At 34.1% G+C, this 72089-nt stretch overlaps 2 pseudogenes; one reads left to right on the top strand and one right to left on the bottom strand.

Annotated features, from left to right (window-relative positions):
* Positions 1-29752: 29752 nt before the first annotated feature.
* On the bottom strand, positions 29753-30807 carry LOC149219635 (putative U3 small nucleolar RNA-associated protein 11; annotated as a pseudogene).
* Positions 30808-35153: 4346 nt separating this feature from the next.
* On the top strand, positions 35154-58499 carry LOC149219634 (uncharacterized; annotated as a pseudogene).
* Positions 58500-72089: the final 13590 nt, after the last annotated feature.

Raw genomic sequence — 72089 nt, 5'->3', positions numbered from 1 at the left:
TGTTTGTGTTTCCAAGACGAAGCCAAACCATCATGTTAGGGAGGGATTCTAATTAAATGCTTATTCTTTCTGTTTCCAAGAGATAACCCAACTGTCATCTTAGGAAGGGATTCATTTTATTTATTATTTCCTTATTTTTCCTACGTCTACAACCTTCATTAGCGTTATTATTTTTTAATGTGATTTTTGGGTTTCACTGCTACAAGACAAAAAGCCACATGCATGGCCTTTTTTCTGAAACCTCTACATATGTGGCATTCATGGAGTCAATCGGTACACCTTATCCTAGTCCTTATATTTTCAGGTAACACACTATTTGTTATTGTTTTTCTTTCTTCCTTGTAGTTGTTTCTTGGTTGTTTTTAGTAGTATTCATTCCCTTACATGCTTTATATATCCTTGGCTATAATTTGTATCTCCTTCTCCGGCTACTAGGGTTTTCTCTGGTTTTTTTTATTTCATTTTAGAGTTCAATGGATCCACCAAGCTTCTATCCCTTTGGGAAATTTTTGCATTCTTGATATCCTTTGGTTCACACAGAGAATGTGAGTATCATGGAATCCTCTAAGCAATCACCTCCATTTCTAGACGGTAAAATATGAAGCACTTCAAGTAATTTTGAAGTATTCTCTATTTTTTTAGACAACTATGTAGAAATAAGTCCATATATTTCTCTGTCTCTTAACATTCAAATTTCTCAACTTCCATTAGGTTTGAATTAGAACCCAACACCTAATCCTATAATTATGTCACGATTATTATACTAAGCCTTTAAAGTTAATTTATGACAATAAAATTCTAGGTGGTGATGAGAATGCCTTAATCATCATTCTAGTAACAATTTAGCTTCCAAATGAAGCCTGTCAACTTTACTTTGTCCAACAAAGTGAACACTTAAATTTATATTATTAGGATATGAAGAGATGAGAGCCCTCCAAATGCTAGAGCATAGGAAATTGGAGGAGTGGACATGGTGAACATTTGTGGTGAACACTGGTAAGGAAGAAAGTTTTCTAGGGTGTTTTCATCCATGTCCAAGTGCTCTTCAACAACATTGCAGGTAAGTCATTTCTCCCATGTTACATTGTGTTGTTCCACATCCTATGTTACAAACGAAAAATGTTCCAAATTATATTTACTATCAGTTATCACTTCTTAAAGTCTATATAACAAGAAACATTATAGCTCATTATCAAAATTTTAGTGGGTTTAAGTAGTTGCAAGGTGTTGGCATTGCATCCTATAGATTTTTCTTAACTTAAACAATTGTGTACACTCACCAATGGTAATCGTTCCACACATAGGGTTTTATCATTATAGAGATTGGGAGCATCATCAGCGTCAGCTATGATGTTCGGCCGATTTAATCCTATTCAGGTCAGTTTTGTCTTTGATTACTCTGTTTCTTTGTTTATTATTTTTTTGCAACATATTCTCTCATGTATGATAGATTTAATTTGAGAGTAGTGAACGAGCTATTTTTTCTTTGCGAAAGCATCAAAATCATTTGGATAACAAATCCATGTATTAAAAGAGTCTTATTAAAAGAGAAAGAAGCCCCAAGGAGGTACTTTATTGTATTTTAATTTTATTTATCTTCTTTCTTTTGGACTTTTCCTTTTCATTCAACAAGGAGTGGTTAGTCTCTAGAGTATTGTAAAAATTTCCTTTGTTGTTGGCTCTAATCCATCTGTTGCCAAATCACACATCATTTTTTGGTAGTGCATGGGTCCATTTCATAGACAACTATGTAGAAACAAGTCCATATATTTCTCTGTCCCTTAACATTCAAATTTCTCAACTTCCATTAGGCTTCAACTAGAACCCAATACCGAATCCTATAATTATGTCACAATTATTATATTAAGCCTTTAAAATTAACTATTGACAATAACATTCTAAGTGGTCATGGAAATTCCTTAATCATCATTCTAGTAAAAATTTAGCTTCAAAATGATGCCTATCAACTTTTCCTTTTTCTAAATCAATGAACACTTAAATTTGTATGATCGGGATATGAGGAGACAGGAGCCCTCCAAACGTGAGAGCATAGGAAATTGGAGCAGTGGACATGGTGAACATTGGTAAGGAAGAAAGTTTCCTAGGGTGTTTTCTTCCATGTCCAAGTGCTCTTCAACAACATTGCAGGTAAGTCATTTCTCCCATGTTACATTGTGTTGTTCCACGTCCTACGTTACATAAGAAAAATGTTCTGGATTATATTTACTGTGAGTTATCATTTCTTAAAAACTATGTGAGAAGAAACATTATAGCTCATTATCAAAATTTTAGTGGATTTAAGTAGTTTTAAGGTGTTTGAATTGCATCTTATATATTTTCTTAACTTAAAAAAAAATATGTACACTAACCAATGGTAATCGTTCCACACATAGGGTTTTATCATTATACAAAATGGGAGCATCATCAGCATTAGCTGTCACGTTCAGTTGATTTAATCCTAGTTAGGTCAGCTCTGTCTTTGATTACTCTGCTTCTTTTTATTTTATTTTGTTTGTTGCAACATATTCTCTCATGTGCGATAGATTTAATTTGAGAGTAGCAAACAATCTCTCTCTTCTTTGCAAAAGTGTCAAAATTGTTTATATAACAAATCCATGTATTAAAAGAGTCTTATTAAAAGAGAAACAAGCCCCAAGGAGATATTTTATTGTATTTTAATATTATTTATCTTCTTTCTTTTGGAATTTTCATTTTCATTCAACAAGGCATGCTTATCCTCTAGAGTATTGTAAAAATTTCCCTTGTTGTTGGCTCTAATTCGTCTATTTCCAAACCACACATAATTTTTTGTTAGTGCATAGATCCATCTCATAGAAAACTATGTAGAAACAAGTGAATATATTTCTTTTTCCTTTAACATTCAAATTTCTCAACTTCCATTAGGCTTCAATTAGAACCCAACACCCAATCCTACAATTATATCACAATTATTATACTACAGCTTTAAAATTAATTTATAACAATAACATTCTAGGTGGTCATGACAATGCCTTAATCATCATTCTAGTAACAATTTAGCTTCAAAATGATGCTTGTCAACTTTTCTTTTGTCCAAATCAATGAACACTTAAATTTAATTAATAATCATAACATCCTAAGTAGTAATGGAAATGTCTCCATCATCATTCTAGTAAGAATCTAGCTTCAAAATTATGGATGACAACTTTCTTTGGTCCATTTTTTTGGAAAACCTTCATGTGAGCCACTAGTTTTGTGGCATTAGTGTGCATTTCAACTCTACCATGTATTGTTTTGTTGTCATTCTCAGCTTGTCATGTAAAATGATCATCCTCACCATGCACCTACTCTAATGCTCTGAATTCTATCTGAAAACCTTGGCACCCCTCAAAACTGTATTTTTAGTATGCTATTCCTATGCATGCGCCGCTGTGTCCTATCAGATAACAATTCACGCCTTTGAAAGAGTCTATCAGCAAAAAGGTTGTTTAGAGGAGTTCATTGGTTTTGAGATGGATATAATGTCACCCACATGCATTTCAGTCTGGTTTGTGGTAGCCAATATTCATATTTGATATTCCTTCCCTCCGCTCTGCCATTCTCATAGTAGGTCAGTCTCGCGCACCTTGGTTTGACATTCATGTATGGTCATTTTTTGTCTGTGTAAGAGTAGTTTCTCTTTAGTCTACCATCCATCTTGGCTCACGTTGAAAGGATAAAAGACAAGGTCAAATGTTGCTTGCATTGTGGTGGATACTTGAATTTGTTCAAAGCGAAATGCAATGTTGAGGAGTCCTGCAACAACACCTTACATGTGTTGGTTCATATGTGTTGGTTGAATGCTACGTATATGCTGGTCAAAACATTGAGGTGGACTAGTTCAACGTTTCTTCCTGCATCCAGTCGGCTCCCTTTACGAGACTGGTTAAGAGGTTGTTATATGACGGTTACATTGTGAGCTGCAATAAAATGGTGATTTGAATGATCATGAAGTTCATCATGATAATGATTATTGCAAACCCTGGTGCATCGAGCATTACTTTTTATGGAATCGTTGGAATGTTTGCTAGAACTTGCGACACCTGCCACATTGTAAACCTTGACTTTCAAACCATAGGTTTTTCCTATCAAATTCTTCTCAAATATCTAAACAAGAGCACATAATAGTTGCACCCTGGACCCACTGTTGTTAGAATGCTACCTTTTTGACTTCTTTTAGTTGATTCCTATTTCTACAATGGAAAAGTCCGAACCTATAGCTAAAGCTTCGCTTACTGCATCCTTACGCAAATATCTGCATACCACCAGGCATACCACCATGGAGGGGAAATACCTGGCTCACCCACTCGCTTGATTAGAAATTTGGAGGAATCCCATCCTTGTTAAAACAAAAAAAAATAGATATATAACATGCCTTCTCCAGACATTTTTCACTGAGAGGCTTCGGAACCTCGTTATATATCCCAATGAACGCATGAATAAATTCTTAACTCGTCCAGCCTTGGTACTCTATATGCAGCCTCGAAACTTGTAACACCCCTTACCTGCTCATCCCAACACGGCTTGTTTAGCATTCTTGTCAAGTAGAAACTCATAGCCTCTGTCTTGGGCTTCCTCGGTGCAATTCGAATTGATGCTCTCCAACAGGTTTTCTGAGGTGCATAATTCGGCACACAAGACAACCCCTCAGAGCCGTGAATGCCGAAGCTGGAGAAAGGTCTTGCCTCAGTGCGCCACTCCTCCCATGTTGCCAACATTTCTTCACCACCATTACTTCGACCATCTGTGCCATTCTGTCCTTATACACTCCTAATTTCGTCGTCAAATTCCCACTCTGGTAGTACTGGCCTGTTGAAATCTACATCAGCCTTACCATCAAATTCACACTCCGACGTTATTTGCCTGAGCATAAAATAATTCCTTGGAAACATTCACAATACTTCTTCAAGAATAGGAGTCTGAATTTTTGCAATCTTAGGCTGAACTACATCAGGATTACACTCAAGTATTGCATTAACAACTTCTCTTAGGCCAAAGTGCAGAAAGAGAGTTTTTAGTGTTTTCCAGCTAAGATTGAACCCAGAAGTCTGTGGAGTTCTGTGGGACAGCTGAGTGTGATACTCAGTGAAGTTTCTGAGGGGCTTACGAGCTGTTTGAACCTATATACTTCTGCCACAGTTCAGTAAAATAGGGCCTAAGAACCTAGGTGACAGTGGGCACAGATTTTTGCTATAACAACACATTTCATAACACATTTTGGTTAGAAATTGAAGCGTGAATTTCAAGGAGAATTTTTGTTGTAGTCTGGCACATAAATTGAGGCATTTTGAGAGGGATTGTGCACAACTTTCATAAGCATTAAGGGTTATCTATATTATTTAAGTTGCATCTATTTGGCATTGTGTGATATATATAAGTTTACTTGTATTTTTACATTCTAAGAATGTGTATTTGTAATTGAAGCATTGTTTTGAAATGGATCGAATGGATGATGCATTAGAGTTATTGAATACCCTAATACATTCCAGTATTGATGGGATGGTAAAAGTTAGCATGGATTCTCTCTCTAAAATTCAAACCTGTTTGCAAAATGCACAATAAAAGATTGATTTTTTGCAGCTTGAATCTCAACTACACCGAGTAGAATTACAAAAATGGAGTCATCATTCTGAACCTGTTTCTGTTCAGAAGATTGAAATAGACTTCCATAAACAGCAAGACAATAATGTTACAGTTCATTCCGATTTAGTACCCAATAAAGCAGCAAGGTTACATGCAGATGTAGAAGTTGAGCTTGCACTTCCCAAGCCCATCATTAGACCTTAGGAAGAGCTTGTCCACAACAAGCACAGAAATGATCCTGGATATGACAAGGATGTGTCCTTTCATATTCCAGACTACTCCAAATTATTCCAATTTCAAAGTGCTAGATTCATTCATGACAGTTCACCTACTCCTCATGAGAGTTCACCTCCAGTTGTTCCAGATTCTGCCCCTCTTCCATAGCAACAGATTATGAAATGCCAACACTATGACTGGATTGGCCATCTGAAGGATCATTGTTTTGATCTTCGTCCATGTAAACACATTCATAAAACCAGTCATTCTTCAAATAGATTCTTCAGAAACAAACCTCCTGCAAGAACAAAGATTCATCTTGGATGGATTGCTTCTTGGTAATGAGCATCAACAACTAAGAAGATATTCTAGTCACATGTTAGAACTTGTTCTAGAGTATTGAATAGTCTTGCAGTTAATTTTTCTCCATAATCTCATGTTGTATCTGACAGGGGGGGAATGATGGTCATCTACAAGCTTCAAAGCCACATCAGGTGAGCTTGAGCGACAACATGCCACACCAGATTCAGAGTTGTAGCCAGAGACAAAGATGCCCCTGAGCATGCCTTTAGTTTGTGACACCTCGAAGACTTTATCTTCTTGCTAGTTTTGGAAGAGTTCCAGGAATTGCATTAAGCATTCCAGAGTTTTTGGTCATCCTTAAACCATCACATGTTGAAGTTCTCCCTTTTATGACGGGTGAGACCTCCCTTTCGTGGTTGAAGGTTTCCCTCTTCAAAACATCAAAAGCACTTCCTCTAGTAGAAGACTTGAGCTTCATGCCAGACTTGGAAGAGTTCTAGGAACTGCACTAAGTGTTCCAGTGTTAGTGATCATCCTTAAACCACTACCCTTTATACCAACATTTCAGAGAGAACATTCATCCTAGTGCTACCATGCATTTTTGCACATTTTGTATTACAACTCTCTTCTTGGACTCATACATAACCCTTCGGATTAAGAGGGGGGAAATGTTGGACACCTAATCCTCTATGGGTTAGTGTGGAAGCTGAATAGACTAAAGGAGTCCAAGAGACTACTTGGAATATGAATCCAAGGCTCACACCATGTACTATAAATGTATATCATTTGTTAATAATAAAAGCACTCTCCTGATCATCTTTTCTATTTGTCTTTGCCATGTGTTTGTTTAACAACTGTTAAGTCGCATGGTTTATGCCCTGCATGCTATGTTATGGAGAAGGATGTGAGGCATGTGGGGATCATGGGAGGGCCCACATGGTCCATGGAGTTCTTTTTATTTCTATTTCCATAAATAACATTAATGACTTTATGGACCTTAACTTTCATCTAATTCTTATTGCTGCAGAGTTGGCTAGGTATCACTCATGATCCAGAATATATTTATATCAATAGCCAAGGGCTTTGTGGAAGGAAGGAATTAAATCCTAGTGCAGTAAAGCTTGGTACAACTACAAAGCCAATAGGTGCTCATGAGAGGAGAAAGGAAATATTTTTGTGTTATTGGTTATGATTTTTTATCCCGATTTTGTGACTATTACTTATATATATATAGAGACGTGCTTGCTGTAACTTCTTATAACTAGCGATTACATGGAGCAAATGCCATAAGTATCACCGATATGTTATGTTATAACTAGTAGATAAGGATTACATCAGTTGTGAACAAGTAAGCAACATTGATCATACTAGATGTGTGCAGTGTGTTTTTATTAATCGGCCCTCATGGAACCCTTTGGTTTGAATCTCATTGAGGTAGCTTGACCAACTTTTCTTTTTTATTATGATATTCATGATAAAAAAATTTCAATACTTCAAGGCTATTTAGAAGCAAATATACTAGTCATAGAAGCAGTGTTTCATATATAACGCACTTAATTTAAAAAGAAATGATATTATTTTAAATCCAGACAATACATATATATAAAGTTTTAATATTATGATCATTTTGTTTAGTTCTGGAGTATTTTGAGTAGAATAATTCAATATATATATTAGCTCTCAAGGTACATTACATATTTTACATGCATAGGTGCCACCATTAACCAACCCTTGCTATTATAATGTAACTTTCAATTGTAAATAAGATCAACGGGAGAGTAAATAAACCACTGATCTAAAACTAAATTTTATTTTGTAGCAGGATACAAGTCTATGGTGTATAGGCTGGCAGAAAAGTGGATAGAAAGCAACAGATAGCTCAAAAATGAAAATATTGGGAGGTTAATTGGCATGCCCCTTTCTTTGCTTCCTCTAATTTGTTTCCTCATCCCGCTAGAAGGATTCCATGTTGAATTTCTATTTTATGTCAATGCTCTTTATTTCGTAGATTTGGTTGTGTCATTGCTGGTGGATGCAATGTTATAACTTATAAGCTAAACCAATCTTTATTTTTTGTTTGTTTTTTGAACAAGTGTTGTAATGGACAACCTTCTTTGATTTTGTAAATTGACACATTGGTTGTTTTTAGAGAATCCTTATTATGCTCTAGTCATCTACTTTGATATATATGTGATAATTTAGCACTGTTGAATTTATTTACTATTGAAGAAGTTTTAGCAGAGTGATAACTTCTTTTCATGTTTTCTTGAAACGGATATATAATGACCTTTCCCCAATTTTTTATTTTCATTGCAAGTTCACATAATGTGAACTTGATATACTCTCTTGTAGAATTGTATTTAGGATGTCACACCAAACAATTGAATTTTTTAATTTGATAAACTGCAATTAAATAGTCAACATATGTTTGTCTAGTAAAATGTATAAAACTATGTTTCTTTTTTGGTTATTATTTTATTGTTAATCTTTTTGTTTTTGGTATAAAATAATTATATTAATGTAACCTATACAGCTAAAAATATCTACATTACACACAGTTTCTAAAGCTCTGGAGGGTTGAATCATCCTTAAATTTCAACATCCTTCTTTCTGAAGGTTTGAATTTGAATCCCTTAATATTTGGAGTACTTTTGATATGCCAAAGATTTGAATGTTCAAAACAAAATGCAGCTACTATAGGGCTACAAGTTTGAACAGGTGTTGTAATGGAAAACCTTCTTTAATTCTATAAATTGACTCATTAGTTGTTTTTAGAGAATCCTTATTATGCTCCAATCATCTAATTTGAGATATATGTGATAATGTAGCACGATTAGATTTGTTTATTATGCAAGAAGTTTTGGGAGAGTGATAATTGTTTTTCTTGCTTTCTTGAAACGGATATATAATGACCTTTTCCCAATTTTTCTATTCATTGCAAGTTCACTTAATGTGAACTTCATAGTCTCTCTTATAGAATCGTAGTTATGATGTCACATCAAACAACTGATTGTTTTAATTTGATAAACTACAACTATGTAGTCAACATATATTTGTCTAGTAAAAATTCTAAAGCTATGCTTCTTTTATGGTTATTATTTTCTTTCTAATATTTCTTTTTGGTATAAAATAATTATAATATTGTAACATGTATAGCTAAAAATATTTACATTACACACCGGTTCTGATGCTCTACAGTGTCACCTCGTTCTTAAATTTCGACATCCTTCTTTTTGAGGGTTTGACATTGAAGCCCATAATATCTGGAGTACTTCTGATATGCCAAAGATTTGAATTTTCAAAATAAAATGCTGTTGTTGTAGGGATACAACTTTGAACAGGTGTTGTAATGGACAACCTTCTTTGATTTTGTAAATGGACTAATTGGTTGTTTTCAGAGAGTCCTTATTATGCTCCAGTCATCTACTTTGAGATATATGTGATAATTTAGCGTGGTTAAATTTATTTATTGTGCAAGAAGTTTTAGAAGAGTGATAACTACTTTTCATGCTTTCTTTAAATGGATATATAATGACCTTTTCCCAATATTTTCTATTCATCGCAAGTTCACTTAATGTGAACTTCATAGTCTCTCTTGTAGAATCGTAGTTAGGATTTCACATCAAACAATTGAATGTTTTAATTTGATAATTTGCAATAAAATCATCAACATATGTTTATCTAGTAAAAATTCTAAAACTATGTTTCTTTTTTATTATTATTTTATTTTTAATCATTTTGTTTTTTGTAAAAAATAATTATATTATTGTATTTGTATAGCTAAAAATATTTACATTACAAACAAGTTTTGAGGCTGTTGAGGGTCACCCCATTCTTAAATTTTGACATCCTTCTTTCTAAATGTTTGACTTTCAAGCCCATAATATCTGCAGTACTTATGATATGCCAAATATTTGAATGTTTAAAACAAAATTTTGCTATTGTAGGGCTACAATTCTGAAGAGGTGTTGTAATTGACAACCTTCTTTGATTATGTAAATTGACTCATTGGTTGTTTCTAGAGAATTCTTATTATGGTTTAGTCATTTACTTTGAGATATATGTGATAATTTAGCATGGTTAAATTTATTTTCTGTCCAAGAAGTTTTACCAGAGTGATAATTGTTATTCATGCTTTCTTGAAACATATATATAATGACCTTTTCCCAATTTTTTCTATTCATTGCAAGTTCACTTAATGTGAACTTCATAGTCTCTCTTGTAGAATCATAGTTAGGATGTCACATCAAACAATTGAATGTTTTAATTTAATAAACTGCAATTAAAGAGTCAACATATGTTTGTCTAGTAAAAAGTCTAAAAGTATGTTTCTTTGTTGGTTATTATTTTATTTTTAATCTTTTTGTTTTTGGTATAAAATAATTACATTACATAGGTTCTGAGGCCCTGGAGGGTCGCCTCATTCTTAAATTTTGAAATCCTTCTTTCTGAAGATTTGACTTTGAAGCCCATAATATCTGGAATATATATGATATGCCAAAGTATAGAATGTTCAAAACAAAATGTTGTTGTTTTAGGGCTACATCTTTTGAAAATCATGTATGAGCTCTGAACTGATTAACATTACTGACTTTAGTTGCTTTTTTCCTTTACTTGTTAGTATTATTGTTTCTACAGTATAGGGATGCTTTGCAAAAGGTCTTAGGTTATAGAAGATACACTTGGACTTTCAAAGACAACATAGTGTTGAGCTTTAAAAATTGTCTGAGGCTTGGTTTCCTCTATGAAAAGCCCCTGACAGCCATGAATGTAACCACTTTTATAAGATATTGATACAGGAGTATACTAGATTACAAAAGAAACCCCATAAAAATGGAACCCTAATCTCGACTCTCTCAAATACATTTGTGAGATTTGGGTTTAGAAAGAATCTCTAGTAGACACTTGATCCATTAAGAGTGCAACCAAAAGTGGGACATTTGTTGTGTAGTAATAATAAGGAATCATTGCCACACAAGGCTTCATCAAAACACTTCAGAACTTGAACATTTAGTCTTGAAGCATGCAACAACCAGAGATTATATAGTTTTGTTAGTGATATGGGGATTATAGAGTCTATTTTAATTTGATAGATTTATTCTTCCTCCATAGGTTAGGTTCTTTAGGGAAACTACTTCTCAGGAGAATAAAGCATTTTTTGTGATTACAGTGGATGCCCTTGTTAGTAGATAAGACATTATCATGCAAGATATTGTGAATGTAGTTTGTTCTAATAGCAACTTTTCATCTCCTGGATTCATTTTATCTACTGCATTAACACTTCCAGAAACAATTCCTATGCTTCGGTCTAGTGGATTCAAAGTGTCTTAGGGCTTACTATGTATAGACTAGGTCTTGTCTCTTAAGGCTAGTTTTCGAAGATCTCTTCCTCTGCGCAGTGGAAGTAGGGAAAATTGATTATTGTTGGGGTGTAGAAGGTCTCAGAACAAACATGAAAAAGTTGAGAGGTCCAGAGAAATCTCGATTCCTAGTGGAAGATGCTAAAGCATCTAACTTCCACTAGTTGTCTTATCAAGTCAAGAGAATATCCATTATAAGTATCAACTCTAGATATCACTTTTAGCAAGTAGTATATGTTCTAAGAGTGGGATTCAATGTCATGAAAATCCAGAAAAACATGGGTTTTTCATTTTGGCACTTATTTTGTTGGTTCCAATTGCATGACATTAAGATCTCATTGCAAATAATTAGAATGGAGTACAAGAACCATCTTTATTTATGCGAGTTATTAGGGAGCCATGATAACTCTTAGTAGGATAAAAACAAGTTTTAGGACTATCATTTAATGTTAGCTAGTCTCGTTACATTTTTAACATTTTACATGGGTATTGTTTTGTGAGGTTCCCAAAGTAGACAATTTTATGAAATGTATCCGTAAAATCTACAACATATAATTTCAAAAATATAATCTTGTTAGATTTTTAACATTTTACTTGGGTATTTCTTTTCCAAGCTCCCAAAGCAGCCAATTTTATTAAATGTATCTGTAAAAACTGTAGCATATAATGTTAAAAAATATGATATAGATCTGAACTTTTTTTCACATTTTTAAATTGGGGAGATGTGCATCTCATTATTTTACATGTTTTGTATTTTTTTTGATTTTAATGAGGTCATGGAGGCATTATAAAAATTGAATGCAATATCAAACAAATCATTGAAAACATGGTTGTTCACATATTGATGTCCATTTTGTCCTGGGTGTGGAATGTTTTGTTCATTTTGGACTTTGCCATTTTTTTGGTAGTTATGTGTTCCAAAGATTTAGTTGGATATAAAGAGGGTTATAGAAATTCCTTTTATGACATCTACCATATCGGTCCCCATTACTCCCCATTTTCCAAATATCTCCATTACATGCCCTTATATACCCAATCCATTCCTCTGCCCTATTTCAATAGAGTGGCTGCACTATCAAGCTCTACGTACCATGAAAAAAGGCAACATCAGCGAAGTTCTTAGACTAAGCCTAGGTAATACATGAATTTCTTTAATCTAACACCAATGAAATCCTTATGAGGACATTATTAGCCTCTCCCTTCACGTATTGTGTCCAAGTTTGTTGATCACTTCAAAACAAATTTTGGTTTGCATAATAATGGCCTCAATATATTGATATACATAGAATTATGAAATCTGAACTAGAATGGCAGAACTATTGTTTTTAATGCTATCCAACTACAAAATAAGCCTCATCTCCTTACAGAAAAAATAAGTATTAATTTACGCCATTGGATGTAACCTTTCTGATTGACAGAAAGAGAAAATAACTCCATTGAAACTCTAAGAAACTAACTATAACTCTCTCTTTATGAACAAAAAAGTATGAATTTCTAGAACTTTTTCCATTGGATGTAGCCTCTCTGATTGACAGAAACATAAATTAACTACATTAAAACTATATGAAACTAACTGCATCGACATTGCAAAAAGCTAACTATAATTGTAACTAACCAACCCACTAAATCATCCACTCCCTGCCTCGCTCCCTGCCTAAGGCAGGGACTAGCTGCTATGCATCCCATCTTGTTATATTAGTTTTTAGCATAAAATGATTACGTATTTAAAAATAGTAGAAAAGTTCTCTTCCTATGGTTGTCTTCTTAAGATTCATATAAATACACAGCTGATTGTTTATTTATCAGATTCATATCAACCTAGAATTTTCTATGTTGATATGCTAATTTAAATTTTTGAACATGGACTATATATAAGATTAAATAGGATTTATTGTGAATAGATATGACACTTACCCAACATATATCTCAAAAATAATATTGCCATGGTAGCCTGGAAATGACTCTACTCTTGCATTTGTAGGTGCTCCAGGGAATAAGGCAAGGCAAGGCAAGTGATAATGAAGAAATACTAACAGTGAACACATTTCTATTTCATGTACGCACTACATTTATTTTATTTTATTTCAGTAAGTAGTTCTCTTCAAAATGGTTGAGCAATGGTATAAAACTTTCTTGAACAAATTTATTATTTTATTCTTAACAGGAAGAAGGATGGGTGGTTTGGTGTGCCTTGAAGAAACGATGAACTGCCGATAAAAAAGCTAGTGATAGAGACTTCTCTACAACTTAGCTTTCTATGAAGTCGATAAAAATAGTTCATTACTTGAATTAGATTCATTGGATATGAAGCTTCCTCAGGAAATAGATCACCACAAATTTGGATACCAATTGCAGCAATTCTCGAGTTGCAAACAGGAGATGTAGGCAAGTTGAATTGTGCAATCCAATAGTGGAAGAGGTAACTTTTCTGATCACCAATATCTTAAGAATTGGCCTATATCATGTTGCCAGGACCTGTGTCAGTTTTCCATCTTTTGTAAAACCTTCATGAAGACAAAATTGCCAATCAATTGTAGATTCAAATGCGTATACATTATTACAATACTTTGTTATCAAGAAAACCCATTCCAATTATACAAGGGTCTTGAAATTGTGATTTAACATCTAGATATAAAATTAATTTCCACCATTTAATGTGATTCAAGCTTTGAATTTATATGTTAGAGAGTAAACCCTTTTGTAAGATGGAGAAATATAGAAAAATTTTCTTTTGCGTCATAATATGTCTTAAAATGAAGTTCCAACTGACATTCCTGCGTGTTCAAATGACATGAATGTATTTTCAGCAATAAGTGTTTTGCCTATTATTTTCAATGTCACCTTCCAGAATTGTTTTTTCATTTAGATTTAGAATGACTTTGTTGTTAGCTTTAAAAATAATGGATATGTTAATTTATTTAGTTTTTATTCTGTTGGTATCCATAAACAATAGTTATTTAAGGTAATTAAAATCACTCTTTGGGAACTTTGAATGTTGAAACCACCTTAAAAGAACATTCAAAATGATTTTGTTTTTTTTTTTAAATATTTTTTTTATATTGTCCCTAGAGAAACAATAGTTTGAGTTATGGAGATATAGTCTCTATAGAGACTATATGTTTTTAATCTCAGCTATTGTCTCTTAAAAGACAAATGTAATTATCTCTAAAGAGACAAAAATGAAAGTGTCTCTAAAAAGACAAATGAAATTGTCTCTAGAGAGATAAATGAAATTGCCTCTTAAGAGGCAACATTTCCTGTCTTGATAGAGACAGTAATAGTATGTGTTCTATATTGTCTTTATAGAAACAACTTTTTAAGACAATAATTTTGAGACACTAATTTTCATACACCTGCTTAAAGACAATATTTAAGACAATACACAAGTTTCTTTTTGTCTTAAGTGAAGACAATTGACTCAAATATTTCCTTAAATATTTTCTTAAAACACCCCTACATTTAGTAGTGTTGGAAAAGGGATAGGAAATTGAGAAACGAAATAACTCACCACCTCCATGGCATGGCCATTTACTTCATTAACAAAATTCAATATGATATGGATACATTTCATCATGATCTTATTTGGAAAATGGATAAGAAATTGGACTTATTTGGTATTGATGCTTCTATATGGGAAGAGTACATTTTAAAATTATATATGGTGAGTATAAACTTTTCGAATAAAGATGATACACTTAAATGTGATGCACAATCTGTCTAGAGATTCTTAATTATGAAGGGGATCTATAGTCACATTTACAGTCACAGTTCTTATTCTCTACAGGGCTTTGTAACATTGTGCTAGTTTAGGAAGGTATCATCATGCCATATGCTATTATAAAGCTTTTCAGTTGGCTAGTGTGGAAGAGCAATGTTCTAAGTTTGGAGAATATTTGTGAGAGGGGTTATTGCGGACCTAGTACATGAGTTATTCCTACATTGCCCATTTTCCATTGTCTTCTGAATAAATGCATTACAACATTTAAATATGAATGCATGGTAGAGTTGCTTGTATATTGAAGCATGTAAAAAGGTGTGGATGACAAATTTCAAGTAAGTGAGGAGACTTCCCATTTTTATGTTTCGAGGTATATGTTTATGCAAAAATGACATTATTTTTTTAAAATACCCCTTTTAAAATTGATAGAAATAGGAACAAGATATGTGCTCATTTCAATGAATTTGTCATGTGTATTACAAAGGAAAAAATAGAATTTTGAAAACTATTACATGTTTGGAAAAATATCTAGCAAGTTTCTTTGGTGGGCCCACCCAACAAACATCTGTGGATGTGGAGTTTCTATCAAGTTTCTTTGATGGGTCCATCCAACAAAAGATATGTGTATGTGGGGTTTCTATGTTGTTATCCTCACACTACTACATTTAGGGGGGTTTTAAGAAAATATTTAAGACAATATTTGAGTCAATTCTCTTAACTTATGACAAAAAGAAACTTGTGTATTTTCTTAAATATTGTCTTTAAGCGGGTGTCTCAAAATTTAGTGTCTCAAAACTATTTTCTTAAAATTTGTCTCTATAAAGACAATATAGAAAACATATCATTATTGTCTCCATAAAGACAATAATTATTGTTTCTTAAGAGACAATTTCATTTGTCTCTCTAGAGACAATTTCATTTGTCTTTTTAGAGGCACTTTCATTTTTGTCTCTTTAGAGACAATTACATTTTTGTCTTTTTGGAGACAGTAGCTAAGATTGAAAATTTTTTGACTCTATAAAGAATATATGTCCATAATTCAAACTATTGTCTCTGTAGAGACAATATGAAGAAATATTTAAAAATAAATAGATAAAATCATTTTAAATGTTCATTTAAGGTGGTTTCAACATTCAAAGTTCCTAAATAGTGATTTTAATTACCTTAAATCTCTATTGTTGATGGATACGAACAAAATAAAAAATAAATAAAAAATAATTCCATTATTTTTAAAGCTAATAGCAAATTCATTTTAAATGTAAATGAAAATCCATTTTAAACCTAAAGGAAAAAATAATTCTCGAAAGCAACATGGAAAATAATAAGGCAAAACACTTGTATTTTCTGAAAATATATTCATGTCATTCGGACATGCAATTTCCTCAGTTAGAACTTCATTTTAAGACATATTATGAGGCAAAAGAAAAATGTTCTATATTTCTCCATCCTATAAGAGGGTTTACTCTCTAAGATATAAATTCAAAGCTTGAATCATATTAAATGGTGGAAATTAAATTCATATCCAGTTGTTAAACCACAATTTCAAGACCCTTGTATAATTGGAATTGGCTTCCTTGATAACAAAGAATTGTAATAATGTATATGCATTTGAATCTACAATTGATTGGAAATTTTGTCTTCATGAAGGTTTTACAAAAGATGGAAAATTGACACAGGTCCTCGCAACATGATATAGGCCAATTCTCAATCTATTGGTGACCTACAAAGTTATCTTCTCCACTGTTAGATTTCACAATTCGAGTTGGTTGCATCTCCTATTTGCAGCCCATAATTGCTACAATTGGTATCCAAACCGGTGGTGATCTAGCTCCTGAGGAAGCTTCATATCCAATGAATCTAATTCAGGTAATGAACTATTTTGATCAAGTTCATAGAAATTTGAAGTTGCAGAGAAGTCTCTATCACTAGCCTTTTTTTGTACACTTAATCCTTTCTTGGAGGCACACCATGTTGGCATTATGATACATGTGTTGTACTTGATGGCAACCCTCTCATAGAAGAATATCTCACTTATGTATAACTGGGTGAATCTTCAGAGGAGATATCACATGTGACTGATGGAGGACAGCTCAAAGGAATCAGATGATGAATCTTCAGAAGAGATATCAGATGTGACTGATGGAGGACAGCTCAAAGGAATCAGATGATAGTTCTAAGTGTGACAAGTTAGCTTTGCCATCAAGTCCAAAGGGGGAGATTGTTGGCATTATGAGACAAGTGTTGTCCTTGATGGCAAACCTCATTGATGACAAATCATAGTACAGAAGGTCAGCAGCAAGGAATTGATGATCAGACTATAAGAAGAAGAGAAAGTTCATACACGCAGGTTCGTTAAGCCCAAGTCGCGTGTACACGCAGGTTGGCTTCAGCAAAAGCGCGTGTATGTGGAAAAGTACCTTTGGTCCATGGCGGTTAGTCCTTGGAAGTTGTGCCTATGGTTTCGGACCATTGTGTCTCGACGGGCGTGTCGATCCCTAGTTTTGAAGTTGATGGTATTGGATTTCTATGGTTTTGGCTCTTGGTATTGAACAAGGCCTAAGGCTATATAAAGGGAAGGAAATCATTAGGCAAGTGCATCTGAAATGTCTTGAATATCTGATGAAGCATTAGATCCAGTATGCAGGGTTATGGGTTGATGATGCATTGCTTGATCTGAGCTAAGGAGAGATCTCACCGGTTGATGGAGAACTAGATCTAAGGAGAGATCGGGATCAAATGGTTTGAAATGAACTATCTTTATGATGCTTATTCTAGATCTACATACTGACGCATGTATAGTTCTATAAGTGTTATGAGTATGACTGATGTCTGGTACAGCTGCAAGTTATGAGAAATTATTTTTAGATCTGTACGCGGGTTGTCTTTGGTAAAAGCGCGTATACACGCGGGTTTGATTCATCGAAGTAGCGTATACATTGTAAAGCTTGATATTTGAAGTTGCAGATGGATCTGATGGTTATTACAGAGTTCTGTGTTTGCTCTGTGTTCTGGTGACTGTTGTTGACAGGGTTTCAGTGATTCAGGGTTTGATGATTGTTTTGAGCTTCAATGATAGTTATGGGTCCAGTATGAAAATTGGATGAAATGTGGCCTTACAGATTATGTGTTGTGCTTCAGTGTATCCAGTCTGAAAATTGATGAAACGTGGTACCTGGAGGTGAGAAGATTGTAGGCAAGCACCTACGTACTAGTATCTAAGCTAGTACAAAAGCTAAAGGAGATCTTTGGAGCATTGTAGCAGGTAGCAGCCTGCGTACTAGTAAATGGATCGGCTAGTACAAGAGCAAAGGGGGTTGTAGCTCCCGTACTGGTATAAGACTGCACCAGTACCAATATTGTAAAAGGATTTTCTTATTAAGAAGAAGATTGAGATGACTTGCAGCAGGTGGTTTTCACCCACATTGGGTTTCCACCTTATATCTTTGTGTTCATGTGTGTGGCTCTTGTGTGATGTTCTGTTCTGTTATTCTGCACCTGTTTACTGTTAATATGCTTAATAATGATCTGATGCATTTACTGAAGATTAAGCTAACTGAATTATAAGATCTCTGGATATACGCGAGTTTCATTAGACACAGTGGCGTGTACACGCGGGTTCACTTAATTGAAGTAGCGTATATGTTTCTGAGTATGAAATTGAAAAGTTTGATTGATCTGATAATACTGATTCACCCCCCCTCTCAGTATTATTTCCAACAATTGGTATCAGAGCAGGTCCTTTGATAGAAGCTTGATCGCTTGAAGGAGATCCGTGGAACAATGGGAAAGAAGCTTAAGAAGAAAGCTCATAAGAAGAAGAAGACATCTCAGAAGGACTATGACAGTGGGAGAATCGATTGGGGATTAGGTATAAGAGGCTCTTCAGATTCAGAATTAGATTCAGAATCATTATCAGGTATGAATGTGTTATCCTCTGATGTTCCAGCCATATTTCCTTGTGAGACAGATGGAAGTGATAGTGAAACTACTGAACTTGCTCTTATGGGTGAACAAGAAGGAAATGAGATAGAAGCAGAATTTAGAAGACTAAGAAGCAAAATTAGAACTCAAGAAGATCTTCTGAACATAAAGGATAATACAGCTAAGGATCAACGAGAGTTATTCAAGGAGAAATATCAAAAGTTGCAGGTTGAAGCAACTTCTCTAAGAAATGAAGTCAATGACAAAAACACAACCATTAAGAAACTCAAAGATAGATCCAGCTACTATGAAAATCTTGAAGCTACAATCCTCTCACTAAAAGGAGATCTTGAAGAATCAAAGAAGCAGAATACAGATCTACTCCAAGCTACTGCAAAACAAGAAAACGAAGTCACCAGCTTAAAATCTCAACTAGAATGTGCCTTCCGAGTTCGTCAAATGCAGCAGGATCTGAATGAAGAACAAGAAAAGGAGATTCTCAAACTAAGGCATCAGTTGGAAGAAGGAAGGAAAGATGGAGGAGACATGAAGAAACAATGTCTAGAAAAGGAGGAACAACTTCAAGTTGAGGTAAATATCTTGAAAGGTAAATTAGAAGAAAAGGATAAACTTTTGAGATTTCAAGATAGTACTAAAGCCTTGGATGATATTCTTAATAGTCAAAGGTCTCCTGCTATCAAGACTAGTCTTGGTTTTCATGAATCTGTTGAAGGTGAATCTAGTTCACAAGGTGAGGCAAGGAACTCTAAAGAGAAATCTAAAATGATCAACAAGGAGATGAAAGGTCAACCCCATCAACAATCAAGGAAAGAGACTCCTCAAAGAAAATCTTTTACTCCTCCTATGAATAATGTTGAATGTTATGTATGTCATAATCTTGGACATGTTGCAGCTAGATGTAGAAGAAGAAGGGTTCAAGACCATCATGCAGAAAGATCATCACACTCAAGGTACTTTAATGGATATTGCTTTGCTTGCAATATGTTTGGTCACAAAGCTGCTGATTGCTACAGGAGGAACATGAAACATGTTAGATGTTATGCATGTAACAAGCTTGGACATATAGCAAAGGAATGCAGGAACAAAGGATGGACATCACACAAAAAGAAGAAAACCTCATCACACTTGAGGATATGGAGGAAGAAGGAAGTACAGTCAGCACAATGTACTGAGACACAGCACAACACAGACATATCAGACTCAGAGGGAGCTGAAAGTGTAAAACTTCAGTGTCCTGAATCTCATACGCAAGTCCCTTAAAGGGAAGTCGCGTATATACGCGAGTTAGACACTGCAAAGTCGCGTATATGTCAGTCTGAGAAAAGGCAGTGGGGACAGGATCAGAAAAAGGATATGATATGATTCAGTCTGTTATTTGCTCTATTGGTTACAGTCTGCTGAGGATGTGTGGAAATGTTTTATTACTTGTATGATGTCTAGAAGTGTTTTGATCCTAACTTGAGGATGATGATGTTTTGATGCTTATTGCTGATATATGCATGATCAGATCTAACAGATGGCACAGGTTGAGGGGGAGCATATGCCTTTAGCAATTCAATGTTGGCATTATGGTTAATAATCCTTGGTGATGATTCTTATATGGCTAAATGATATATCTTGCTATTGTGAGTTGTCTATGATAAACTCTCATATGATTCTTGGAGTTACATAGAAGATGTTCAGATCAGATTTATGGTTGATTCTTTGATGATGCATATATGGTGCTTACATGGTGATCTTCATAAGAACAAGGAGAAGTACAAAGCTTGAATACACATCTTCCTCACTTGATGATGAGTCACTTATATACTGCTGTTATCATATGCATAAATGATGCAGGCACCCATGCAGATAAGGATTGTTGCTGATGATGATATCAAGAATCTTTGTCAAAAGAATTTGAGCTCAAGATACATAGTGCTGATACATGGATGACTACTCAAAGTTGCTTTATTGAAGACATGGTGATGAGTTCTTATCTATATGATGATAGGTTGATCCTTACATATGTTAATTGATGCAGATGTTCCCAAGTAATGATACTTGGATCATGTAGAGCTTGATGAAATGACTATGGTGGTTTCACACATGATACAATGTGAATGACTCTGGATTCTATTCAAAGGGATGAATTGATGCAGACATACCTTGTTATAGGTTGATGACCTATTCTCTACAGGACATTTACAGGTTGCTGATATGGAAATTTGTGTACGCGTGTTGTTTAAAGGATATTCGCGTGCATACGCCGTTTTACAAGGGGATAGTCGCGTATATGGTGTACGCGTGTTGCGTAAGGGATATTTGCGTATATACGCTTGTTTATGTGTATACAGACGCGTATATGGAGATTTGAAGGAAATCAGCAGGAACAGATGTTGGTTGCAGAAAGTCTGATATAGGTCTGACAGAGATCATCTGGCACAGGTTCAGGGGGAGCAAATAATCTTCCAATGATGCATTGTTGGCATTATCTTAGAAGCCTTTGGATCTAGTTCACAAGTTGTTGTTGATTTCAGGTGAATCAAAGTCAGAGGAAGAACAAAAGGATCTCTTATGCTGATTGACAAGATGCTGGCGATATCAGTTATTTGTGACTTTCATAAGTCTTGGTCTAGATCTATTGTCGCTATGTCATGTATCTCATTTGTGATATCTCTTTTATGGTGTCAAGGTCATGTAACGGCCTATTTTGGTTTCCCCACTATGCCTGGGATGATTGATGCAATATGATTGGTTGTCATATGTAAACTTTTGATGTATCCCCACTTGGTTGGGTGGATGAGTCAATTTTTGTATATCCTCACTTAGTTGAGAGATGGATGTATGTATGAGTCTTTGGTGATAGGAAGGTCTTTTATGATGTATAGAGTCATGTTCTTCTTGAAGAACATCTTTTGCAGATCTTGCCTACAGTCAGGAAGAGCATGTACAACACACTTCAGCGGTACAGAGATTCAGCATGTACTCAGGGGGAGCATGGACAGATTGTTACACCTTGGCATATACAAAGGGGGAGACTATTCAGAGATTTCAGAAGGTACTCAGGGGGAGTATGGACAGTGGAATGATTCAGCAAAGGAAGAGAATATCTTGGTCCACCCTTTGCCCTTGATGTCAAAGGGGGAGAGTGATTCGGTGTTGTTGCCATCAAGTCCAAAGGGGGAGATTGTTGGCATTATGATACATGTGTTGTACTTGATGGCAACCCTCTCATAGAAGAATATCTCACTTACGTATAACTGGGTGAATCTTCAGAGGAGATATCACATGTGACTGATGGAGGACAGCTCAAAGGAATCAGATGATGAATCTTCAGAAGAGATATCAGATGTGACTGATGGAGGACAGCTCAAAGGAATCAGATGATAGTTCTAAGTGTGACAAGTTAGCTTTGCCATCAAGTCCAAAGGGGGAGATTGTTGGCATTATGAGACAAGTGTTGTCCTTGATGGCAAACCTCACTGATGACAAATCATAGTACAGAAGGTCAGCAGCAAGGAATTGATGATCAGACTATAAGAAGAAGAGAAAGTTCATACACGCAGGTTCGTTAAGCCCAAGTCGCGTGTACACGCAGGTTGGCTTCAGCAAAAGCACGTGTATGTGGAAAAGTACCTTTGGTCCATGGCGGTTAGTCCTTGGAAGTTGTGCCTATGGTTTCGGACCATTGTGTCTCGACGGGCGTGTCGATCCCTAGTTTTGAAGTTGATGGTATTGGATTTCTATGGTTTTGGCTCTTGGTATTGAACAAGGCCTAAGGCTATATAAAGGGAAGGAAATCATTAGGCAAGTGCATCTGAAATGTCTTGAATATCTGATGAAGCATTAGATCCAGTATGCAGGGTTATGGGTTGATGATGCATTGCTTGATCTGAGCTAAGGAGAGATCTCACCGGTTGATGGAGAACTAGATCTAAGGAGAGATCGGGATCAAATGGTTTGAAATGAACTATCTTTATGATGCTTATTCTAGATCTACATACTGACGCATGTATAGTTCTATAAGTGTTATGAGTATGACTGATGTCTGGTACAGCTGCAAGTTATGAGAATTTATTTTTAGATCTGTACGCGGGTTGTCTTTGGTAAAAGCACGTATACACGCGGGTTTGATTCATCGAAGTAGCGTATACATTGTAAAGCTTGATATTTGAAGTTGCAGATGGATCTGATGGTTATTACAGAGTTCTGTGTCTGCTCTGTGTTCTGGTGACTGTTGTTGACAGGGTTTCAGTGATTCAGGGTTTGATGATTGTTTTGAGCTTCAATGATAGTTATGGGTCCAGTATGAAAATTGGATGAAATGTGGCCTTACAGATTATGTGTTGTGCTTCAGTGTATCCAGTCTGAAAATTGATGAAACGTGGTACCTGGAGGTGAGAAGATTGTAGGCAAGCACCTACGTACTAGTATCTAAGCTAGTACAAAAGCTAAAGGAGATCTTTGGAGCATTGTAGCAGGTAGCAGCCTGCGTACTAGTAAATGGATCGGCTAGTACAAGAGCAAAGGGGGTTGTAGCTCCCGTACTGGTATAAGACTGCACCAGTACCAATATTGTAAAAGGATTTTCTTATTAAGAAGAAGATTGAGATGACTTGCAGCAGGTGGTTTTCACCCACATTGGGTTTCCACCTTATATCTTTGTGTTCATGTGTGTGGCTCTTGTGTGATGTTCTGTTCTGTTATTCTGCACCTGTTTACTGTTAATATGCTTAATAATGATCTGATGCATTTACTGAAGATTAAGCTAACTGAATTATAAGATCTCTGGATATACGCGAGTTTCATTAGACACAATGGCGTGTACACGCGGGTTCACTTAATTGAAGTAGCGTATATGTTTCTGAGTATGAAATTGAAAAGTTTGATTGATCTGATAATACTGATTCACCCCCCCTCTCAGTATTATTTCCAACACACCAAACTGCCCATCCTTCGTCATGTTAAGAATAAATAATAAATTCCTATAAGGAAAGTTTTATACCATTTCTCAACCATTTGCAAGAGAGTTAATTATTGAAATAAGATAAAATAAATGTAGTCCATACCTGAAATAGAAATGTGTGCACTCTTAGTATTTCTTCATTATCACTTACCTTGCCTTGTATGATTCCCCGGATCGCCTGCAAATGTAAGAGTAGATTCATTTCCAGGCTACCATGGAAATATTATTTTTCAGATATATGTTGGGTAACTGTCATATTTGTTCACAATAAAACCTATTTAATCTTACATACAGTTGATGTTCAAAAATTGAAATTAGCATACAAAGATAGCAGATTCTAGGTTGATCTGAATCTGATAAATAAAAAATCAGTTGTGCATTTAGGTGAAGATTAAGAAGAGAACCAAAGGAAGATAACTGTTCTACTATTTTTTAATATATAATCATTTTATGCTATCATAATAGACTCTATCATCTCCATATCATTACCAAAAATATATAATCTATGATCTATGCATGCTTCAAGACTAAATGTTCAAGTTCTGGTGTGGCAATAATTCCTTATCATCACGGCACAACAAATGTCCCGCTTTTCGCTGCACTATTAATGGATCAAGTGTCTGCCAGAGATTCTTCCTAAACCAAAATCTCACAAATGTATCTAATAGAGCTGAGATTAGGGTTCGAGTTTTATGGGGTACCTTTTGTAATCTAGTATACTCTTGTATTAATATCTTAGAAAAATGGTTACATTCATGGCTGTCAAGGGCCTGTCAAAGCGGAAACCAGGCCTCGGACAGTTTCTAAATCTCGACATTATGTTGTCTGGGAAAGTCCATCTGTATCTACTATAACGTAAGGCCTTTTTGCAAAGCATCCCTATACTGTAGAAACAACAATACTAACAAGTAAAAATAGAAAGAAATTGAACCCAACAAAGTTAACTAGGAGGTGGTTTGGCTAGCCCATCTTGGCTGGAGATCTCATACAAATATCTAGCTGGAAGCTTGATCCTGGGGATTCAATAATGCCTGCAACGAAAGCCAAATTATCCTTAATGGCAGGCTCTCAATCCATGACCTAAAACAAAACCGAAATTCTTCTCCTTCTAAGCCAATGAGTGCTTGATTCTAGATTATTCTTGGGTGTTTGGTTAGCCATGGAAAAAGTGGTGCCGATAATGTACAGGTAAGACTACAAACATATTGTTTGAGTGTGTGTATTTTCAATTCGACATAGCCCAGGAAGTTGAGAGGAGCGTTAATTTTGGAGATAAACCGTGTCAAAGAGAGAGTAACTCATTGCAGCCTAAAACTCAACATTACAAGTCAAATGATTAGTTTTCATTTGGGATTAATGTTGAATCAGTCCAAAGCTTAGGCATGGTTTTCAAAGTTGTATCCCTACAACAACAACATTATGGTTTTGAACATTCATATCTGGCATATCAGAAGTATTCCAGATATTATGGGCTTCAAAGTCAAACCTTCAGAAAGAAGGATGTCGAAATTTAAGAATGAGGCAACCCTCTAAAGCCTCAGAACCTATTTTTAATGTAAATATTCTTAGCTATACAGGTTATAGTAATATAATTATTTTATACCAAAAACTACCATTAATGACTAGTTTTATCATTAATGACTAGTGTTAATATTCTAAAAATAAAATTCATCAGGGTTTCTAAATGATTCTTTCTCTTGAAGCCTCTACATTATCAATAACAATCTCAACCATCAAAAGGAAAGAGAGTGAAGAAAGGCATACAAACAAAGTAACATATGAACATGCATAAGCAAATGCACGATGATATATATATACATATATACATATATATATGTATGTATATATATATATATATATATATATATATATATATATATATATATATATATATAAATTACATAGACAATTGTATCATAAATGAGAGATGCCACTCTGGATCCATGCCATTTCACAAAAAGAAGATTATGGGTGATTAGATGCAGCTTTTCCTGTTTGCAAATGTTATGAGAAACAATTTCAACCTAGAAATAATTTATTGAAAAAAAATATATAAAGAAATTTTGCACGGCATACCTGGATGTTTTCTTACTTCTTGTGATAATCACGAGCCCTAAGTACATAGTCCTTGTGTTTCTCTAGTAACACAAATTTATTCCTTTAGGCCCAAACGTCTCTACTAGTCTAATGTTTTCTTCATAAATTGTATTTCTAGGTTTCCAAAGTTTACAAAGAGATATACAAAAAAATCATATTATTGTGTTACCTTTTACAAAATAAATCACTGACTAAAAATTCTAAGGAAGAAGAAATACATACAGTTGGGCATGTTCCTTGTGAGCTTCCACTTTGCAACATTTCTTAATGATGACATAATTGAAAAATAGATAACATAAATATGCAAAGACAAAACAATTTAAAAATAGAAATAAAAACTTCTTTAGTGTACTCCTCATCATTACTCAGTGGCAGACACACAAGCTAGATACCATGATTACTACCTAATGGGCCAATAAAGAAATAATACTATATGTTTCTAATTAGTAACAAGTTAAACACCAAGTTCATATAGTTCAAACCTCAAGCTGTCAAGTCCAGAGTTCAAACTTCCAGCTGTTGAGTTTCTATTTTTAAAACTTCAGTTCAGAATCTAAATCCCTCTGCAGTGGACCAGTGGGTGAGGTTAAGAGAGCAACCACTTCACCTTCCACCATCAGTCAATCAACATACAAATTTCCTGAACTTCAACCTAATAGGTGTAGAACAAAGATGGATATTTTTTTCTATCAGGTTGTATCTCGAGTTGGGCTTGAAAGCAGGTAACTAATGTGGATTTTCACCCAAAAATGTCATGAATACTAGTGAAAATCCTGTTGTTTCGATTATAATCAACACAAAAATATGGTTCAAGGAATAACAAGGAGAATTTGTAGCTAGTCCCAACCTTTAGACAATAATCCACAACTTTTTAAGAACTTATAAAAGAAACAAAACAAAAACTATGTCACAATTTGTTCAATCTATTCAAAGCTAAAGGTGTATATGTTCAAAAAATATAGCATAAACAAAACTAGAAGATTTATTGAGCTAGAATGCAATAAATTTTCCAAAAACATAAACCTCAAGTTTCCAAAAGCATATTACAAGAGAACTGTAATGTGGCTACAAATGACCCATTTTAATATTTGGGATCAATTTGGAAAATTGTAAACTTATTCTAAATGGAAAACGTATAGGACATAAAACCTTTTCTATTAAAAAAACTATAAACAAGTCAAATTGCAAGGAGTGAAGTTTAAGTGTTAGGAGTCACTATTGAATGGAACATAAAACATACATTTCCTCTTAACTTTAAAAGTACCATACAAAAAGTTGAAGTGCAGCTAACTGAGCAACTGAAATTCTCCAGGGAACATATAGGGAACATTGGGAATGTCGGGGAAACAATTGGCGACTTATAGGAACTGCCAATGAACATCTAGGGAACATTCCTCAACAAGAGGGTACACTCACATCTAGGGAACATTCCTCAACAAGAGGGAACATTTGAAAAATGTTCCCTAAACTACCCCAGATATGGGGGGAGCATTTGGAATGTGCCCATGTGCCCACCATTCTTGACAACATTCTCCTCATATTGGGGACATTCTTCTCCAATCCCCAGGTTCCCCTGTAACAAGTAACACCATGAACATGTTGCTAATACTCTAGGAGTGCTTTGGATGCTACAAAGAAAATTGTCAATATATGCAGAAAGGATATAGTTTATGGTTATTTATGCATAAAGAGTCAAAAAATAACTAATTTAGATACAAGTATTTGTTTATGATGGATGTACATTTTTCATTCAAAGAGCCTATTTAAAATCATATTTATTTTTCAAAATTTTAAAAAATTATTGACAAGCACTATCAACATTTCCGGGGGGCGGGGGGGCGTTAAGAAAAGTGGCAAGGCTAATATTAATGACCAAAATAGGTAATTTATGTACTATTATAAATTTACATATAATTTTAAGAGAACCACTAAAACTGATCATATTAACAAGAATGTCATTATTTTTTTGTTTTTTTTTAATTTTGTGGAAAAACCTGTGAACAGTTTTGAAACCAACGTTTCGGACTAGCTTAGTGAGTCCATCATCAGGGCAATGAGATTTGTATTTGAGAAGAGAGAGCGTGAAATTACGGAGCTTATTAATAGTTATTTGAAAAATATTTCTGATGTCTTCTTTTGTAGTCGACTTATAAATGATAATTTAATAATTATTTAATTTTTTTATTTAGATAAGTATTTATTTTACTTATTATTTATTATAATAATTTTTTTATTTAGTTTTAATTTTATTTTATTATTGTTAATTTATATATATCTATATCTATATATATATATATATATATATATATATATATATATATATATATATATATATATATATTATTTTAATATTATTATTATTATTTTGAAATTTATATTATTTGTTTAAGATCCTAACTATATGTTAATTGTTTTACAGGAATGTATATAAATTTAAAGATTAGTTTTGAAAATTTATGTTAACTAATTTATTATGTGATTAAATTATTATTTAAAGGATTAGATAGGGAGTTAGCTATGATAGGTTATGTTTATCAATTTTAATTAATTAAATAATTTTGTTATATTCTCTTAATATTGATTTTTTTGAACATATACACTTAAGCTCATTATTGGCAATTCCGAAGATAATAGCATTTGGGTATCAAATATAGGGTAGGGTGTATGTATTCTACTACATATAGTTCTTTCACTTATGAGGTGTTAGGTATGTTTTGGAGGTAACAATATTCTCACTACCATAGAATATATATAAATTAAATTGACTCAGATATGTTTTTGGTTAGAGGAATTCTGACTCGTCAAACTAGGAATCTACAACCAGATTCATCCAACGGGATCAATTCTTTCTTCCCTATTGTCCAACCAAGTTTTGGTATAAAACAAGAACCAAAGACTTAGATTTCATTCAGATGTCATAGCAGTGACGACTCAAATATCTTCCCCCAACCTCTGCCAGCAGGATATCCTTCTGATAGATATTTGAGGAGATGTTGCCTGAGAGGTTGGGATAGACTTCAAAGGATTAACAGGATATCTTTCTGATAGATATTTGAGGAGACCATGCCCGAGAGGCTGGGATAGGCTTCAAAGGACTAGGGGTGTCTGGATTCCCTGAGGGCCCACTGCCAAATGTTATTTCCTTCGATCCAGAGTACTAGTCTCCATGCTTCATTAAGCAGCTAGTCATCAATTCAAATTTTCTTCCACATGAGCTTAAGTGGTAGGAGTGGAGGGGATCCTTGCTCTAGGTATCACCCCAGGATTCCCTCTATTATGCCATTCCTAGAAAAAAGCACAAAATTTATTATTTACTAAGTTTAATAGAAAAGGGAATCTAAAATACCATAGAGGTGTAATGACAGCGCACATAATGAGTAACTTATTAGTTAACACAAATCATTGCCAAATATGTTAGATAATGAGTATTTCTCAATGAGTCTATTAGGGAAATAAATGAACCTCATGAATGAAATTAACATTGATGTATGCATTTTCTTTTGCCATATCTATGATCATACATTAGACCACTAAAAGTGTTAAGGCTTACTAAATAAATTTGGCATGCTAATAATACTTGTATTTGGAATTATAAGTGTGTCTGTTTGAAGGAGGGAAACCAATGCAATGAAGTGCAGACTGAAGTCGCTCTACTTTCTACATCATTCATAATAAACACATTAAAATATTGCAAAAAAAATATAAAAATTCCATCCACCTTCACATTGTCCAATGTACTTAGTAATGTTTGTACCTTCTTTTCACTTTGTTCTTTTTGAAGCACATATTGAATGTCTTGGGTCTTCATTAATAATAGATCCTCATTAGAATATTACTTTGCACCACTCCTAAGCACAAAAAATAATCAACTTTTAACATCTTAAAACTTCGTGCAATTAAAGAAAGAAAGAATGAAATATTTGAATTTCCTTACTTTGGATGGTGCACGCCATCAATATTCCTAGTGTTGATGATCTTAAAATAAAATCCATCAGGGTTTCTGGATGTTTCTTTCTCTCGAAGCCTCTATGTTATCAATAACAATCTAAACCATCATAAGGAAAAACAATGAAGAAAAGCATACAAACAATGTAACATATGAACACGAATAAGCAAATACACACTGATATATATAAATCACACAGACAACTATATCATAAATGAGAGATGCCACTGTGGATCCATGCCATTTCACAAAAGTAACATTATGGGTAATTAGATGCAGCTTTTCCTGTTTACAAATGTTATGAGAAACAATTTCAACCCAAAAATAATTTATCGAAAAAATAATATATAAAGAAATTTTACATGGCATACTTGGATGTTTTCCTGCTTCTTGTGATAATCATGAGCCCTAAGTACATAGTCCTTATGTTTCTCTAGTAACCTAAATTTATTCCTTTCAGCCCTGCATGGAAAAAATGATAATAATCTAATGTTTTCTTCATAATTTATATCTCTAGGTTTCCAAATTTTACAAACAAATATGTCAAAAATCATATTATTGTATTACTTTCTCTAAAATAAATCAATGACTGAAAATTATAAGGAAGAATAAATACATACGGTTGACCACATTCCTTGTGAGCCCATAGCTTTACTGCATTTCTTAATGATGACATAATTGAAAACTAGATAATGTAAATCTCCAAAGACAAAACAATTTAAAAATAGAAATAACAACTTCTTTAGTGTACTCCTCATCATTACTGAGTGGCAGACACACAAGCTAGATACCATGATTACTAGCTAATGGGCCAATAAATAAATAATACTATATTTTTCTAATTAATAACGAGTTAAACACCAATTTCATATAGCTCAAACCTCAAGCTATCGAGTCCAGAGCTCAGACTTCCAACTATTGAGTTGTTGCTGTTCAAACTTCAGTTGGCTCTAAAGCCCTCGGTAGTGGACAAATAGGTAAGGTCAATAGGGCAACTACTTCACCTTCAACCTTCAGTCAATAAACATATAGATTTCCTAGAGTTTAGCCTGATAGGTGTAGAAAAAAGTTGGATATTTTTTTCTATCAAGTTGTATCTCTAGTTTGGCTTGCAAGAAGGAAAATAATGGGGATTTTCAAAGCCCAAAAATGTCATGAATACTAGAGAAAATCCAGCTATTTCTATTCTAATTCATAGATAAATATGGTTCAAGGAATAACAAGGAGAATTTGTAGCTAGTCCCTACCTTTAGGCAATAATCCACAACGTTTAAAAAACTTATAAAAGAAACAAAACAAAAACTGTGTCACAATTTGTTTAATCTATTCAAAACTAAAGGTGTATACGTTCAAAAAATATAGCATAAATAAAACCAACAAATTTATTTAGCAATAAATTTCCAAAAACATAAACCTCAAGTTTCCAAAAGCATATTACAAGAAAACTATAATCTAGCTAAAAATAATCCATTTTTATATTCGGGATTGATTTGGAAAATTGTAAAATTATTCTAAATGGAAAACGTATAAGACATAAAACCTTTTCTATTAAATATATATATATAGATATATATATATATATATATATATATATATATATATATATAAAAGTTAAATTGCAACCAATGAAGTTTGAGTGTTAGGAGTCACATATTTGGACAAAAGAAAAGCTGACAAGCATCATTTTGAAGGTTCTAAAATTGAAATTAGCATATGAACATAACGGATTCAAGCATTGCAAAAAATAACAAGCATATTTGATTGGAATCAAGAAGATTTCAATAATGATATAGATGCTCCATTATTCTTGAAATTTTCATGGACTATAGCTGCTTATGGTCCACTGACTGTACAACAGACAGGGGATGGAAATTCTTTTGGGGGGGATGTCAAGGTCTTCTACACATGGACTTGGTACATTAGGCAATTAGTTTGATGTTGCAAAAGTTAGTACTGCTCATGAAGAATCTTCCAGCTCTAATCAGATTACAAGTGAAGCAGCTCCAAATTCCTTCAATGGAAGGAAGAGAAAATAAATGAAAGAAGATAAAGAAAAGTATTTTCTTCTCTTCAGGCTGAGAAGGATACACGGGTTGGTTTTATTTCTTCCAATAGTCAGATTTTTGGAATTTATTATAAATATTTTCATTATTATTATGTTGTGCCTATCAACAACCCCCCTTTTATTAGTGTTCGTAATAACATTAATAAATGGGGACCCTTCCAAAAAATCAAATCTTAGAATTTAATCATGCCTTTATTTTTTTTAGAATAAAATAAGATGTCAATGTGGAACTTGCTAAAACATGGAAATTTACCTTTTCATACTTTAAGTGCATAAAACTTCACAATGCGTTTCTTATAAAAATCACTACATGATCAAAAAGCCTAAGAATAAATTTATAACGGAAAGTCGTGAATATTAAAGTAAACCTTTAAAAGGCCCGCTTTAAGAAGATTATCCTTGCATCGCAAAACAATTACGGTGGGCCTCCCTTATAAAAGTTACCTCTTTAAAATGTGATCTGTGAAAATTCGAGATCGTAAAATCCTATAACCTTATCACATCACACTTTCAACACGCAGCACTACTTGATAAAGGATAAGAAAATATCGTGAAATGCAATAGCATTTCACAAATTGCATATCACAACGACTCATGTAACGGTGGGTTTTAACAAAAACAAGTTTTGCGATATAGCAATCTGTGATATTGCGAAGCAAATTGCAAAATCATTTTTATCACAACTCGAAGGGTTCAGGGTTCTAGGAGAGTACTTCCTAACTTTTGATGTGAAGTTACGAACATTAAAGTTAAGCATAATGGTTCATTGGTGTTCATTTACTAAAAGAACGATTATGATCAACGTAAAGGACCATTTGATGCAAGTTGATATCTTTTGATATGATTTAGAATTAAAGACCCTCTGTCACCTTATTTTCATCCTTCTATTGATTATTTCTACATTCACTATCATTTTTATCATATTTTTCTCTCTGCTTGCAACTTTTAGGAAGAGCACACAGAGCAGAACATACAAAGAAATGGTGAAGAAAGGAAAGGCACCCATTGCTGAAATGTCAGAAATGACCCCATTGTTCACAAACACTACCTATAATCGGGATGCAGGGACATCTATGTGGGAAACAATGTATCAGCTATTGGAGGAGGAACAACCAAAAATTATGGAAGTAATAGTTACAATGGATGGATGCGACTCTTCTGATGCATCTCTAACTGAACTTGCATGCTCATTTCTACACCACATTGCTACAAGACGAAAGATACTCCCTTACACCGACATGGTTAAGTGGATTATAGATGACGCAGACATATATGATAGAGAATTCAAGGCAACGAGCCAAGAAGTCATGGGATCAATTACCGCAGACAACCTGAGACTCATGTACCATCTACCAAAACCCCAAGCTATCTACGACAAGCAATTTGTTGAGAATTTCGCCAAGGAGAATGAAGACTTAGCAGAATGCATGAAGCAATGGTAAAAGAATGAGGAAAGACTCAAAAAAGATAAAAGAAGTATGTACACCATTGGTTCTCTTTGTTCCACTTACTATTTTTCCGCTGCTATGTTATGTAGATTGTTTGGTAAACCAGACAACAACAAATTTTCATAAGAATGGTTACCAGTAGTGGATGCAGCTATCAATGCTACAATAATGAATTGAGCCCAAATCCTATCAAATAATTTAGCCACTAAAATTTTAGAACACAGAAGAAGAAGAAGCATTTCTTCAAGGGTTTACCCTCCATTTTTTATGAGAGCCTATGTTATGGATGTTGTTTGTTTTCTTTCCAAATTTCTTGTTATGGGATGGAAGTGGATGGCTCAAAATCCACATCCCATTAAAATTTATCACAAAGTCATGTGGAAATCAAATTTTGTGCCACATTCCTTCAAAATTTGTCATGGATTTATACTCCTGATTTAGAAAAAGATCTACAACAGAGATGCCCCAAGGTTTTCCCAAGAAGCTGCGGTAGATATTCTCCCTGTAGCGAGATGGTTTGGGGAAGAATTATTCACGTATATCAGAGAGTTTGGTAGCATTGCCTCACCCCATGTGCTACCTTTTCACATCCCAGACAAACTGATCTCTAGGAAGATAGCCTATCAGACATGTGGCGAGGGGGGGATGAGCAAAGTACTGAAAGATTCCAATAAGGCCATTTGGCCTCAATTTCCTGTAAAATGTGGAGCATTTTCATTACATGACTTGGGTCATGCTTTTAAAGGAGTTAATAATGTATTATCTTTACAACTACCCAAGTTCTCCGGAAGGTAATATGATCCCTTTGGTATTGTAAAATATTTTACTACAATGGTTAAAATAAAAGTATTTTCCCCTGAAAAGGATCCCTTTGATGATGTTTTCCTGTAGACAAACACCTTCAAAGAAGTTCAGCATACAACACAAATTCTTTTTGACCAAGAAGGTCTCCAAAAATTTGATAATTACATAAAACAGAGGTTGATTAAGGTCCCATTGGACCAACTACTCATCGAACCAGTAAGGAATCCTACTCCCAATGTAAGCATTAGTGAAGATTCAAAAGAGAAGTCCAAAACAAGTTCTGAAAGAGAATCAACAGAAAATTCTAGCGATCAATCTAAGAATGAATACAGTAAGAGCGATGATTCAATAAAGGACACATCCCAGTCCACAAGAAAGTCTGATCAGCAGGCTTCATTTGTAAAGAAAGTTGTAGTCTCCACTCCTCTTACAAAGCAAGCAAATCCACCCATAATTGATCTAGAAGGAGTGGGAAAAGTTTAATAAGATACTTAACACAAAAGAACAAACCACAAAGCCACCAACAAATCCAAAAGAGATGACCATGGAAATGGTAATAGAAAGGGCTCTTAACACTTAGGAAACGAAACACATTCTCGTTTCTCCCTCATCTGATATTGTGCTAAGAATAGAGGAATTCCTCCTCCAGATATATTCTACAACCCTCAACATAAAGTTGTCATTAGAAGGAAAAGAGAGAAAAGAATGTTAGATTCTATGCTCGCTCTTCAGGATGAACCTCTGGATGTTCTTTGGAAAGACCGATGTACAGATCCATTGGCAAATCTCACTAGGCTATCACAGGTCGCAGGCACATACACTTTAGCAAGTATTGACAAGGCGGCAGAGGTACAATCACTACTTAAAGAAAAATAAGATAGGAATTTTCTTTTGGAACAACAGTTACAGAAAGTTAGCATCAACCAACAAGGCGAAACATAGCTGGCAAAACATCAACAAGACTTTTAGCAAATACAATTGGCACGTCAAAGCAGTTTAGATAGTATAGAAGAAAAGTTATAGAGTATAATAGAACTACATAAAGATGATTCCCAAATTGGAGAGTTTGTCACAGAGGCACTTGGTCTCAATTCCCAGCTCTTGCAACAGAAAAAAAATATTATGCCAGAAGATTTCACAGTGGAATTCTCACTATGAAATGAGTGATAATATTACAAATCAAGTCATGGAACTACGAATTGAATATGATTCAAATTTTAAGAAAGTCTCAGACTTCTTAAACTAGTAGAAATCAGAAGAAGGGAGGCAGAATAGGCAATGAAGGATGCAGTGATAGTAGTGAATAGTGTCATCGAATGCGTAAATGAAAATCTACACAAGGTTAATTTGGTAGCAGAAACCACCACTGGCTTTCTTCCAAAAGCACAGTAGTTTCTAGCAGTATGGAAACAAGTAGCAGAGAAAAAGGCAGAGGCAATTAAACATGTAAACAGATCGAATTGGGAAGCATACTAGTAGTCACTGGTGAAGCCACACAGCCAATGGATGACCTTGAAGTGCCTGATGACTTCCGCCGAGAAGATAATGCTAGCTCTCACCGATGTCGTATTTGCAGGATAGCTAAAAGCTGAAGTCATCCAACTGACACTCTTAAAACTAATGTTGTATATTTGCGATCTAAAGAATCAGATGCAGGATTAGCCATAGACATATTTTATTTTTGTTTTAGTTTATTTTTGCTTAAAATGAGCCAGGTAGATTAAACCTCCTCATCTATTTTTTTAATATTTATTTTTAGATTTCATAGATTAGTATTTAAACCCCTCTCATGAATTTAGAAAGAGGTCTAGAGTTTTATCAGAAACATTCTTCAGAACATGCATTTTCCCACCCACTGAGGAGGTTTTAATAAAATTAATGGAACGAGATTTATTTTCTATTTTAGTTTAACATCTACTATTGAAATTGCACTTTTGTACTCTTAGTGGATTTTAAGTGATTTAAAAATAGATAGATATTGCCGTAGCTCATGAGTAGGACATATTACAAATGGTACTTTTATCTCTTAATGATTTTTACTTGTGTGTCAAGCAATAAATCCTTTTCAGTTATTTATGTATGAAAGTTTGAATGTTTAGTTATCATTATTGTACTTCTGTATGGTGATGACTTACTCTTTATGCTAAATGTGTGAATGACTCTTTATATGATATATTTCTCATATTGTTTCGGCCAACTTTTTATATGAAACAATCATTCTTAAATGGATTCTCTTCTTATTGTGATTGAATGATCTTCATTATCAATCGCTTTTAGAAATCATTTTAGATCACATATGTAAACATTACTGCCGTGATAGTTTTAAAGTTATAAGTTTTCTTTGATTATGATAGATTGCATACGATAGTTAAAAGATAGATTACATTTAGGACAAGTATTCACCCCATAAAACCGCAAAAAGACAAACATCGTCCCATTAGCAAAAACATCATAAATTGATTGGGAAACTGGTCCCATCATCCCCATGCGGATCCACTGTTCCAAATGGAAAAGGAGATACACTAAGGTCCAGATCGAGTCGTTATCTCCCCTTGTTGGAGTCTCGTTTTTTCGAGCCTTCAGCAAATTGTAATGCTTAAAAAATCTTGAAAAATAAGCTATATGAGATCGATTGGTGAGATGATTGTTCTTTCACTGTGCATTGGAGAAATATTTAAGATAAGAGTAAGGGTTTATTGGGCCCCCTTAGTGGCTACAGATAAAATTCAATTAAAAATGGGTATTGAAGAATGCTTTGTGCAGTGGAAGACTACCCTGTGTTGTGGCTTATCAAGCAATCCTTGTGTATGGAAAATATATTTCCTTTCATTGGAGTTTCTTTGAGAGTCATATCTTAATGGGATGCCCCGCAAGGAGTAGAATTCCTTCTACCTAAGTGACAAGTTTGAAGGATATCTATTCTGCCAACATAGCCTTGGACTTGCAACATATATCATCCCTTTGAAACTCATGCCATGTGCCAAGAATGGGAGTCTAGTGGGAAGATTGACACTCCATTAACTTCACCAGCTCACCAAATCCCCATTGGTATAAAAGAAAAATAGATTCTTAACACTGCCTCCTGAATGCCCTGAAAATAAGTTTTGAACATGGATCTTTTAAAATGAGTTGTGCTTTGGGAAAATGTTTTGAACGTGGGAACCCTAGTACGATGGGAAAATATAAGTGAATGTAGTAGATAAAATGAATCCAGGAGATGAAAAGTTGTCATTCATCATTTTGAAGCTAAATTCTTACTAGAGTGAGGATTGAGAGATTCCATTACTGCTTAGGATGTTATGATCATTAATTAAATTTAAGTGTTCATAGATTTGGACAAAAGAAAAGTTGACAGACATCGTTTTGAAGATTCTAAAATTGAAATTAAAAGAAGATAAATAAAATTAAAAGACAATAAAATACCTCCTTGGGGCTTGATGCTCTTTTAATAAGCCTCTTTTAACACTTGGATTTGTTATCCAAATGATTTTGATTCTTTTGAAAAGAAGAGAGGGCTTGTTTCCTACTCTAAAAATAAATCTATCATACATGATAGAATATGTGGAAACAGAATAAGAAACAATGAAAAAGAGTAACCATAGACACAACTGACCTAAACATAATTGAATAGACTGAACATGACAACGAATGTTGATGATCCTCCTATTAAGTATAATGATAAAACCCTATGTGTGGAAGGATTACCATTGGTGAGTGTACAAATTCCTTTAAGTTAAGAAAATCTATAAGCCACAATATAGACACCTAGCTACTAGTGGGTTAATGAGCTATAACGTTTCTTCTCATATAGTTTTTGAGAAATGATAACTTAGAGTAAATATAATCTGGAAATTTTTTATTTCGTAACATAGGATGTGCAACAACACAACGTGAGAGAAATGACTTACCTATGATGCTGCTGAAGAGTACTTGGACATGCAAGAACACAACCTAAACAACTTTCTTCCTTACCAATATTCACCATGTCCACTCCTCCAATTTCCTATGCTTTGTCATTTGGAGGCCTCTCGTCTCTGCATCTGCCAATCATATAAATTTAAGTGTTCACAGATTTGGACAAAATAAAGGTTGACAGGCATCATTTTGAAGCTAAATTGTTACTAGAATGATGATTAATGCATTATCATCACCACTTAGAATGTTATTGTCATAAATTAATTTTAAGGGCTTAATCTAATAATTGTGACATAATGATAGGATTGGGTGTTGGGTTCTAATTGAATCCTAACGGAATTTGATAAATTTGAATGTTATGGGACTGTTATTCCCCTATACCAATAGCTGTCGTATATCATGATTGACTTAATGAGCGATGTAATATATTCATACCTTTACTTGTTGCAAAGGTTTTCCATATTTGCCAAAAAATCAAAAAATTTAAAAAATGTAAAGAGGGAGTCAGTGTTATTCTCCTATAGTAATAGGTGTCATATATCATGATTCACTTGATGAGCTGTGTAATATGTTCATACCTTTCCTTGTTGAAAAGGTTTTCCATATTTTCAAAAAATCAAAAAATTTAAAAAATGTAAAGAGGGTATACCCTAAAAGAAAAATCGAAGGCTGAAAAGAATAAAAGATGGTCAAGAAAATCAAAGAAAATGAACCCCAACAAAAAGAAAGACCCAGGAAAGTGTGCAAGTCTAAATGCCACTACTTTTTACTTTTCTATAATAAACAATTGTGTGCAGTTTGTCACCTATGCCACAATTCATGAATAGTCAAATAGTATTAGCTTGGCTAGTTCATATTTCAATTTCATGTTGTAGAAATAGAGAATAAAGATCCAGCCAAACAGTGTAATATTGGAAGATAATCAGATAGGTAGAGAGAAAAAAGGAGCTCGACAGCTTAATCTGAGCCCTTGGATGTAATAAGTGTAGACTTAGATAGGCATTGCCATGTAAAAGAAAAGAAAGTTTGATAAGGGTTTTCCAGTCTAAGTGCACCCAAATAAAGAAGTAAAAATGCTAGGTTAAAATAGGTAGGCTATGTAGATGATGGTTGCAGAGTTATAAGTGAGGAATGATTACTATAAATGTGTTAATATTTTACTTTCATCACAAGGCCGAGGCATGTATTATATTGAAAACATTTCAAGCAAAGCAAAGTCAGAATAATTAACTCCCCTTCTCATTTTCCCTAAATTTTCACTAATTTCCGTTAGGTACTAAGGTATTTGTTAAATTAGAGGGGCTCAGAGCATTTCTTTGACTTCTAGAGGGATCGAACCCTCGGCCCAACGAATTATAAAGCCTAAGTACTTAAAACCATTCATAAATCATTCATTCCCCTTCATTAGTTTTTTCTTGAGTAAAATTCTATTTTTACTTAGGAATATTACAATATTTCTCATAAAAACCCTTTTTCACTTTAATCCTAAGTTTAAATATACACATGAAATGTTTTTATACTTAGCACTTTTTCATTCATTATGACATATTAACTGTTAACTTGTATTAATTTATAAATCCCTTATAAAGTTTATCCTGTCCTGTATTATTGTAACTATATAAAACCCCAAATTTCTATATATACCGCCCCTTGGTTAGTTATAACCATAATACATCCTTAATCAAGATTAATTAGTTAATCAATAACTAATTAACAACCCTTAATCCCCCATCACATTAATGAAGGATTAATTAACCCTCACTGTTAATTAACAGCCTCCCTGTCCAACCCGTCAACCCCGATATGGTTAATTAATTCTTAAATGTATCAGGCCCACCATTATTAAAACCCCATCACTTCATACTCCCCGACAACCATTTGATCACTCCTTCCTCATCCGATGGCTATAATGCATATCGCGTGACCTTTTGTGACAGTGCATTAGCGCGCAATCACAAATCGATTTTTGCATAGTGCCTCCGCCACGGGTCGAACGCTCATTGGAATCGATTGGCCAATGCTAGATAGCTCTTTTCCCCATAAGCGGTGTGATACAAACCATTTACTGCCTCCACTAAACAAAAAAATGTCTTATCATTCAGTTGCTGCCAATTGTCATTCACCCGCCAATATCAACCATTTACCCGTTTAAACACAAAACCCCAGTTTTTCTCGTTTTCACCTGATTGTGCAGTAAAACCCTATGTAATCCATCTGCACCACCTGAAGCCTCTGTTAATTAATTCAAGCATGGTTTACTTCCTAGAAATCATTATGGACTCACTCCACAGACCTCCCAAGCTCAAATGAAACCTTTTCGACCTCCCTTGCAAGAAAATGCTTTCTTAACAATTTTTTTTGTTTTACAGGTGATCAGAAGACCACAACCTTGGATAAACAGTCTCAATACTAGTCATAATACCTATTTACTCCAACATTGTTATCAAGTGTATTCAAATAGAGATGCAAATAAAACACAGTTGAAAGACAAGTAGAGGAAACATGAAATGAAAGGATTTACTGTTGAAACAGACAGTAAAAACCTAAACTACACATTGAAGGTAAAATGACACAGTAAAGAACAGTCAAAGTGTATCAGGATTAAAGAGTATCAGAGTGAAGACCAAGTCAAGTAAATCAGCTATCATGAAGATAAACAACAGGGAAGACAGTTACAAAATAGAGTATACAAATTCATGTTAAAGTGAAGACAGATGAAAAACAGAGTGGTATAAGTAAAAGGTAAACAGTAAATAGTAAAGGTAAACATGAAGACATTAAGGGTTAAACAAATATGAAAACACTTTCACCAGCTACAATGAAGTTTATCCAAAGTAAAAGTGAAAAACAATCAAAAGAAGTTTAAGGTTAAAAGATGAAATTAGAGCAAAAATGATACATTCTTCAGAAATTTCCTGTTTAAGACATAGTTTGGCAGAAACTATTGTAGCCAATCAAAGAAGTATTTCAAGAAACTAGAGGAGGTTTTTGTTCCTAACAGTCCCATATAGAAAAATAAATCTCACTTTTTACATAGGTATTAACAAGAGGGAGATAAGTGCATGTCTTCAGAGCCTATTTTTCAGTTTGTGCAAAGTCCTGTTTTTGACATATTTTTCCAGAGAATATTGTGAACAGCTAGAGATGAATTTTTGGAAACTGGGAGAGGTTTATCTCGAAAACATTCGTATCTACACAATGCTCTTTCACTTCTTACAATTCGATCACGGATTGAGATATACAATCGTATCATTGGACCCTAAGTTTGCAGAATTTCTGGGGCAAAATGCACAAAGGAAGGATGCAGTTAGTGACTGGGATGCCTCATCATCAAGTGAGAGTTGCTATCAAATTCAACTTTCTCTTCTTTGTCACCATAAATCCATAAAAATAGTGCCAAATAGATTCATTAGTTTTGAATGTCGTTTATTAAAGTTCTATTAATGTAAATAGTTGGAGATATTTGTGAAATTAATCTTGATATTTTTTCAAGATATTTCAATTTACAATTAGTATAAATATTTCCTCTTTTGAAGTATTGGGTGTGGATTCTTAGACATTGCTGTAAAACTGATTACTTTGGAATAAAGTGTTGTTGGACATATCTTTCATGGTTGGCTGGATGAAGAATTAATGCAAAGGACTTTTCACAAGATTCCTGTGTCAAACACCACAACAATAAGTATTCTATATCTCATGTGTTAATGTTTACTTGTTTATTATATCAATTATGTTTCATATCTAAATATTAAAACAAAAAAAGAATAATTCAGAAAGAGCTTAAGTGCAATCAGTCTTCAATCATTTTTATTCTAAATGTTTTCTTCTAAACTAGCATAAGCAGTGAATTCTTAATTGCTCATGCTTCCTATTTTACTGATTTTGATCATTTAGCAAAAAATTCTTAATTGTTTTTTGCTGGTGATCATCGAAGTTCCCTCCTCTTAAAACATGTTAAAGGATTCTTAATTTCCCTTCATCCCATTTAATTCCATTCCATATTTTCAAGTCTCTATTTGGTCCATGTTTAGCTATCTTGCCCTGTGAAGCCCTCCTTTGTTGAAAAACCAAATCCAGCTGAGCCATCTTCTTTTGACTCCATTAGCCCAATGGTCTAAAATATTCAGTCCTACTCCTTTGCTACTGAATTTCACCACCAAACACAATCAAAACCCCCAAGCTTTCATAACTAGACTAATATCTTCCAAAACAAAGCTAAGCCTTAAAGAGAGAGCCCTCTCTAGATACAGATTAGCTAGATTTTGTATCTAAAATTTGGTTTGTGGTTACCTCGGACCCCTTTCCCTCTTTTTACAAATTCTAGGAAAATCTGAGTGATAACAGGGACAAAGAAATATATGGACTTGTTTCTACATAGTTGTCTATGAGATGGATATACTATAAATTACTAGAGCCTAAAAAAAAACAGAGAATACTTCAAAATTACTTGAAGTGCTTCATTTTTTACCGTTCAAAAATTGAGGTGATTACTTAGAGGATCGTGTCCTGCTAGCATTATTTGTATGAACCAAAGGATATCACGAATGCAAAGCTTTCCCAAAGTGATAGAAGCTTGATGGATCCATTGAACTATAAAATGAAGAAAAAAAAATAACCAGAGAAAACCCTAGTAGCGATAGAAGGATATACAAATTATAGTCAAGGATATATGAAGCAAGAAACAACTACAACAAAGCAAGAAAAACAATAACAAATATTGTGTTACTTAAAAATATAAGGACTGTGATGAGGTGTACCGATTGACCCCTCGAATGCCACGTATGCAAAGGTTTCAGAAAAAAGGGCATGCCTATGGCATTTTGTCTTGCAGCAGTAAAACCAAAAAATCGCATTAGTAAGTAATAACGCTAATGGAGGTTGTAGACATAGTAAGAAAAATGAAATACTAAACAAAATGAATCCCTCCCTAACATGATAGGTGGGCTACCTCTTGGAAACAAAAATAGTAAGCATTTAATTAGAATCCCTCCCTAACATGATTGTTGGGATTCCTCTTGGAAACACAAACACAACATCAAACATTAAATTAAAAATAGGTCTGATCTAAAATATAATTGTAGACAAAAAAATCTTCAATTATGAACTATCGTAAGTGTACAAAGTCATATAGTCTAGAAGATTTTTGTAGGAGTGCCATTGAAGGCAACTATTGCTAGGGCAAAGTCACAATATATTCAATTCATCATTTATATTCAAGGCATTTTTTTTTGTGACACTCACATAGAAATAGTGCTACACGAAAGCAAAGTACCTTCAAAAATAAGGTACCTTCAAAATTTGTTTTGTTCCACAAAGTTCAAAAAACAAAGTATCTTCAAATTTTGTTTTGTTGCATGAAAAATTAGTTTATGTTTGGACCCTCACAACCTAGTGCACTCCTTAGAAGCTAGAGCGATGCACATTAAGTTTATTAAAAATTAACACATATCAATCCTTTTTGTCGTCTTTTTATGAGGAGCTACATTAATTGTGGGTGTGGAATTCTCATCACATTGAACACCCTCCTCATTATTTCTATCTCCCATTTGCTGAAATTCAACAATGGTTTCCTACCGAAGTTCAGGAATGACAACTGAATGATTGTGTAGAACAAACAATTCATGATGTTCTTGTATCTCCTCCCCATGCTCACTCCCAGATGTTTCACCTGATTCTTATACACAACACACTTTAACTTGTTAGAATAACATTATACCTCCAATTGAATTATTGCATTATTCATAAAATGTTATAAACTACTAGCCTTAGATTCATAATGAGTAATTAGTTTTTCCCCTCAATATATCATGTGTTGTCGAAGACCTTGGGAACCATGTAATAAAGCATATTTTAAGTCTTCCTCTAAAGCTTCCTTTTGAAACTTGTGAACCTACATTAACAAATATAATCATATTTATAAGGTAAAATAACTAATAAGATACAATTAACTCAATGTGACCATGGTTATTTTTTCAAAAATAGAAAATATAATAGATGAATATATCACTTACCATGCCACCATGAATAATATTATATCCACCAGAGCCTAATTTGTGAAATCCAATTTTTGACATTTTATCTTGGGTTCCTTTTACTGTATCTCAGAGGCATCTCTTAGCTCCTCCTTCTGTAGATGGCATATAGTTTGGATTTTTGTGGACATCCCTCTTAAACTTTTCATCTTTCATAAGTTCATCCCACGTCACTTGGTCTATGATCCAAGATGGAAGTGGATACATCAAGTTTTTTTTCAAATTTGACCTTAAATTGGACCTTTTTGAGTGAATGTATTTACTTGAAATCTCTAAAATAAGTTCCTTATCAAATCCAAGATTATCAAGTTATATTACGACATCTTTAAATAGTTATTGTTTTCTGGCATTGATTTGTTTCCTCTAATCCATTTGGATGGTATTTCCAAATAATTGTTCTACATGACGAAAAATAAACTAATAAAATTTCAACCCCATTTCATCCTTCAAGACATTTCCTTCTGAAGTGAGCAAGATTGTAAGTTCTTGCATTCCTTTTGTGGTCACTGATGATATTTTTGTAGCCTTTGGGGTTGAAGTAGATGACCTTGTAGGCACATTAGTCACTTTGTCACTTACATCTTCCATTTACAATGAAATTGTGGAACTATTAAGAACCCAACCAAAATATGAAACTATTTTTCATTTCTAAAATAATTATCCTAAACGTAACAAATGAAATTATAAAAACATAAGATAATTTTGTTTGTTGATCTGAGGTAGGAGCAACACTTTCCAACAATGGAATTTCCCATAACTGAATTTGTTCAATTATTTCTTGTTTGATTTGAACATTTTTAGGAATATCTGGTAGGAGCCTTAACATTCTTGTTTGTGAGTCTATAAGACTCCTCAAAGAAACTTGTTCTGGTCCTAGTGGGAGAATTTTGACTGAACCCACATTTGATGTAAAGGGCATGTTATGGGGTTCTTGTCTAGGTGTAGAGGGCATAACATGACCCTCTATACCAATCGATTATATAATTGTTGGAGTCACCCTAGAAACATCCTCCAAGGCACAAATATAAATAATAAGATGGAATACTAGATGAATCATGTTGAAATATGTAACTAGGTTCGGTCTCCATAATGACATATCTAATCACAATTTTATGTAATTTATGTAAGAAAGGGAAAAATAAGATTATTTTTGTTATGCTCTAGGCATGGGTTTCATGCTCAAGGAATTTTATTCTAGATCAAGCTCCCATTGTGAGTTCTTAGGATTGGTCATTGAGTCATTGTCATAAAGACCCATTTGGGCATGTTACATATTGCATATAAGTTTTTTTTTTTTTCAGTCAAAAAGAGCCAAATGACCCTCTAGGACCATGTCAAAGTGTTCCATAAGCAATCATACTATAACTTGATGCAACACATGAAGAAGCAAGTACCATTATAGAACGACAATATTTCGGAAGACTCATTAAAATAAGGCCATGAATATGGAAAATGATCAATGAAATGTACAGTATTGTTGCAAAGAATCATGACAACGAAAATAATAGGCACTACAGATAGGTGTCCGTGAGGTATGTATAATAATTTTCTTTTTAAGGGTCCATCATAAGATGTAGTAGGGTTGAATTTATGGGTTTGTATTTTAAGAAAACCCTAGTACTTAGAAACCTTAATGTTAAGGTATTTTTTCCCTATGATTCGATTTCTACGGCATGTAATAAACTCTAGAATGACATAAAGTGAAAAGAGTAAGATCTAAGGTTTGAATATAAGAAACCCTAAAATGACATCTTGAGTACATAAAACCCTATAAAAGTAACTTGACATCATGTTTTGGAATAATATATTTCTTGGGTTACTTTCTAAAATAGTAATGCAGGTACAAGAAGTAAAAATTGGATGGGGTGATCCATTGGAAGGAATAATGAAAGAAGCAAACTATACAAACCCTTAGACATTATTCATAATGTAAATGAATAAAAAGGAAAAAGTAAAAGACTAAAGACCTTTTCCATGGTTGAATGCATCTTAGTAAGAAGGCATCATGGTAAGCATACAAATTGGAGAAAGAGCTCATAACTGAAGTAAAATTCTACATACATGTAACAGTCATCATAAGACAATGTAGCTCTTGGTAGCCTCATAAATCATGCAGTCGTTGTGCAAAAACTTTATTAAATATATGCCCTAGATTTCTCAACAAAAAACGTAATCAAACTAATGCAAATATATTGTTGAATCTTACATTTTTCATAACATTGGATGTATATGGGGACATTAATGATCCTTGCATGCCAACATTGTGTGTATTGAGGGGTGTAAATGAATCTGCATGCCAACAGAATGCACCCTTAGAAAAAACAAAAATATTAATAAATAGATATAGCGAAATAAGTTAATTAAATGCAAAAAAATATTGATCAAGTTTTACCTTAGATGTATTAAAAGGTGTTATAGGGGTTGGAATGACTTTAGATATTTCCTGCATTCCACAAACATAGATTAACATAATATAATAGGGAACATAAGATAACTGAACCTATAAAAGACAATATTCAAGTTTACCTCATGAATCATCAGAGAAGCACCTTTCCCTCGTGCATTTGTTAACATTTCCATAAAATTAGTTAAGATAAGTGAATCCCCTATACTATAATTGGTAACACCCATGGGCACATTCTTAAAAAAAGACATAATAACATAAAAATAAGAAAACCTTGATAAAAAAACTGATAAGAAAATAGAATCCTTAACACCAAATATATATGTCTTTCAAGTCAAACCTTAAACATTCAAATTGCTCGGTGTTCATTACAATTAAAAACTCATTACCTAACTTGTAAAGAAAAATTATATTGTAGTGAATCCCTATAACTATCTTAAAGTAAACATATTGAATAAGAAATGTCATCCTCACAAGTAAAACATTAAACATTCAAATTACGTAATGTTCATGACAATTAAAAACTCAATTCTTAACTTGAAAAAAGAAATTATATTGTAGTGAATCCTTAAAACTATCTTAAAGTAAACATAGTGATAAAAAATTGTCATCCTTGCATGAAATCTCCTCATCTAATGGCATATATATTCCATCATTAATAGACCCTCAATACACAAATAAGTTAATACCATCATTTTCATGGTCTTCATCACCTTCAACTACAGGTAAATTAAAATCAATGAATTCATCATCTTCATGGACTTCATGCCCATGTGGTCTCTCATGTCCTTTAGGCACTTCAATAAACTCATCCTGGTCTTTGTCTTGGTCATATGCCTCATTGACAATAAATTCTTCATCATATCCATCTTGGTCATCTATGTATTTAGGGGGGGACTTCTGCATCTTCAAGTAAATCATGGTCCTCTACATCTTGAACAAATGTTACTCTCTATCCTCTTGTATCATAATCAGTCACAAATGACAAACCAAGTTGTTTAAAATTTGGAATGAAAAAATTTTGGTCACATTGACTTGGAAACACATAAGGTTAAAAATTGGATTCAAACCTAGATGTATTGATCATATGGAATCCATTATTATGGATCAAGATAGCTTTTTCTTCTCCCACTTCGATAAGTTTGTACCATTCAACACGAAAACTAACTTTCTTGAAAGAAATAAAATCAAGCACTATAATGTCCTCCAACACTCCATAGTAATGAAGTGTGCTTGTGATTGGTTGTCTATCATTTGCATGTGAACGAAATTCCACCTCAAATGATGTTGGAACTCCACAATCATAAGTTTTTCTCTTTTCACCAACTTTTCTGATACGAACATGATGACAGAAATTCCAAATTCCTTTGTAATATCTTACCTAAATTCATATAAATATCAACTAATTAGATTCAAGGATATGAAATCTAACAAAAACATTATTAAATATATGCAATATATTAATATATATCACCTCCCCATTTATATAACCTTTAATGAAATTCAATTGTTGTTGTGTTACTCTATCATTCCCTTTTTTTGCGTCATGTTCAATATTGGTCTTTAGCCAATTCTACGAGCATCTCTCTAGCCACTTTCTTTTATGGCTTGCAGGAAATCCTCAAGTAGTATTTTCAACATGTTTATTATATATATCAGCCCATGAATTTTCATCTTCTAATTTCATTTTTTCAGTGTACTTCTCCATCCATTCCAACATAAAGTCAGAATTGTATGCAACATACAAATGTAATGCCTCCCACTCCTTAGAATCTACAATGAAAGTTGTGTTTGTTCAATGAATTAATAATTATTTAGAGGCATGTAATATAAAACTTAATATAAAAATAACTCCTAACATTTTTTTATACCCTTAATCATCTTTGAACTCCCTTCACCCTCTATATTTTCTCCTTCAAATGATTGAGATTGGTTATAATTCCATAATCACAGAGCCTCAAGATGCAATTGAGGTAAGTACTCACTCAAATGAACCATTTCCTAGAAAACCATGTACACCTCAACTATGGAACCTTCTGGTCGAGCCTTTTACCTCACAAATTGTTTTAAGACCTTAATATATCTCTCCACGAGCCACATTGTTCGAATATCAATAGGACCACATTGTTCAATCTCTTCTACTAGTTGTACAAGGTAGTGATATTGAGAATTAAAGAAGCTTGGAGGGAAGCGCATTTGAATATCACAGATCAAAAGTTAAACATTCCTCTTCCAATACTTCAAGTCATCCTGATGTATCTCTTTAGATGAGACCCACCTACAAGTATTACCATGCATTACAGTAAAGACTTGTTATTTCTTGTAAACTAAAAGTAGAAACTCATATAAAGGGATAACCAATGATGCATTTCAAATGATAAGAGTAGTGGAAGAGTATGCATGATGGATTGAAAAATACCTCAGATATTTACATAATTTGTAAATAGTCAAAGTGAAATTGTGGTCAAAAGTAGTTGGTATTGCTCCAAGCAACACATACTTCATGACCATTAACAAATAGCCATGTTCAAATATGCATGAACTGATTTTATAACTATACTAGCATGACTATTAACAACTAACCATGTTCAAATATGCATGAACTAATATTATCACTAGGATATACAATTTTCTAACTAATTTTCCAACAAATATAACATGTGACAACGTTACCTTTATCCAGTTGTTCCAATCATGTGTTTTTAGGCGTAAGAGCTTTGATCTATCTCTTGTGAATAAGTTTTTTAATGTCACACCAAAGCCAGGAGGAAATCTTATTATTTTCATATTAGAAATGATGTTTTCTTTCTAATTTGATGTAAATGTCCATGGAGCATGAAAATATGAGTTGTGTTCGTGCAACCACATTTTCGGCATGATATTGGCAACTCGAAGGTCCTTTCTTAACTTTATTCGTGCTTCAATGTTATTTCCATTTATATTTTTCTATTAGCGCTCTGCCACATTTTTCCCGATGTGCATAGTATCAAATAGGTTGGCTATTGGAAAGCTCTCATAATATTCTAATTTGTAGAAAATAGTGAGTCTTTTCATTCCTAGGGGAAAACCTATCCCTTCTTTTTTGTCATACATCACCTTCCACCTAACAGTGTTCATCTTTATTGGCTTCCTCATTACCACTTCCTTTCCATTGAACTTATGTTTATCTAGCACTTGATAGCGATGATTTTGTGGTAAGAATTGTCGATACTCATCAGAGACAGTTTTTTTGAGATCCCTTGATTGCCTATGCAATAATTTTGGCCCATGTGATGGAAATCCTTATTTCCCCTTTGTTTGTAGTCATAAAATAAGATTGGAAACCATAATAGAGAGCCCTGGTGAATCATTAATTGTCTAGATAAGAATTGCATGAAATAGGCAGTTTCTATCATTGATAGGTATTAATACATCAAACATATTTACACCATCCCATAATTCACAAAGCTCATCAATGAGGGGCTCCATGTATACATCCATATCTTTTACTTGATATTTCCCTAAGTAAACTAAGAGTTCTTTATTACGATTAACTGAATTGAAATATTTTTATATAATCTTCAAGGGAGTAGTGCATTCATATGTTCTAGTACCTGGTATGATAAGAGTTAACATTTCATGTTCCTCTTTCATTCCCATCCAAGGGGGAATATTGATGTTTATAATTAACACTGGCCAAATAGAATATGTTCTTCTAAGATCTCCAAAAGGATTGACGCCATGCATTGCTAGAGAAATTCTTACATTCCTTGGATCGTTTCTTAAATGTGGCCATTTTACCTCAATCTCTTTCCAATATTTACTATCACAACCATATGCATAACACAATCTTGGCTCCTCCTTTGTGCATGATAATCCATATATTTTGCCAACTCCTTGCATTTGAACATTCTCTCAAGCCCTGACTTTAGTGGAATGTGTTGTAGTACTTTATAAGTAACCTTCTCGGATACTTGATCTTGACGATAACTATTTGCGTGACACATTGGGCATTGTTGTAAATATTCATTACCTACATCACACAATATATGGTGATTTGGATAGGCATCATATGTCTTGTACTCCATTCCAATGTCTTTCATTATGAAAGATACTTCTTTATGAGAATGAGGCAACTTATTGTCCTTTGGAAGTATTTTGTTTTCCAAAAGTCTGCATAGTCCAAAAAATGATTTTTACAAGTATACACAATATTCAAAACTTGTAATACATCTAGAGAATTAATTTATAGGAATATCAATCCAACCTTAACATATCGGTAAAGCATGTGTTTGTCAATCCATGTGTAACCTTCAAGCTCAACAACAACATAAGTGTCGACAATATAGAAGATTCAACATTTCCATAAAGAGGCGTCCTAACCAACTAATCTAGGACTGAATCAACAACTTCTTCAAAAGATGTGTAGAAGTCTTGGATAAATTCATTGACACCAACCTCATTTATCTACGAAGTGGCTTCACCCATAAATGTGTCTTGTCCTTCATCTTGAGAGTCACTATTATCAATATCATTTGTTGGCTCTTTAGGAATATTGGGAACTGGAAGCAACTTTTCATAAATAAAAATATCAAGTTAAGTGATCAATAATAATGTATTAAATAATGTGCATATTTATTTGAAAGACATTACAAAAAAGGCATATTTCAAAGACTCGGATAAGTTGATGACAATACATACATTACAAGAAAAATTGTGATTGAAAGGCTGGGAGAAGCTGAGAACAATAATAAAGACATTGCAAGAAAAACCATATTTGGAAGGCGTGGAAATTTTCATGAGCGGAATAAGAATTTTAATGGAGAAATACAGGGCAAAAATAGAAAGGTCTTCACAAATATTTCAAAATTTTGGGAAAACTTAGTATTTCTTGAATTATTGCTGATTCACTAATTCGGTTAACGGTTTGATGAATACACTACAGAGATCCAAATCTTACTCTCCTTCGTAATATGGAAGCAATATAATCGTAGGTGACACTGATTTTACTACCTCCAAAAGACCAAAGGTCGAATATAAGCAAGAATTTCCCGCAACTCAAGTTATACGTTCTTTCCTAACAAATCCTATTGGAAGGCTGGGCATTAACCACATAGTATACAGAACTCCCAGAAATACCATAAAAAAGGAAAAATAAATTATTTCTTGGATAGGTTAGGGAAAAAGATTGATTCATAGAGGAAAGGATTAAACAAAGTCGCTGCCAATGAAGGTGTGACTGATGTTAACAAATACCCATTTTTCGATTTTTTTTACTTTCCAATGTCCTATTTGTCTAGTTTGGTGTATTATAATTAACATTAACTTCACACTATTTATTTCTACTGAAGGAACTCACACATCACAGAACTTGGAAGCCAAGAGTATTGCTTTGTCAAACTTAAACAGAATTGTTGCAAGTCAAGGTGTGATTGATATTAATAAATACCCAATTTTCCTTCTTTTTTTACTTTCTAATGGCCTATTTGTCTGGTTGTGTGGATTATAATTAATTGTTAAACACAATCATGGCAGCAACATACTATGAAAGATAAAACATGACAGTACATTTTTTATTAACAGATGATATACATATATAGTACATGGTTTGACCGTTGGGTTCCACATCCCAATATCTCTTCGACTTCCTTAGTCTATTCTACTTCCACACTAACCCATAGAGGATTGGGTGTCCAACATTTCCCCGCTTAATCTGAAGGGTTCTTTATGAGTCCAAGAAGAGAGTTGTAATACAAAATGTGCAAAAAATGCATCGCAGCACTAGGCTGAATGTGCTCTCTGAAATGTTGGTATAAAGGGTGGTGGTTTAAGGATGAGCACCAACACTGGAACCCTTAGTGCAGTTCCCAGAACTCTTCCAAAACTGGCAAGAAGCTGAAGTCTTCTGCTAGAGCAAGTGATCCTATTGTTTTGAAGAGGGAAACCATTAACCACGAAAGGGAGGCCTCACCCTGCATAAAAGGGAGAACTTCAACCTCAAAAGGGAAGTCTCAACATGTGATGGTTTAAGGATGACCAACAACTCTGGAATGCTTAATGCAATTCCTGGAACTCTTCCAAAGCTGGCAAGAAGATGAAGTCTTCTGCTAGAGGAAGTGTTCGCAAATCTATTCCTGGAATTCTTCTGAAACTAGCAAGAAGTTGAAGTCTTCTGCTAGAGGAAGTGTCCCAAATTATTTGAAATGGAATTACTATTGAAGGCATGCTCAAGGGCACCTTTGTCTCTGGTTACAACTCTAAAATTGGTGTGCTAGGTTTTGGCTCAGGCTCACTTGATGTGGCTTTGAAGCTTGTAGATGACCATCATTTCCCCCCTTGTCGGATACAAGGTGCGATGATAGAGAAAAATCAATTGCAAGACTGTTCAATACTCTGGAACAAGTTAGGATATATGACCAAAATATCTTATTTGTTGTTGATGCCCATTTCCAAGAAGCAATCCATCCAAGATGAATCTTTGTTCTTGCAGTAGGCTTGTTTCTAAAGCATCTATTTGAAGAATAACTAGTTTTATGATAGTGCTTACATGGATGAAGATCAAAATAGTGATCTTTCATATGGCCAACTTGGTCATAGTGTTGGAATTTCACAATATGTTGTTGTGGAAGAGGAGCAGAATCTAAAACAGCTGGAGGTGAACTGTCATGAATGAATCCAACACTCTGAAACTGAATGGGCTTGTAGTAGTCTAGAACATGGAAGGACACGTCCTTGTCATATCCGAGACCAATTTTGTGCTTGTTGTGGACAAAATGTTCCCAAGGTCTAATGATGGGCTTGGGAAGTGCAAACTGAACTTCTACATCTACAGGTACAACCGCTGCATTATGGGAGTCTGTTTCAATCTTCTGAACAGAAACAGGTTCAGAATGACTCCTCTGTTTTAATTCTTCTTGCAGTAGCTGAGATTTGAGCTGCAAAAGATCAATTTTCTCTTGTGCATTTTGTAGACAGACCTCAATGTCTGTGAGAGAAACTTTGTTGAATTTTAATGTATCATAATTAGTAGACAATATCAGAGTTTTGAGGAACTCTAATACTTCATTGATTCTGGCCATTTTTTTCTTCAATGTCAAAATTACACCTTAAAAAATGATCACAACTACTACTCAATGCAGAAAAGTAATACCCACTCATAGTACACGGCAATATCCTTTATAAATGTGCAGAAAATGATCAATGTGCAACCAACAAGCACCAATTACAATCCATTACATAAAAATAAGAGTTTACTCATGACTAGCACTATGTTCAGACAATAGAACCGACTAAACTTTCCTCCACAAAAGACTACTTTTATTTGTCAAAACAATCATTGCCTTTATACAGCCCATCAAACTCTTATGAAACAGTCAAAGTAACAACGAATCAATGCATATATATGTAGATTGTGTTTGTAACCCTTTGACCTCCAAATCTACAAGTTTCTCATATTTCGTATGAGACACAACCACCACAAAATTATGTTAATTGAAAATACTGCAAGTATACAAACTTTAAGCCTTCTGCAATGTCTTGAAGCATACCAAGAAGCAGTATGTGTTCCTACTGGAAAATCCTTTTATTTGCTGACTTCACTCTTTGAATGGCATAAATTTGTTCAAACTCAGAACCATTCCTACAACTGTCAATTTTCTACTAACATAAATTTGTCTTTAATGCACATATAAAATTTATTGAAACCAAATCACATATTTAACTCCAAAGTATAGCCAGCGCACATATAGTCATATAATCTCAACTGATCCAATGTATGCCATCTTATGAATCAACAACATATATGTTAGGCCCCTATACTACTAGTGTAACCCCTTATTGTTATTAGTACAACCCACCTATTATATTGATGTACCCATGTAGTGCCCATATTGTTACTCTTGTGCCCCATAGAAGCCCACTATTGTTATTATTGTGCCCTTACATTATTATTGTTTTGTCGACTATGATTATGTTATGACCCCTTAGACTCCTATATATAGACATGAGGTATTTTCATTTGTATCATCCAAGAATTGTTCATTTATGTAATGTAAATGAGGTTTCCCCCTCGAAGAGGCTAAATTCTAAGGTGTTGATCTATCTTTTCTATCTTTTCTTGAGCTGGTTTCATAACATTTGGTATCAAAGCTTTGGATTCTAGGGTTTCGCTGCTCCAAACTGGTCATCGTGGAATTTTCGCTATAACTTTTTTCTGTGACATTTCAAAAGTTGCAAAAAAACCCATTTGATAGTAAATCACGCTGAACCTTGGGTCCGAATTTCATAACTTTTCGCACGATATTTGCAGAGATATGATCTGAGGAAGTTGGTCCTTTTGCAGACTCCTGAATTACATTCAAAACAGGTGACTTGGGAAAAATCATCATAACTTTCTCTCTGGGGATCAGATTGAAATTTCGTAAGAAGGTACAGAAAGAGGATGGACTGTAGTTTCTTGCAGGTGTTTTTCAGATCCATAGGTTGAAACAGTGACTCGTGGCACATCGTACAAGTTTTCTCTACTGAACAGGTATATAATCAGGTCATCTTGGGAGATTGTGCATAAATTTTTCTTGGAGAATCCAATTTGGATCAAACTGGTGGCATTGGAAAGAGGAACCAGAGGGCTACTACAAGTAGCAATTTCAGAACTTAAATATCCAAAAGTATAGAGTTATATTCGTTTCAAGATCGAGGCCCTAAAATCATGAAAAAGCAAGATGAGGAAGTTTGATGGCAAGGATCCGGTAAATTGGATACTTCAGATGGAGCAATATTTTGATCTACATGGTGTACCACTGTTACAAAAGGTATGTATTGCATCTTCATATTTAGAACCAGATCAATTTTTATGGTATAAAGGGCTTTGTTCTCGTAAACAACTTGTTACGTGGTCAATTCTCACGGAGGAAATGATAGCACATTATGAGGATACGAAGAGCAACACCTTTTTTGGAGCAACACCAAAACAATTGGAAAGAGTAAAAGGGCTTTGTCACATATTGGAAAGTAAAATTATGGAAACAAGGAAGTCTACCCCTCATAACTATAAATATGGAAGTGTTGTTTCTCCTAGCCTTCCACAACCTACAAGGGTTACACCACAGCAATTGGAAGAAAAAAGAGAAAAAGGGCTTTGTTACAATTGTGATAGCAAATGCACTAAAGGTCATAAGTGTGCTGAGAAGAAATTATTTTACATAGAGTATGAAGAGGAGGAAGAAAAGGATCAAGAAACGTCAAAAGAAGAGGATATATGCCAGGATCCAACCCCAGAGAAGGAAGAAATGAATCATACCATATCTTGTAAACTATTGGCAAGAATGACCACTCCTCAAACTCTCAAGATAGAAGGACATATCAAGAAGAAAAAGGTGCAAGAAGTGAAAGATCACATCAAGAAAGAAGAAATGAATCCAACCATATCTTGTAATTCATTTGTCAGAATTACCACTCCTCAAACTATCAAGATAGAAGGACATATCAAGAAGAAAAATGTTGAAGAAGTGAAAGATCAAATCGAGCGTCAAGAAATGAATCCGACCATATCTTCTAAAGAATTGGAAGAAATTACCACTCCTCAAACTCTAAAGATAGAAGGACATATCAAGAAGAAAAAGGTTCAAGTAGTGAAAGATCACATCGAGCATCAACAACAAGTTCTCCAACTTTTAAAGGATAACGCCACTTTGGTACAAAATCAAATGAAACAACAGGTAGATCAACATCATAATGAAAAATGATTTGATGTAGGTGATTGGGTATTTTTACTGCTACATCTAAACCAAGCTATTTATGAGAAGGAAATGTCGGCAATACTACATGCACTTAAAAAATGGCGACCTTACCGAATGGGAAGACTCTTCAAGGATGAGGATGTGGAAGCATTGCTTTGTGCTATTTCTATTATCCAACCAGATTGGATAAATGAAGCAAGAGATGAATGGAAGAAGGACAAAGAAGTATGGCCACTTATTCAAAAGTTGCAAAAGATCCCAATTCAAACAATATTACCAGAAATTGAAGAGGAAGGAAAAATCATGTTGGAACCTGGGGTAGTCACAGAAACAATAACTCGACAACTACGAAATTGATCAATTTCATAATATCTCATCAAGTGGAAGAACTTACCTGCTGAAGATTCCACATGGGAGGATAAGAATTTTATACAGAAGCATCAAGAACTACTCAATCGTTGAGGACAACGCTTTTTGAAGGAGAAGGGCATGTTAGGCCCCTATACTACTAATGTAACCCCTTATTTTTATTAGTACAACCCACTTATTATATTGATGTACCCATGTAGTGCCCATATTGTTACTGTTGTGCCCCATAGAAGCCCACTATTGTTATTATTGTGCCCTTACATTATTATTTTTTTGTCGGATCTGATTATGTTATGACCCCTTAGACTCCTATATATAGAAAGGAGGTATTTTCATTTGTATCATCCAAGAATTGTTCATTTATGTAATGTAAAGGAGGTTTCCCCCTCGAAGAGGCTGAATTCTAAGGCGTTGATCTATCTTTTCTATCTTTTGTTGAGCTGGTTTCATAACAATATATGTAATTAAAGGCATATATGTTCACCACATTCAATTCAATATATATCATTGAGAACACACATAACCAATTCAATGCTTTGAATTGCCAGTGTCAACAAACAATGAATAAATATATAGTTTCAGAGAATTCCTAGGTCCCGCAACAGACACACAAAGAATGAGATAATACGATGTATATGGATAGTGTTATACTTATGGACAATGTTCAACTGTGTATATAACTGGACAGTTAATGTATATAACCTGAAGCAGCCTTCTTTGCAGCTGACTTCTTTGCTGGGGTAGCTGGTTTAGTAGCCTCTCGTATGCTCTTCACAACCAATAAATAACTTCATAATATCGGTCCCTTAATGCCCTAAGTTCATCTTCACACTCAGAATTCGATATGGCTTGCAATAGTGATAGAATCTTGTCCCTTCAGCCAGAAACTCGAATCAGAACTAAGGTGATTCTTCCCATGATAAGGGTAATGTGGTCATTAAGGCAAAAATGCAAAGAGAACGACAATGGTTGGTACTTTCAAACACTTCAAAGTCACCCGATAAGTCCATAATAGTAGGGGGACTCTATGATTTCATAATAGAACACTACATTAAAGAATTAGGAGCACACACGCTGGTTTTTATGGTGGTGTACACTAATGCAGATGGGGAGTGGAAGCATCTTCCTCAATTTTTCAAATTTGTGGTGGCTAATCCACTTTCAGTGAGAATAAAGGTGCGCTCTGTCAAGGAAAGCACATTTTGGAAGCTTGCATTGAAAATCACACAATGTCACATCTTTGCATGGACCAGGTCCAAGTTGAGCCTATTCAACCTTGGACTGCAACTACTTTGATAGATTATGGTGATAATTCTAAAGTTGATTAAAAAATTAGGGACATCTTCAAGGCACCAAATCTCCTTAGAGTTAATGGGGAATTTGAAATTACCTATATCAATTGAGATGCCCTTTTGTTGACTCTAGATTAGTGGAAGTTGAAGGAAGCAACAGCCTTGGCAAGCTTCAACTCACATGGAGGACAAATTTGGGTGAAGTAGGCTGCCTGCAGACACAACAAATCCTTGGAAATTCTATACCATGTAAGGATGTTGATGTATAGATTTTGCAATTTCCCCCTCGCATTATATTAGAGCGGCCATATAGGGAAAGTTGAAGAATTTGATTGACAAAGTGACACTTGGTTCGAGGGCTTCAGTGTAGGCCCACCGCTGGTTATGGAGTGTGGTCCAGCACCACGACTAACTTTCACGTCAGGTTCACGATGCTTCTGTTGCATATACCATCTCCAATATAGCAGTCACAAAACCAACCCTAAAGACGGCACTTGGATTATATATGAAATCAGCAATGACGACTCATAAACATACGATTTTGTAGGAGTACACATCGTTCAACACACATCACACTAGCATAGTTCCAATGCATAGCTCAAATGCACCATAAATCTAGTATTAAATAAGAACCAATACATGTGCACAACTACCAAAATTGATTTATCAGCTTTCGTAACTAGTTCAATGGATTCCAAAAATTTTGCATAGATTCAACATATAGTATAGTTTACTTCCATATAAAAGGAACTCAATGCAGATCTTACAATCCAATGCACTGGTATAGTTCAGGGTATTGATTTCAACAACCATAATCAACGTGCAGAGTAGATTGTATAATCAAGCCACAATCACAGTCCAGCCTTCAATTCATTTCAGTACACAATCACAGTCTAGCTAACGCATAATCACAATCCAGCCTTCAATTTATTTAAGTGCCCAGACCAACGTACACACACACCAAGTTGTTCAACGCAGAAAGCAGAGAACGCTTTCTCAATGTCAAGGAATAATGAAGGTAAATAAGAGTTACTAGAGCAGAGGGAAGCTAAAAAAGAGGGTCTAGAGAAATGATAGAGGTTGTAGCTAGAATCTAGCTAAGAAAATATTCATGAAATGTGGAACTGATGGCAGAAATGACCTGCCTAGAAAGGCCATAATACAAATGGCTCAAAGTAATTATGAAGGGCAAGAATACGCCTGCTCTGATACCATGTTAAACACGAACATGGCAACAACATAATATGAAAGATAAAACATGATAGCACATTTTTTACTAACAGATGATATATATTTATAGTACATGGTTTGACCATTGGGTTCCACATCCCAAGGTCTCTTGGACTTCCTTACTCTATTCCACTTCCACACAAACCCATAGAGGATTAGGTGTCCAACATTAACAATAACTTTAAACTATTTATATTAATTACAAGAACTCGCACATCACAGAACTAAAACACCAAGAGTGTTTTTATGTCAAATTTATAACAAGTGTTCCTATTTCTATTTGATATATCTCATACAAAATTTTAGTAAAAATTTCATGTGCCACCTCCGAGGCTCACAAATTTGTCGGCTTTCAAGGATTTAAATACCTTCATTTCTATAGCAATGGTTTTCTTGATATCGAATTTTAATTTATGATGTCTACAACAATAGGCTTCTTAATAAAGAAGACCATTCGTTCTAAAACAAATATATTTCTTGCTGGAGTAATTGTTTCAGGTCCATTATGGGGAAACCAGTCAAGAATTAACTAAGCATTTCATGCCATGTGGAGAAGTGAAATTTCTACTGGTCAACGAACTAGGTAACTTTATTGATCTGGATTCTCTTAAGTGCAAGAAAATTTTATATTGTAGCATGAATTAAACCCTTTAGTGTTTGTTCGTCTGTGGCCATCTTTCCAATTGGTCAATGGCAAGGTATCTATTTACTACCTTTTTTTTAATATTTAGAAACCAAATTAACTCACCACCCAAACATGGAGATTAAATTATATTTTAACATTGATAGCTTTATGAATGTATGGATTCCATGTTACCATGCATACATATGCAGCTCCCAGTTTATCATACATTCAAGAATAAACTTGACACATTTTCTTAATATAAGTTGCAATTTATGTGACAAGTTCTCACTTCCATAATCATTTCTTTTTCAAAATATCTCACAATTTTAGCAAGTTTGATTATAGGATTACGACCACATATTGATAGCATAGAGAACCCACAAATTCATTGAATCAAATAGTGAGCACCATGAATAGCAATATAGGTATCTCAATATATGCCAGAATGTGTCCATAGAGTGACAAATAATCCAGTACTAATCAATGTTTGGTCCTAGAGTTCAATTGGTTAGGGAGTGTGCTTCATGGAGCATTTTTTACATAAGCAAGGAACTGTTTTTTGATTCCCTTAAAGCACACTGCCAAGAAAGTTTGGTTAGAGAAGTCACTTTTCAAGGCTCCAAAATCCCCAGTTCACCTAAACCAACAATATCATGTTCAGATACAAATGAAAGTTACCCATGGTTAAAAAATACCATTGAAGACAATCTCTCAAGGTTACGACATGGAAAACAAGATCTGACAACTTCTCTGACAATGATCATATCTCTAGTTATACCCACATTTTCAGCAAACCAGTTGCTTCCTCTATTGTCCAAAACTCATGTTTATTTCACTTTTCACTACTAAACGACTACAGTAGACATAGTTCCTCTAATGTCCACCAGGTAATCTCTTATTTCCCTTGTTGCTACAAGAGAGCTATAGGGATCTATTTCCTGTTGCCTTTTTATTTGGGCCTCAACCTTGTAGTTCATGAGAAATCATGACTGTGATCTCTTCGTTTTATTGTTCCACGCATCTAGTCCACACTCATGATTGTGAATAATCAATAAGAGATTGGGTAGGTAGATGATTGTTGCAGGTAGAATACTCTCGTAATATGTTATTGCTTCAGTCTCTTCAAGCACTGCAAATGAAATATTGAGTCATCCAAACAAGTCCATAAGAAGAAACTGAGTTTTCTGCCAAATTTCCTTGAATACACCCATTTCAGCATACCAAATATACAAGAGGACATAGTATTTTCATGCTCCACTATAAAGTTTGCACAAAACTAACCCTAAACAACAGATTGATCTATCAATCCATTATATCCCGAGTTGTGAGTTACCACATGTTTTCATTGTTCTAGGTTTAGGTCCTCATAGAGCACTTTCCCACCCAGATGCTCACCAACTGTGAGAGGTATGCCCACACTAGCGTCCGATGAAATAACCATCAAATATCTAGCATCATATTTAATTATACAAAGGTAATTTGGTTATAAATATGGTCACCTATTTAGAAATGTAATATGATGATAAACATGGCCACCTATTCTGAACCATGGGAAATAAATTCTACACTCTAAGAGAATTCCTACATGAAACTAAACAGCTAAAATGTTAAAGCTACTAAAATATGCACCCTATAATTATTGCTAGAATCTATAAGCACATAAATATATAATGGAAACATACTAAAATGATTGGAAAAACCTATCATAGCTTTTCATTACTTATGAAAATGAATATCTGCTATAGCAAAGAAACTCACTGCTAGCTAATGAACTGAAGACTCAATGAATAAATCTATAACTTTACCTTTTCCTTTATAGGTTGAGGAGAAGAATAGGTACAATAAACCTAGACACATGCATAAAAATGCCTCAAGTGAAGATGATTTGAGGCATGCAACTGTGCACCCTATTTACTAGACCGCATGCATCTAACTGAACTTAGGTTGAAGTTAAAAAATTAGAAAAGTGTTTAATACGACTGAAGATAGCACATTTAACTTCATATGCCCTCTTATAATTAACTTTGTAATCCATGCAAACTGCATGCAAGCAACATGCAAACTGCATGCTAGCAACATGTAAATTACTGAGTGTAACATTATCCCTTCCTATCTATTTATGGTGTAGGCATGCATGCATCCTGAATGCTGGAAGCTTACAAAGTGTTGGTTCATCCTCTTGTATATTATATTTCTTTGTACTCATCTACATATCATTGTGTTTCTTAGAAAGCAATTGGGTATGAATTTGTTGAGACTACCACTAATCTCTATGCAGACCTGCAATGCCTTTTGTTCCTTATATTGTAGTATAATAATGAACCTGTTCCTACACTTTCCAAGGTACCAAGAGATAAAAGTCTCATCCTCGAACCTAGTGTAACATAGGAGACAATGCACAAAGTTGTGCCAAGAGTATTTAAGGGAACCGCAGCATTGATGAAATCTGCAGCCTTGGAGGTTGGAACCTTAGAAGAAAAGGAAATAGGAGAGGACATGATTATGTTCTTGCAGTACCAAGGTTTGGTGATGTTGCTTAGGGAACTGAAGGTAGATGTAGAGGAGGCACAAACAAGTGTGATGGTGATGGAGAAAAGCAAAGTACTGAGTAAAGCTGGATGTGAAGCTATGTTGCTCTATGATATTGCTAATGCTAGTTGAGTTGGAGATGTAACTACCTTGTTCCATAACACATGTTTCAATGAAGAAGATCTCTATGATGAGCCACCAGAAGAAGACAAAGAGTAGTACAGTGCAAGATAGAGAGTTGTTCAAGGTGTAGAGCAGAAGAACAAGCAAAAGGAGCACAAGTTACTGTTGTGTACATGCTAGGATGGAATGAGCATAGAGGGAGCCACAATAAGGTTTGGTGATGGCATGCAGTTTTGGCACAAGGTCATGCCTTTAAAATTTAACTAGTTAATATGATACAAGATCATCTCCTGGAAAGGAATAGCTATATGCGAATCATGAAAAGGAGAAGCTTAAAAATAATCCTTAAAAGGAAAATCTCCATGTAAAATTACTGAGGGATAAGTGTGCGAAGGGATCACAGATGCACCCTATATAATAGTGAAAAGAGAAGCTAGCCCCTCTACCAATAAAATCTTAAAAGGTGTATTAAAGATAACATAAAATATATAAAACTAGTGTATAAATCAATTATTGTTTTTTTAATTATTTAATGGATATAAAACTAGTGTATAAATCCCCTAAATATATGGATGCTACTCATATTTTCTCTAGCTACTTTAGCTAGCTAGAAACTAATTTAAGTGGATTCCTTTATGGTCTCAAAGTTTACATATAATTTCTTAATATTTCTAAATCTTGCAGGTGGAGGAGAAAGGAAAGTTATCTACTAATGAGTTTCAATGCCATTAAATTAACAAGAAGCTATGCATTACATGCCATTAAGGCATCTAAAATTGATTCACACACCATAGCTACTACTTATGCCAACTTTCTTGATTGTGGGATACCATTCTTTAGAGTTAACTCTTTCATTCCTTGAAACACACATGAAGTTACATTTATGAAAAATAATGGGCAAACAACATAGACATTTACTAGCGTGTAATAACTAAATTAGTTCCAAATGCAACCAGGATATATTCACATAGGAGATAATATTTACGCCCTATATAATTTACTCATGAACATGTTGACCATTCTCCTTAAACTTCTCTTTTAAAGCATATTGATTATCTCTCTCTCTCTCTCTCTCTCTCTCTCTCTCTCTCTCTCTCTCTCTCTCTCTCTCTCTATGTATATATATATATATATATATATATATATATATATATATATAATCTTCTGAATATAATTTTACAGAAAAACCCAAATACACAGGGTAGTTAGCTTAACACATTTTTTGTGCCTGACATGGTAGGGACATTGAGTGAGACCTACTTAGGCAAGGAAGCCAGCCTAAAAAAACAACCTTAAGACCTCCTGCATCGTATTTGCAACTTTGTAAATTTGAACCAATTGATGCACCCCGTTGACCTATCATCTTACTAATATGTAACGATTTCCTATATTTTATTCTATAATCAAAGGAGTTATCATTTTCTAATGACACATTTTAAAGAGGACACTCAAGTTACTAACAACATTTAGCAACACCCATAATGTACTCTAATATGTAATTATGCATTTTTCATATATTTTCATCCTAGCCTATTAATTTTGAAATCTTTGTAGATCACGTTGAGAGTTTCAATGGTATACAAGGGCATTTCTATGTCGGTACAAGGTCCACTCTATGATTATGACCTTGTTCTCAGTGAGAAATATCTTGAACCAACATGTTTTATGATATGTTGTTGGGGATCCAAAATAAGAGTAGAAAGGAAAACAAAAGGTATGATGGCGATAAACAAGAGAAATTTATTCCTACCTCACCACCTCACTCAAAGAGAATAGATCCTACCCTTTGATCTCGATTTCTTTGATTTCTTATAGATAATGGTAGCAATACATGTTTATTTCAGTACTTAAAGTTGGTTTTGTAGCTATTCGATTAAGGAGTGTTTTAGCAAATAAAAAGTGAAATACAAGGCCTCTTTTAGGAGCACTTAGTGGGTCTAGGAAATGTGGCATGCCTATAAGAGGGAAAGCTTAATTATAAAGTGGATCACTTTTAACTAGCTAATAATCTATGCTAGGCCATATTACCTATAATGCTCTAAGGATATGGAGGCATTGAGTTTCTAAGATAATGATTGTTAGAGACATTTACTTTCTAAGATAAGGATAATAGCTAGTATTAATCTCATAAGGATGTAATTCTAACGTCTTTATACTTATCATTATTCTTCTAAGATTATTTTCTATCTACAAGTCCTTTATTTATCACAAGGCGACAATAATGATATATCTAATACTTCTACTTGACATAAAGTAAGAATGGACACATTCCTTAACTTTCCTCAACCTCACAAAGTTTAGTTGAGCCCATGTGTTCCTCTGCTTTTTGTTTATAAGACACATGGGAGGAGCAAGCTATATATGAATGTCAGCTAAGGGTCATGAATTCAATGGATTTGTATGTCTCCATCACACCCTAGCAAGCTATTTAGGAACTTTAACTAAGCCTCATGACTTTAATGCACTTGAATGTCTCCATGGCACCCTTACATTATGCCTTCACCATTCATTATGCCATGACCACTTCCAACAAGATTGGTTGTGAATCCTTCAATCAAGGCGAATTTATTTTTGAAATGAAAGGACTAAAACTATGATATTTGAATGATTACAATTGAGTTGAGAGGTGAAATGAAGATGGTAAGGAAAGATGAGGATGAAGCCAAATCTTCAACATGTGAATGTTTTTGTGTGTCCTTGGGTGCTCTAATTCATATAGACATCACACTTGCACACCCTGCATACCCAACCATATACCTAATGAGAAGAAAATATAATTGGAAGGTTAGGGCATTAAATAATTAAAAGAACGGTAAGACAAAAACACTCAGTAAATGAAAGGAAACCCCAATACCAATGCCAAACACTTCATAGGAAACCTCAATACAAATGCCTTTATCTATAAAAGGAAAATACCTCTAGAAAGTAAACCTTTTGTTCTATTCCTTGAAACATCTAGCTAAGCTTCTAGTGCCTTTTCAAAATCACAATGAAAGCCCCAACATATAAAAACTTTAAAAAATTAGGTGCAAAAATGATTTTCGGCCTCTACACTAAAAAAATTTCAATGGCTTTAGCCAGCTTGTTTCCATTTTCAGCCAACTTTTTTCCATTTTCAGCCGGCCTAGCCCACTATTTTCCACTCAACCGGCACCCTTGTGTCCCACTTTTCCTATGAATTAGGGTCTCTTAATATCTATCTCTTGCCACCCACCAATAAAGGATTGTTTTCTCTGCTTATTAAATTTACCATAAAATCTAATGCTAAGAGATTTCTGAGTGCATGGTTTATGACGAAGAGTCAACTCCCTACAAGATTCAACGGGGAAGAGGGAATCACAACGTAGCTGAAGAGACCTTTCTTATCCTCATAAGGGGTATAACCATTGGGCCTGTTGCCCTGAATGCTAGTCAGAGAAACCCTCGTCTAGTGGCTCTCAAACCCTAAGCGACAATGAATCTGTATCAGACCCCTAGATTGGTATTTCTAATAAGCATAAAGAGGCTCTCAAACCCTAAGAAGAAATGAATTTGTATCAGACCCTATTTCTGTATTGATCATTATAACGTCATTTTCTGAAAACCCTATGCCTTGTAATTTCAAAATTCCAGTCTCTTGCATATTTGAGGTCTATATTTCCAATTCACCTTTTACTGTGCAAGTTTCACAATACCCCACTTCCGTGGGGAAAGTTATGAAATCGATCTCAGTTTAATACCTCACTTCTGTGGTGAAAATTATGAAATCGATAACAGTTTAATACCTCACTTTCGTGGCAAAAATTATGAAATCGATAACAATTTAATACCTCACTTTCGTGGAAAAAATTATGAAATCAATAACAAAGCCATACCTCACTTCCTTGGTGAAAATTATGAAATCGATAACAGAGCCATACCTCACTTCCCTGGTGAAAATTATGAAATCAATAACAGTTGTAAACAACGTGGTTAACATATGGCGCCCAAATGACTCAGATAACATCAAAATTGCGTAACTTAGTATGAGGGAAAAGGTATAATCATCATATACAACAAAATATCAATGTGAGGTGCTTTATCACACAAGTTTGCTCTGTCATACCATGGGTCCTTTCTTTTACAAAAGCACCAAATTTCTATACCTCCATTCTCCTTTGCCTTTAATTTTTCTAACCTTTGCTTTTCATGTTTATTAAGGTGGGGTCTTATCATTTCTTAAAGACTTGTCTATGATTGAAGTTATTGGAATTTTAGTCCATTGCTTTAAGGGTACAAATACATCATTCAGTCATATATTGCTTCCTTCCTTTTTCTTTTTTTAATCCTTAAATTATCAAGTGATATCCCATCGAGTATCTAGTTTGACTATGGTTAAGCTCTAACTTGAAATGTCTATTGCCAAGAGAATAGACATTTCTCATAATTTAAAGTCTAAAAAACATCTATAAAGTTTGTTTAAAGATGTCGGTTTCTTTTTTGGAGGATAAAATGAAAGTTTTAAACCTTGATTTACTTATTATTATTAGCTAAAACAATATCTTTATAAATCAATCATCAATATTACCACATGCATTAGATCCAACTTATTCTCTAAATTCATCTTACCTCTTTTATAACATTCACCATTACCATTAGTGTGAGTTTAATCAATACCTTTGGAGGTAACCATACATGAAAAGTGGTAATTTATTACACAAGTGCTAGATCTAAACCAAATCCTTCTCACCAAAGCCTTATTACCTCTTTCACTCGTTCAAATTTCATTCACTCCACTATATCTAAACCTTCTCAACAAATCATTAGTTCCACTATTGGTCTAGATAATGTTCTCCTCAAACCCATATTACTTCTTTCATTAGTTCCAAAAGTTATTCATAAACCTTCTCACCAAATCATTAGTTCCACTATTGGTCTAGATCACGATCTCCTCAGACCCATATTACCTCTTTGATTAGTTCCAAGAGTTATTCATAAACCTTCTCACCAAATCATTAGTTCCACTATTGGTCTAGATCATGTTCTCCTCAAACCCATATTACCTCTTTCATTAGTTCCAGGACTTGTTCATATTCTCCCAGACGTCATATTTCCAAGCCTATATTATATCCATCATTAGTTCCGCTAGTATTTTATCCACTCCCATAGACACTACATATAGACCTTCTTACAAAATCCATCTTAACGTTTCCTTCATCACACACTATAACCATATGTTCTCACCAAACTCATATTACCTTCCTCACTCTCTCCCACACACATTAGATGTAAACCTTCTAAACAAACTTGTTTTAGGTTTTTCATTACTTCCACCTATGGTCCATGACTACAACATGCAATGGATCCAAATATTCTCATTGTACATGTTTTACCTCCTTTAGTTACACTAGTGGTTTTATTATGCTTCTTAGTGTTGAAGATGAATAACAAGGAATCTAACCAAGAATATGATAAAAATTCATTTTACTTCATTAACACATATTTCGTTAGATTTGGAATTATTTTATTACAAGGACATCAATAGAATTGATTATTTTGGTTATTTTGAAATTATATATCCACTATTTAATTCTAAACATAATGAAATATGTGTTCATCGAATTAAAAACCATCAAGGTAAGTTAAGAGGGTATGGTAATCATCTTATGGAAAGATAAACTCTTGTTTATTTTCCTCTTCAAGAGAAACCTTTGAAATAATTAATGCTCAAATACAATAACCATAATTAAGAAATCCAATAAGGAGGACTCAAATATTATTCATTTATAAAACCTAAATTTTAACCACTATTGGTGTCTATGCTAATGAATAGGGCATATTACATTTATTGCATGAAAACTACCTAGTACGAATTATTTAATAATAACTAACATAACAAACTTTGTATACATTAGAATAAATGACCACCATACTTATAATATTAACAACCATTATGGATCCCATTACCTTACTAGGGGTGATCCCACCATTTCATCCCCTTTGAGACACATTGCTCTCAAATTTTATATCCATGATGTATCTCCATAAGCCAACTTCTTGTGTATGGGCATTTCCCCCAACCCTAAAAGTGAATTAGTCCAAGAAGTGTGTCCATAAAGGGATAATCCATTAACCAAGGACCCATGTACAAGTACTACGCTCCACACTAAGGATGAAGTCATCCAAGAAATGCATCCAAAAATCGAACTGTCAACTATAAATGTTTCCTTCAATGTTGACAATGAATTCATCCAAGAAAGGATTACATAGTCTTATATCCTAGGTACAAGTGTGTATGTTGGGTCCCAACTAATCACACATGAAATTGATGAATAGACATGAGGATTTTGTTAAATATTATCACCATGGTCATATGGATCCAAACATTGTTTCACTGAGATACTATGTCATCCATAACCAAAATATCATTGACATAGATACAATAGGCTAGTTATTGATATGCAGTTATGTACTCTATGGTATGTACAAGTATTATTACATCAGAATGTCACAACTAATCATCAACGGAATTATTTTACCAAGGTCCCCTAAGATTGTGGTAAAAACTTAGCGGGAAGAATTAAAGTTTAACTTAAAAGTTTAATTTGTTTTACTATGACTAGGTTAGTTGTGACTACATTAGGTAGGAGGCCCATCTGAGATCCTGAAAGCAATATCAACAAATTTTATCAAACAACTATCTCTTTCACCAAGTTTCTACATTGAGGCTGTAAATTTCACTGAGGCCTGCTCACATTGCTTAGAAGAACATAATACGCCATCCTCAAAATCCTCCACCTCCTCAAGTTAAAAAATAATATTAGGGGAAGGAAAAATTACTTTGAATCCTAACACACGAATAGGATTTTTGCTAGTTGTTTTATCAAGAAATATAACTCTATTAATGAAACAGGCTCACTGTGTAATCAACAAATGTTAACGCTCAAAATAGTTTTGTGAAAAATTTCCATCACCTAACTAAAACTTATAGATGAAGGAGATAGTAAAGATGAGGCTCCCATATTAGGTACAACCTAACCTCCACCCAACAATGTCCCATTCTAGTAGCTTGAGTTAATTTGATTGTCCATCTTTAATGCGTCCACCACTACAGCACATGAACTCTTGAGGCCTAATATTTTCATTTATTGAAAAGACTTGGTTTATCCAATCCCTCTACTCTAGCACTTCTGACATGGATACATTGTCAATATATTGTGTGTAAACTTAAGATAATTTGTGATCCCATTTTTAGTATCATCAATGAAATATTCCCATCCATTCTCTACTTTATTTTGTATAAACATAAGAAGGATACATGAAAATTTGACTTACTAGTGACACGACTTCTAAATAGTCCACACCATCATAAGATGATCCATAGAAACACCACTAAAAGTCAACCCATATTAAATAGTTATTAATTTAATAAATCATTATATACTTTAATATATGTTATCTTCTAAATAAACCATGGTTGATAATAATTTTGTTAACAATAAGAAAAATTTTTATATAATAGAATATATTTGTATGTTTCTTCGTTAGCAAAAAAAAATATGATCATATTTCTATTTGATTTGAAAAAAATACACACAGTAGATACGTATAGCATTCACAAGCAATTGGGGCCATTATATTCTCGTTAAAAATTTCTATCTCAATATTTAAAATTCCTGCAAAAATATTAAGAAGGAGATAACCCTTTAGAAAAGTGATTGTAAACATCTATTATTTTAAATATTTGTAATTAAATTGTTCCATGATAAAATTTTAATTATTTCCAATAAGGAAATGATGTACTCTATAGTCACCTATAATATAGTACTCTTACAAAGGTATATGTCGATATGACATTCTATCCACTCAAGATTGATTATTGCAAAAAATATTTTGAGTTATACTATTCACCTAGCCATAGACCTTATTGCTCTAGATATTTCAAAAACAAGTCATGCATGAACCATCAATCCATTACTACATTGTCTCTTCTTAGCATTGTCCTCAATTACACAAGAAAAATTGATGCCATTTTCTCCTTCTTCTCCATCCTTATGTAAAATACATCGATGCTAAGGAACCCAACCCCAATGGTCCACCTATCATTATATAATTATTCTTGTCTTAACATTTTCCATTCACATAAACCTACATTATATACTATTGCTCCTTTGTCTTCAATTTTGTAATAATTAGTATAATTATTAATTAGTAAAATTTATACTTGTTACAAATTTTAAATATATGAATGGAATGTAAAGAAAAGATATCATGTAGATATTGCTAATTGCATGTCTTAAATCAAGATAGAATTTGCATATCTTTAGAAATTGCACCACTAAAAGCTGCACCAATGCTCATTTTGCACATACCAAACAAGATTTTAGAAGGAGACCAAAATGCTAGATGAACACCACCAGCATAGAACTTCTAATTTGAAAAACCCAAAAAGCCAACTTTCCCATTCAATAAGAAATGTAGGTGAAAATATTGAAAAGCATAACCACTTGGTTCTTTCTCATATAACTTTTCTTGATGAATGAAAATAGTGTATTCCTTTGTAGAAAAGTACATGAGCTTTGAAATGTTCCTCAATTATTGCATATTCTTGGGGCTTGGTTTTTGAAGGCAAAGTGCAACGTTCATTCTAAACTACCTATGATCATCAATAACCACTTGGTGAATGCTAGTAGTCAACCAGTAAACCATCCACACTAGAATTTGAAACTGAATAGGTCAAAATGAAAATTAAGTAGGTTAACACAAGAGTCCGATAAGAACTTGAATTTGGTTATTCGTGCCTACTAGGGAGATATTTCCATTAAATTAAATCATAACACAAGCAACAATACAACAGAGTATAAGTGATTTGAATGATGACGTTACCAAAATGTAAGTGAAGGAATAGGAAATTTATGGTGATCATGGGAATGATAGATCTCAAAGACAACATGATGATGTTGTTGGCGAGGGACATATCATTGGGGAAGGATGGATTTAGTTTCTAAAAGGGCATCAACTCAATATACCTAGTTGGATGGGTTGTTTATCTCAAATATAGTGATATTGGTTAAATTTAGCTTAGCAGGTTCATGAGGGTAGGAGAGGGAGGAAAAGTAGTGATGGGAAGCTTAATAGTCCTCCACAAGAAAATAATATGCTTTCATGTAAAGGTAAAGGGAATGATAGGGGGGTAATTTGATTCAAAGCAAGGATGGATTGCACCTCCCTAAATGCACATCATGAGATTGTGTTTAAGATTCACCATTCTGAAGGTCCCAAAAGACTAGAGTGTAAGCACAAGAGAGAAGCTAATCATATTGTGCTTGACAAGAGGGCCAAGAAGGCCCTTTCTGGTTATTCCTCTTTCATATTGGAGACACAAGATTTAAGAGTGTTTATAAGGTAGCAATAAATATGAGATGGATTTTCAAGCATATGCTGGTAG

This window comes from Pinus tabuliformis, chromosome Q (genome assembly GCF_031772625.1).
Source record: "Pinus tabuliformis cultivar Carrire ecotype Pingquan chromosome Q, CPIR1, whole genome shotgun sequence".
NCBI lineage: Eukaryota > Viridiplantae > Streptophyta > Pinopsida > Pinales > Pinaceae > Pinus > Pinus tabuliformis.
This window is presented reverse-complemented; position numbering and strand designations above follow the sequence as displayed.